Source organism: Solanum tuberosum, unplaced genomic scaffold, assembly GCF_000226075.1.
Source record: "Solanum tuberosum cultivar DM 1-3 516 R44 unplaced genomic scaffold, SolTub_3.0 scf00432, whole genome shotgun sequence".
In the NCBI taxonomy this organism is placed as follows: domain Eukaryota; kingdom Viridiplantae; phylum Streptophyta; class Magnoliopsida; order Solanales; family Solanaceae; genus Solanum; species Solanum tuberosum.
Window position 1 is genome coordinate 204358 of NW_006239355.1, and position 71330 is coordinate 275687.

Sequence of the window (71330 nt, forward strand, 5' to 3'; positions counted from 1 at the left end):
AAACTCATCTTTACTTCTTCAAAACTCTGTTTAAACACAAATACTGACTTTAAAAGATTCTCAAAAGTCATAACTCAAATAGGGTTCAAGCTAAAATATAGACATAAATGAATCAACTCAAGGATATCAATAACAGTATAGAAAACTCAATACTCAGAACTCAAGAACTCATAACTCAACGATACTACTCATCTCAAGAATACTCGATTCATAGTATTCATGCTGAAATATAGACAAGAACGAACCAACTCAAGGATCTTAATGCATAACACATAACACTTCAATCATTAGGAATAGAATTTAAAAAAGAATCAGGAACTCAAGGACTCAAAATCACCTTAATAAAATCTTTTGAACTTTTCTCTTAAACTCACTTTAGTTTTGAATGTGCATAAGACATGTGATTAGAACATGCAGGAATTCTCAAAGGTATATGGAGCGTACATGAGCTAATACGGAGAAGGAAAATGTAGCCACAACTCAAAGGAACACATCCGGATGAAACACGGAAGGGATAAGCTAGGCGACCCCTAGCGCACTGCTGGCGCGGGGCGCCAGGCACAAAAATTCAGCCCCAGGTTTGGGGTGCACTGCTGCTGTAGAGCGCCATGCCCCAAACTTCTAGGAGCCAGCTCTGCGCCTTCATGGCGCGCCTCCCCACACCCCTGTCCAGCAACCGGATGAATTTTCAAGCTAAAATTAGGACACCCCCAATTAGTTTAGAATTGGGAAAATTTCTCCTAAACTCTTTCCGATTATCAAACCCAACACAAATACATGAGAACTTTAATACAATTTCTTTGGGAACATAATTCTACCAAAGATTCACAAAACAAAAGAATCAAAACCTCCATTCTTAAAAAATTGTACTCAATATCAATAACTACGAATGGATCTTTTAGATATAACGATTTCTTGACTAAATTGAGATGTAGGGCATGAGGAAGAACAAATTCATCACTGTGAGAATCCCTACATACCTGGAAAGAATAAATTTTCTTAGCGAAATCGATGGAAACTTGAAGAACGCTTGAACCCTAGTTTTTTCTCCTCTTAGAACTTTGCTCTAATTCTTGTAAGTGTTAAAGAACTTGAAAAATAGTTCAAACCATGATCAAACCTTAATTGGGTGATAAAACAAACGTGGCTTAGTCTTAGAAGGGATGCGAAAAGAGAAAACTACCCCTCTAGAAACGATTTAGGAGCCTTAAAAAGAAGGCTTCACTAAAACAAACATATATTTTTAGTCCGATCTCGAAATGAAGTAAACTTGGCGGCATTGGAAAGAGGACTCAAAGACCTTTAATTTGATAGGTCATGGGCCACCTAATTACTTATGTGCTAAGAGTTATGATCATTTGAAGTTGACCCAAGTAAAATCTCATATTGAAACTCAATCGGTAAGAAAGCTTTCAACTCAACTTTATGCCAGGGAATTCTAATGACTTTAATTTGTATCCAGAATCATTCTCACACTCAAGAATTGACCTTAACACCTAAGAAATTTTAAAATCACTCAGTACAATCTTATTCACAAATGAAGAATGGTTCGAGTCTTAACTTAGAAATTTTTGGGGTGTTACATCTGCATTGTTCATGGAGGCTAATGCTTCAGTTCTATCTAATTATTGCTTATGAATTCTTTTCATAGGGTTTTCATGCCCGATAGTTGAACTCATGTAACTCTAATAGATGTTTCATGGTCTTATTGTGGGATTTGGGCTAGAAATATATTCTTTAAGTAATATTTTTCTTTCATAAATCGATATATAATTTTATTTGGATCATTATTTTGTTTTAATGAGTATTGATGAGTTTTGGAGTTGCACATATTTTATCTTTGTTCTTAAATGATTTGGTAAGTGTATGGATTTTTTGTACTCCCGACAGGTGGTGTTAACGGGTGTCAGTCACGTCTAAGGGGTAGTTTGGGATGTGACAATAATCACCTAACATCTCCTCGACTGTTACACAAAATATGATAACTTCACTCATCAATCGTATACTCATTTTTTAAAACGCATAACAAAATAACGGCGTGTTATAATTTAATATATAATATTATTAATTTATATTTGAAAAAGGAGTAATATCCCATTTTCAAAATCCACATAGATTATTTGATCTTAGTTTGTTGATTTGATTATTACTTTACCATTTCTATCAATATAGTGGACTCTTTCAAGAATAAAATAAAATTGTGGAGCTAAAAACTCCATTTTATTCGTATCTCAAAGTATAACTTACATAAATCTCATACATATGGGGTTAATTACATTTTATTCTGAAAGTTTCCCCAATAATAAAAATCCTAGATATTTCATTGTTCTCGGATACATTTATTGGTTGTCTGATATATTGCAAAAGGTATATTACTTAATAAGAGGGATGCATCTGAGAGGGGATAGAGATGTATTTGAGGGGGATAGGGATATAACCGAGGGGAGATTTTTGTAATTTTATAAATGGTAAGAAATTTTAGAGATTATGATATCTTAAGTTGTGTATTTATGTAATTTTTCATATCTTAAATCTATACAGAATGGGCCAAGTGAACCCAAAAAGAAATATAACAAAAAGAAAAGCAACAAACAGGCCCAGTCCAAAAGAGTCACCTTCTTTTATATATCATCCCTAAGAAGTAGGGTTTTCCATTTTGAACTCCCACCCATCTCCCTCTATGCCGTCACTTGGAGCTAGTTGACACTCACTACCATATGGTAATATTAAATTTATTATTACTGATTTTATATGTTTATCAAATTGAAACCAGTTTTTGAAACTATTTCACAATCAACAAGAACGTTCATATTTAACATTTTTTAAATAGAGAAATATAATGTACTTCGCATCCAAAAATACATTGTATCATACTTGATGTTTAGAATGATTTTGCTTTTATGTTTTCAATTTTTTTGACTAATCATAAAAACCATTTGAAATTAATAGAAATTTTTAAGTGGAAACATGCTAAAGGTATAAAACTATATTGAAATAAAAGTATCTTAATTATCATGTAGATACTAGATGCTAGATTCTACATCTTCGTCAAAATTATTGAGTTTTGTGTCAAAATTATCATGCGACATTTTAACACAATTTTAGAACTGCATCAAAATTATTGAGTTCTGTTGAACCCGTCTAAGATGCTAGATCTTCATCCTAATGTTTTTAATACAAATAGAAAATCTATTTATCTTTATCATGATTTTCTAATACAAATATAAAATATAAATAATAATTACTTGATAATTTGACTTTAAAGTGGGCCAATTTTTTTTTATCTATCAAAAATTAAGTTGTACTATATATAACTATTACTAATATATTTTTATTACCATACTAAGTTACTTTAGTGAGTTAATTTTAACCCTTATTTTCTAATACATATATAGAATTTAAATAAAAGTTACTGATAGTTGGACTTTTAAAATCAAATGAATCCTAGATAAGAATCTTGGTCATTCTCTTTTTTTCTAATTGAGTAGGAAACAACTCAAAGTGGGCCCAATTTTTCTAGTCTATCCAATATAAAGTTGTAGTATAAATAGCTATTACTAATACATTTTTTATTACCATTCTAAAGTTACTTCTTAATCTAAATAAAAAATTACTGATTGTTTCTTGAGATTGCCCTTAAATTTCTCCAAACACAACCAAAGAAGGATCCATTTGGATCAGGAAATTTGTAAGTAAGTTATCGATCAAGTAAATTTTCTATTTCTTTTCTTTTTTTACTTCCTATTATAGCATTTGAAATTTATCAAATTAAAAAGGTGATGTCTTATTCAATTGTACATAATTTTTTTGATTGGAATTTAGCAGTATGAAAAAGTAGAAAATAATTAATTTTGTGAAAATCAACATGGTTGTTTTCTCTAAAAAAAATAATTTATGACTTTCTGCTATAATTACAGACCCTGCAAAGCTATCGATGTAGCTTTTGTGAGATCATAGAATTTTATAAATAAATTAATTAATTAGAAATATATGAGGTATTTTGAGAAAACATTTGATAAAATGATAAAAGTGTAACATGAATTTAAGACTCAAGAGTAAAGAATCTTTCGATTTAATAACGTTTTATCATTTTATAAGCTTATACAATGTGAATCTAATTAATTATATAAGTCAATGAGTTGGAATTCTATGTGTTCAATTCTTTCTGAAATTAGTTCTTTATTAGTTTGTGACTCTGTGCTATCTAATATATTCTACAAAATTTAGGTATGTAGGTTTAATAAGATCAGTGAATTATTTTATTTTATTTTACCTTAATAAGAGATATTGGGGGTCTCTTTGGATAACTCAAAAATCATTTAATTTTGATTTTCATAAATTTTATCAATCTAAAAAGTGTATAAATATTGGTGTTTCTATTGCCACATGTGATATTCGATTGAATTGATACATCATAAATTAGTGCAGAAGTCAGCAATGGAAGATCATAGTGATACGAATGAGAGAAGAGAAAGTTTGGTTAATGTTAGGATAGGAGGACCTAGAGAGGATGAAAATGAGGACAACTTTGTTACTAACAATATAGATGGTGGTGCATCTGAGGATGAATTGGGGATGAATTGAATTTGTCACTTGGTACATCATTAAAGAGGAAGAAATACAGTGCCAATCAAATTCGAGAACATGAAGAGTACGTGTATCATTCCAAATTGTATTACATTTATCAATATGTTTATGCTAATTAATTTTTTTTTTTTTGAATTTATTGCCCTGCTGGTATCAGTGTATTCAAAGAAAATTCACATCCTGACGAAAAAACAAGACTAGAACTAGCAACAAATTTGTCTGTGGGCAAAAAACAAGTGCAATTTTGGTTCCAAAATAAAAGATCCATATTCAAGGTGATGGTCTTATGTCGTCTTTTTCTTCATTCATGTTAACCTTGTGTAATTTTTTGTGTAATAATGAAAGTGAATTATGTTGTTTATTCAGACACAATTGGAACGACATGATAAGTGAGTGTTGCAACAAGAAAATGACAAACTTTGTATAGAGTATGCCGCAATGAAGGAAGTCATGAAAAATTCAATTTGTGATCCGTGTCATAATAAAGATACTATAAGGAACAAAAATATTAATGATAAGGAAATATTGAATGAGCATTCCCGCCTGAAAAATGAACTTACGAGGATTGCTATCCATGCGGATAAATTTTTGGGGCCTTCTACATTCTTAGAAGGATCATTAACTTCCATGATGAAAAATTTTGGGTTAGAATTACTTACGGAAAGAGATGAAACTAGTGATATAAATGTTGTGGATGATTTATCATTTAACGGGGTTGATTTTGAAAAATATTTATCAAGTCCTCTACCCACAAACTAAGTTAACAAATATTTAACACTTGATAAATCAGTGTTACTAAATCTCACTTTGAATGGCTTGAATGAGTTGCTTAAGTTGGCAATGAGTGATGAACCTTTCTGGGTTAGCAGCTTAGATGGAGGTGGGGAAATATTAAATATGGAAGAACATGCTAGATCATTGATTCCAATTATTGGCATAAAACCTAGCCATTTCACAACATAAGCCACAAGGTCATTTGGTACAGTGGCTGGAAATAGTCTGACATTGGTAGAGATGTTGATGAATGAGGTACTTTGGTTTTTCATCCCAATTTCCTTCTCACGTAAATTCATTAAGAACATTCAGTTGTTAACCACTTATACCCCCTATTTGGTGTGAAAAATTATTGCTTCATGTTTTTCTTTTATGTTTAGTATTATTCTTACTTTTATTATATTTAACATATTTGTTTAATTAATGGTTCTTCAACTAATTATTACATTTTTTTTTCAATTAAGTCTAACTTTGAAGTCATAAACATAAGAATATGTTTACCTGTTATATTCTTTTTTATTTAATTATTGTCTTTTATATTTTCAGAGTCAATGGGTAGACATGTTTCCATGCATTATTGGTAAAGTCAATACTTTTGATGTTATCTCTACTGGCATAGGTGAAAGCAAGAGTACATGTGGTTCATGTCCGCAAAATACAATTCTACGTTTTTGTCAAAAACATGTTGAAGGTACTTGGATTATTGTGGATGTGTCTGTCCACACAATCAAAGAAGGCTTACAACAATATATAATTGAAAAATGTTGAAGGCTCCCTTCTGGTTGCATTATTCAAGATATGTCTAATGGTTACTCTAAGGTAACTCAACTTAAATTATTTTTTGCATTTGCGTCCCATGCAGGTCTTCATAATTTTAAATTTTTTTACTGATTGCGTTGCTTGTTCATTCTATATTGAGCATTTTCTAAAAATTATTCTCTTGACATTTGTTTCTAGCTTTTATTTTTGTTAACAGTTTCTTATATAGAATCAGATGAGTCCGCTGAAAGTTGTATCTTAGTTTTGAACCTTATGTTTGTATTTTATGTTTTAAGATGCTTTTGTAATTCATGAACACTATCATCGAATTCATAACTATATATTTTGTGTTTTCATATTTAGTAAACTTTTAATTAGAAATGAGATCATTGAGAATATTCTATATCTTTTAATTATAAATTTATAATCTATGAATGAAGGTAGAACTTCTATATTATCATCATTAATATATAAGCGATATATTCGTGAAATTATATTATTATCTAATTTTATAGCTATATATTTTGTGTTTTCATAATTAGTCTACTTTTAATTAGAAATGATATTATTGAGCATATTTTATATCTTTTAATCATAAATTTATGATCTATAAATGAAGGTAAAACTTCTATATTTTTCATGTTTGATATATGAGCTACATACTGAAGTATCTTTCTCCCACCTCAATAGCAGATGATTGTAATCCCAAACATTATTAATAGGGTTATATTTTCTATGCATTATTTTTCATGATCAACATATAGTTATTCTATTTTTTATTACCTTATCTTCCTTATACTTTATTTTATTCAAAAGGAAAAAGGTTGGTTTTCTTCTAGCATTGATAACTCCAAACATTTTGAAATTGTATGGAGTATATTCTATCCTCTTTAAAAAGAATTGTTTTAATGCTTGACCTTCTAACCTTATAATGCAGCTCTCATTGTTCAATTTTGCTATGTTTGCTTTCAGGTTTGTTTGAATTAATATATTTATATACACAAATATGTTACTTTCTTTTGCAAAAAATTGCCTACAATCTTCCTCTACACTTTAGATCTTGTGTCAGGCCAAGGCCAACATGTAAGACAAAAAAATTGTAAACGCCCCCTTCTATAATATTTATTTGTAACACCATCATGAATCTTTTTTAGGATACAATCCTTGTGATTGAGTCCATGATTTGGTTGTTGAGTTTTCTAAGTTGTCCCAAACAATAATTATTTTACTTTAATTGGTAATTGGGTTAATATTTCATACAAGTTCATATTTTTTTATTTAGTGGCTTAATATTAATATAATATTTTCAGATTATTTGGATCGAGCATGTGGAATATGATGAAATTTTTGTTCATCATTTGTATTGCCCTTTGATCAGAACTGGTTTAGGATTTGGCGCACAAAGGTGGATATCCTTTTTGCAAAAGCATTTTGAGTTCTTGAGAGTGATGACGTCATTTGTTGATTCCACAGGTAATCAAGAATATTTTATTATTTCGCCAAGTCCATACACATTTGAATACCAATTAAAAAATTGAATTTTGATAAATTTTTATTTTGGGCAGTTGATTCAAAGGGTGAGATAGGTATGGGAATATTGGCTCAACGCATGATACGCAATTTTTGTGCGGGAATTTGTGCAACCTCTAACAAGTGGAAAACAATTCAAATAGAAAAGGGACAAGATGAAAATTTGATGATGAGGAAGAATATTAGTGACCCTGGTGAACCTATCGGTGTGATTTTAAGTGCCACAAAGACAATTCAATTACCGATAAAACCACAATATTTATTTGAATTCTTCACTAATAAAAATATAAGAAGCCAATGGGATATATTATCCTATAGTGGTCCCATGAAAAATATTATCCATATTATTAAGGGTCAAAATCTTGAGAGTAGCGTCTCTCTGTTATTTGCTAATGTGAGTAATCAATTATTACTTATTTTAGAAACATGACAGAGTTTGTTCTTATATCTTATTGTTGATTTATTAATAATATTTTCTTTTAATTTGAAAATGTAGGGGGATGACATCATTGCTAATCAAAGTAACATGTTGATCTCTCAAGACACTTGCACGGATGCAACAGGTTCTCTTTTAGTCTATGCAATAGTTGATTCTTCAAAATGAACACGATGATGAAAGAGGGAGACTCTTCTTGTGTGGAACTCTTGCCCAATGGAATTTCGATAGTTCCTGATTTATCTCAAGATTATTCTGCTAATAATAACAACAGTGGAAATAATAATGAATTTTGTAGTGGATCACTGGTGACTATCAGGTTTCAAATGTTGGTGGACAATCTTTCCACAGTAGATCTTCCAGAGAAGTCAATCATAGACACAAATGACATCATCTCTCATACAATTCATAAGATCAAAACTGCTCTCAAATGCAAGTGATTCTTCGAGATGAATTGTTATCCATTTATCAGCCATTAATTCTTTTTGTCTCTTTTTATTTTTTTCGTATTTTGATTCATAGAAGAGGGATATTAAGTATCAAACTTGTGTGTGAAACTACATAACAAATAAATAAGTAATAGTTTAGTTTCAACTCTATTTTCTTGAAGATTAAGAGCTAGCTCTTGATTCCTATTTATTATGTTTTTTTTCGAATAATGAGATATTATTGAATCATTCTTCTTTTTTTGTCTAGAGTCTTGAATAACATGACAATGTTTTTAATGTCAATAATAGTATATATGACACTATTGTATTATGCTATTTTGAGTTTATGTAGGAAGTATATTTTTGATGATTTATTGCTTGTTTGATTATTATTTTTCTGACTATGAATAGTCTTAATTTCAAGCTTACTTGATAATAAAATGAGTGAAATCAACAATGGTATGAATCCCACATTAAATGGTAAGTACTAACATTTGCAAGAGATGTCTTCAGAATTATAATAGTTTTTAAGTTTGACATTTTGAATAGTAAAACAATTGAAATGAATTGAAATGAATTGAAATTATTGTAAACTAAAACTACTTATGCTCACCAAAAAAAAGTAAATTAAGTAGCTTTTGGTGTAAAAATACTCTTGTAATATAAAATGATTAAAACTGATGAATTTTAAGATGAAAAAAGATACTGTTGTAACATCCCGCCTTAGAAAGAGCTAAATTTAGAAAGCGCTAAATTGGAAATAGCTAATTTGAGAATTTTGCAAGTTATGCTTAAGTTGTGGATTTTGGGTCAACTTCAAATGACCATAAGTTTTAGTACATGTGAGTTAAGTGCCCCATAAGATATCGAATTAAATATCTTGGAATCCTCTTTCCAACGCCACCAAGTTTGCTAAATTTCGAGTTCAAATGAGGGATATATTCCTGTTTGAAGTTAGTCTATCCAGTTAAGGAAAGTTACCTGAATTAATGAAGGGTATTTTGTTTTTTCCTTACCCCATCAACTTAAAATGATTTTAATAATATTTTAGGGGTCAAAACTGATTTTGTTCAGTTTAACAATTCTAATTTACGCTTAGGGTTTTAGAAGAGAGTTCAAGAAGAGAAAAGAGGAGAAAAGAACGATCGAGGTTTCTGCGAATCGAGGATTTGTTTCGCCAAATCGAGGCTGGTAAGTTTTCATAGTGTTGGGTTCGTTCACTCACACGTCAATCATGATTTACATATTCGAATTCATCCATAAAGGTTGAAAGATTTAAGTTCTTGATGAGTGTTCTTGAAGTGTTGTTTTCTTTCTTGAACTAGGATGGGTTTGATGAGTTCTTGAGATAAATGTTATGAGTTTGAGGGTTAATTTTGAGTAGATTCTTGTGTACTTGTATTGGGTCATTAAATCTAAGGAAAATTTGAGGAAAACAATTGATTCTAGACGAATTAGAGTCAAAAAATGAGAAGAAAAAATCATCGCAATGTTCTAGGGTAGGGCAGGAGCAGTGCGCCCCAGATGCGCTAGGGGGTCTGAGGCGGCGCCCAAGCAGTGCACCACAAACGATTCTCTGAAGTTCAGGGGCTGGTGCCAACAGTGCGCCAGGATCGCGTGCTCCCCACCCTTTTTCCACTGTTTGTTTCGTCTAAGTCCTTTTAAAGTGTACCTTTACTCCCAATTGGTTCTAACTAATCTAAACTACATCTAAACATCGAGAGATCATTCATAACATGACTCATAACCCTTGAATTCATAATTCAAATTCAAGGTAGAGTTAAGAGCTAAGTCTTGAGAGTTCTTTCGAGTCTTTTCGAGAAGTCGTTTACAATCTTTTAAAACTTGTTTTAAGACTTGAGTACTTGAGTTTGAGGATGAGGAGAGTTGAGTTCATTTTTTTCAAAATGATATACGGGAACTAAGTATTCCCAAAAGTAAATGTTCTTATATTTAAAATGAGGGGAAACACCGATTTCCAAAGGAGTTCATGAGGAGTTTTGAGTACTATCTCTTTTAAGAGAAATCTTTTGAGTAATAATCACAAAGTTGAGGACGAGGAAAGTTTTTTAAATATATGAGCTAAGTTATATTTTGGGAGTACAATTGAGCACCGATATGGGGACGAGTTCAAATAACTCAAAGTCCTCATAAACCATGTAGCCACCGTGGGTAGAAAGGGTCATACTTTTTAGATGAATCCTTATTATTTTTTAAGCATATCTTAGTGGATCCACATAGTTGAGGAGTTCTATACCCCGAAAAGGTATAGGACAGTTCTGGCAGCGTGGGCGAGACGCTCTATCATCACATAGCTCATAGTGATGGTTGTCGGTTTACAGAATCTCCCAAATAGAGTTATTTTGTATTTTTACATACAAACTGAGTTATTATTGTATTTTTGAATACATTGAGTTGTTATCTAGTGTTTTAAATGCTTTATATAAACTGCATCTTTATTGTTGTTTTTATACTAGTTTGAGTTGAGTATCCATAAGTTGAGGTTAAGTTGAGTAGAGTCAATGTGAGTATATTTCCTTCTTTTCAAGTTCAAGTTTTTATGTTATGTTCAGTATTCCTCTTACATGCTGGTACATTCAATGTATTGATGTCATTTGGCATGCATCATTTTATGATGCAGATACAGGTAATCAGGATCATCAATCGGCACTCCGTTGATCCATTCGAGTTCCAACTAGATTTGGTGAGCCTCTTTGCTTTCCAGAGGGTTTTACATTGAGTTTACATTTCAGTTTTTGCTTATTAGGATGTCGTGGGTCTTGTACCGACATCCATCTCAGTTAGTAGAGGCTTCATAGATAGTAGAGTTTTCAGAAGTCTATTTATTTTCATTTGTTAATGTTCTAGACTTGAGTTGTTTCTTTTGGCCAGTGAATGTTTCTTAGAGCTTTGAGATCAAGGTATGTAGGGAGTTCATCAATGGGTTTCATTAACCCATTAAGTCTCAAGGTTTTCTCTATTTCTCCAATTCAATTTCAATCAAACTGATTAGGTTTTCATTAAATCCCTCACGGGTTCTATTTGTCTGAATTTAAATTGTTTGACTTTGATTATATTATGATTATCTAGACTTAATTACATGTTTTCCAATCAATTCCAGATGAACTCATGAATTGATCATAATTTTGACTATAAACCCTAATTTGCATCAATTGGAAGAAAAAATATAAATCTATGAATGATGTTTCCATGAACTTATGCATGATTTATGAAAAGAAAGGTTTTATGATCTAGGTAGCTTTAAGAAGAGCATAAATGAAATTGTGAAAGGATTTTCTCACATATTAAGGGATCATGGCTTTGTGAAAGGTTTTCTCACTTATGCTTGATTCAAGATTTAATGAGCTACTCTATAATATTTTTGACTGGGATTAGTAAATTAGTTGTGCTTTTCCATGGATGATATGTATATATATATATGACTATTTCGTTGGGATTTAACTTACCACCGAGAGAATTTTGAGGTGGAGGCTCAAATAGGGTAGTCTCTAGTAGCAACCTCTAGTTCCAAACTACATGCCCCCGTAGGTTTCCTTAATATCCAAGCTAGTGGATCCACATATAGCACATGACATGATACAGAGTTTTACATTGACAAGTAGACTATTTCTTCTCGATGTGGGAGTTACATCGATTTCAATGTATAGCTCGCATGGTCTATTGTCGGTTAAAGTTAATATCCCACAAAATAAATTAAGTTGTCTGTAAAGATTTTATGAAGATTTACTCATAATTTTAATATGCATTGACCATGTCATGATATATATGTTATTCTTTAAAGGTTTTAATGTGCTTAGTTTGATCATGCATAACATGTTTTCAATTATATCATTTTATGATCACGCTTCATGTTTTATTGCATTTCCCTCATACTTAGTATATTCCATGTAATAATGCATACTTGTACCTACATTATTTCACTAATGTAGCGCTTGACAATTTCTTTCTCTCCATTTGTGGCTAGTTGATCACTTAGAGATTTGAAGACTTAGTGAGCCCTCATACTTCGAGGATGATGTCGCGCGCCTTTATTGCTTTCTCATGTATTTATGTTTCAGATGTTGTATGTAGTGTACGGGTCACATTCTAACCACTTCATTTGATGTACTAGATGGCTTGTCAAGGCTATGTTAGATTTCTGCATAAATGTCAAACTCTTTTATTCATATAAGATTTCTTGCTTTTCTCTATTATGTTGTGTATATGCATGTCAAGTGTCTTGTGTAAGGCCTCTCGGGGTCTTATACGCAATGTCACACCTAGGGTGTACTTTGGGTTGTGACATCTATGATATTTCGAGTGTTGGTCTAGGTGGTGTATTGATGCAAAAGGGAAGAGTCATAGCCTATGTTTTTGATAGCTAAAGGTACATGAAGAGAAATATGTTTCTCATGATTTGGAGTTAGCGGTTGTGGTCTTTGTCTTGAAACTATGGAGGCATTATCTTTGTGGTGTGCATTGTGAAGTCTACTAATCATCGTAGCCTTAAGTATCTCTTTTCTCAGCCGAATCTGAACATAAATCAGCATAGATAGTTGGAATTGTTGAAGGAATATGACATCACCATTCTTTATCATTCAGGCAAGGTAAACATGGTAGCAGATGCTTTGAGTCGGAAGGCACCTAGTATGGGTAGCCTAGACTTTCTTCAGGCAGAGGAGTGACCTTTGGCTGTAGAAGTTCAATCATTATTTAGATAGTTGGTTCGACTCGATATTTTTGCACCTCACTGTGCTTAGCCTTCGTTGAGGCGAGGTCTATATTGATGGATCAGATTTGTGCCCACTAGTTTGAGGATGACAAGTTGAGAATGATTCAGAACAAAGTGTGAAAGGTGAATCTAAGTCGGTGTCTCTTGATCCAAAGGGGGTTTTGAGAATTTGTGGCCACATTTGTGTTCCTAAACTAGTGGATGGTTTGGTGTGTATGATATTGGAGGAGGCTCATTATTCTAAATACGTTATTCACCCAGGGGTAGCTAAAATGTACCATGATTTGAAGCAACACTATTAGTGGTGTGGTATGAAGAGATATATTGTGTACTTTGTGGCCAAGTGTTTGAATTGTCATCAAGTGAAGTAAGAGCATCAAAGACTGGATGGTATGATGCAAAGGATATCCATCCCTGGGTGAAAGTGGGAGCACATTTCTATGGACTTTGTGACTGAATTACCCTCGACTTTGGGTAAGTTTGATTCTGTTTGGGTTATTGTGGATAGGTTGACCAAGTCGGTTCATTTTATCCCAGTGAAGACTAACTATAATGTGGTGCATTTGGTTAGGATCTACATTCATGAGATTGCTCGGTTGCATGTAGTTCCCATTTCTATCATGTCTGATAGAAGTCACCAATTCACCTCTCATTTATGGAGTTTTATGCAGGAGCGGATAGGACTTCCTACGGTCCGTAGATAGGACTAGATCACATCATCAATAAAATTTTTGTACCTTTTCCTTTCAACTCGACTTTACCAAATTTTGAGGTGTTACAAATGCATTCATCCTCATTCAGCATATCATTGATCATGGAAATATGAGAAAGAAGAGAAATATTGTTTTTTAGAAAGAAAATGAGGTTCCTTACTTATATACTTGACCATGAGCTAGGTGGCAAGTTGATGAGATATTGAGATCATGAGATTGTTATATAGACTGCAAGTCCCTCATGGGTCCTTGTCTGGAAGCTAAAGCTCGGCAAGGTGAATGCGATAGGTTATGCAATGACCTTGGGTCCACCACATCATCTCATTGCATCTCATTGGCCAGCTCATTGTGTTGTGTAACTTTCTTAAATGTTTATTTGAGTATTATATGTATCATTTTATGTTTACTTTATTCGCACTGTCATTATATATATATATATATATATATATATATATATATTTGGCGGCAGTACCTGTGCTAGAATGGGACTTCTTTGTGTGGAAGTGTTTCATAGTTTATTTCTTAAGTCTAATTAGTTGCTTATACGCAGTCGGTCTAACCTACTGCGTACATGTGGATTTTACTCACCCATACTTCTATTATTATTTTGATGCAGATTCTAGTCAGGGCGATCTTCATAGCGGCTGATCTACGATTTATTTTTCCAGAGCATAGATACATATACATTAGCATAATAACAATAAGTTGTTAGCTCTTAGCTAATTTTTGAATTGCTAAAAATAAAGAACCAAATTGAGATGGGAAAATATTTCATGTTTTAGTGGAGAATAAAATAAAGAACCAAACAGAATGTGAAAATATTTCATGCTAAAAATAAAGAACCAAACAGAATGTGAAGTATTCAAATCTGAGGAGTTTTAAGTGAATTTCACCCACTCCATTAGATTTTTAACGGTCTTTACCTAATGGATGGAATTTGTTAATGTTTAGATATTTGAAGGATGTTTTTTTGTTAACTATTGATATCAAAAAAATGTGCTTTAAGTTTAGAGTATAGTTTAAGGATGTTTTTAGTCAAAAACTCTCCACGTTAGCATATCAAGAAAAAGACAATAAATTTTTCCTATTTTGCTTTTTGCATTAATTACTCCTTCCAAATAGTATTTCGTCAAATTTTGACTTGACACACCTATTAATAAAAGGAAAAATTCTTTTGGCCAGAATGGTAATAACATATTTCGCACTATGTTATTTTACCTTTTTGAACATTTTTACCCTTTTAACTTTAATACCTTTTAATAAAAAAATGGAAAAAAATCAGTTTATTTTAAAATAAAATAAAATATTATAGACTTTTTAAATTTCTGGCCAAATTTTCTGTCCATTTAGCATTATCCTTAATAAAATAATAATTGATATAGTAAGTTTCTCATTTTAACCTTATTAATTGATAGGATCTCAAATAGATTTATCACTACATCTTCAAAGACGTTAAGTCACTCTTAATAAATTTAGGGTATAATAAGAAACAAATAATTGTCCTTTCTTGATTTGTCAAAAATGACAATTAAAAGTGAAAATCAAATTAGTAAACATTTAACAAGTAAATATGGACGGAGGGAGTATCTCTAAAAAATTTATTAAAGAGTATATGTCAATTAATATAGATATCATGATAAAAGATGAACTTTATTTACTATTTTTTGAGAGTATGTAATAAAAAGGATCATATTTAAACTTGTACTCTCACAAATAAGTTATATTTGTCACTCATTATACTTTTTCAACAATATTTGTCTTTTTCATCTAACTTTAGGATATTTTTATCTCATTCTTCTCAAAAAAAGTCATATTTACACTTAGTTCGTTAAATCTCCATGCTTCGCCTTTATTTTTCTATGTGGAGCCCACATGTCACATTTTTTCAATTAAATCGATTAATTCATTTAAACTCTTTTAATCTATCTATCCGATCAATAAAAATTAAAATCCAAAAGCTTCATTATTCATGGTGGATATAATTTGACCACTCAAATCTCATTCAAATTAAAATTCAACTTCTATTGTTGCGATAGAATGAAAGAGTTTAAATGAATTACTCTCACCCTAATTATTTGTTCAATTTTTCTTTTTTACCTATCTATTTTGACAAATTAAGAAAGGATAAAAAAAAATTACGCATTATACTCTCAATTAATTAATTTTGAAAAAGGCTGAACTTCTTGAAAATCATAAATTTTTAATTCATTCACTTCATAATTAATAGGGGTAAAATGATTAATTTACTATGTTAATAATTATTTTTTTAATAAGTATGTCAATTTGAAAGTGAACAAGTAATTAGAGACAGAAATTAATAAACTTAATTAAATTTTTTTAAAATGTGATATCTTGAGCTCCAGATGGAAAAATAAAGTTGGGATAGTTCCGTGGTGCGAGGCTGTTTGGTGGAATCCTCGTCCTTTCTCTTACTCTAAGACAAAGACAAAACAAGTTTCAACTTGCAACACTAATGAAGCCAATTCAAAGTTGGTCTTTTCAAGGAGCCTTTTGACGGATCAAACTTTTCTAAGTCCCTTTCCCTTTCATATTCACCCAATCACTTAGGCCCAATTTTCTTGGCACAACTTATTTTATGATGGCGGAATTAGAATTTGAATTTTGTGTTATTTTAAAATGTTTGGAAGATATTTTATTTAATGTGAAAAGTAATGAAACATGGTTAAATTAGACGTGAATTATTACTTTCATCCTTAAATTATTGATAACCTTAAAAATATTCATTTAATTGACTAACTGAATTTAAATACAATCCTAATTTTACAATATAAGTGAAATACACCCTAAATTTTCATCAAATTTAGGGGTGATTCTAATACTTCTCTCGAATTTTGATTAAAAGCCCCATATTCATACAAGAGTTTGAGACAACTTGCTAGATTATGTGACACATCAAAAGTGATCATGGGTGTATCTAAGTTTAGTTAATCAAATAAAGAGTGTTTTTAAGGTTATCAATAGTTTGGGGACGAAACTAATAATTTGCATCAAGTTCATGAGTGTTTTGAATACTTCTTTCTTACTCCCTCTATCCCTAGTTACTTGTCCAAATTTACCTATTTTATTTGTCCCTTTTTACTTGTCCATTTTGACAAATCAAGAAAAGACAATTTTTTTAACCTATACCTTCAATTAATTACTTCTTGAAAATCTTAAAATTTTAATTTATCCACTTCATAATTAATATGGATAAAATGGTCAATTCACTATGTTAATCATTGTTTTCTTAATAGGTGTGTCAATTCAAAAGAGAACAAATAATTAGGAACATGAGGAATATTTATTATTAAGAGTTGAATTCTGATTTTAATTTTTATACATATTTAATATATTGTTTAATAAAAATATAAATATTTAAATTAAAGTTATTAAATTCAGCCTAACTCGTAATATCTCCCAGACTCCTTCTCACAATCTTTCTTCTAGTATTATGGATTGAGCGTCTAACGGACGCGAGCGAATTGAGGAAATATGCACTCTCCAAGAATTTGCCACTTGTAATTTGCCATACCTACCTTTCCTCGTCTTTACTTGAAATTAGATCCTCCCTTCCTTCCTACTTCTTTGCATTTATATTGGCCGCCACTTTTTACTCTATACTCTTTATATATGCCTTGCCAATCACAACTCTATTTTCATCTCAATTTTTTGTGTTACAACTAATTAATCTTCTTCTATTGTTTTATTTGTTGGAAAAAATGGCAACTAATTTGACGCTTACAAGGTTATTGAAACTTGTTGCTGAAAAATTCCCTACCCGCAACGCAATATCTGTTTCGGGAAAATTCATTGTCACGCATGAAAGGCTACAACAACTTATTGAACAAGCCGCGTCTCAACTCGTTGCTGCTGGTATTCAGCCCGGTGATGTGGTCGCTCTCACATTTCCCAATACTATCGAGGTATATTTGCACTCTCAGTATATACAAATTAAATGATGCGCTCTTGTATGCCTAATTGTATTACATGTAACAAATGTGTTTTTTTTCAGTTTGTGATTATGTTTTTAGCTGTGATTCGAGTTCGAGCCACAGCAGCGCCACTGAATTCAGCGTATATGCCCGAAGAGTTCGAGTTTTATTTATCAGATTCCGAGTCTAAACTGTTGCTAATTGCAAAAGAAGGAAATGAGGCAGCTGAAGCAGCGGCTGCAAAGCTCAATATTCCTCGGATTAAGGTGACTCTGCCCAATTCCGATTCCGATGTGTCTCTCAGCCCGAGTAGTCCGCTATCAGATTGTGATTTGGTTTCAGAAATTGTGAATGATCCATCCGATGTTGCACTTTTTCTACATACATCAGGCACCACCAGCAGACCAAAAGGCGTTCCCCTAACACAGCACAATTTAGTATCATCAGTGAACAATATTAAATCGGTTTACAAACTCACTGAATCGGACTCTACAGTGATCGTGTTGCCACTCTTTCATGTTCATGGATTGATTGCAGGTAAATATGACCAAATCGATCAATTAGTACTCGTAATTCATCCAATTCATTTTGACCTTAGCAAATTTTTGAACATTTTATTAATTTGACCGTCTAATTGCAGGATTACTAAGCTCGCTTGGTGCTGGAGGATCCGTAACGCTCCCTGCTTCCGGTAGATTCTCTGCTTCATCTTTCTGGTCTGACATGATCAAGTCCAACGCCACATGGTACACCGCGGTGCCTACCATTCACCAGATCCTATTGGACCGTCATTTCAGCAACCCAGAGTCTTCTTACCCGAGACTCCGGTTCATTAGGAGTTGCAGTGCTGCTCTTGCACCATCCGTATTGGCACGGTTAGAGGAAGCATTTGGTGCGTCTGTTTTAGAGGCATATGCAATGACAGAAGCAACACATTTGATGTGTTCAAATCCATTACCAGAAAATGGTCCACATTTGCCAGGGTCAGTAGGGAAGCCAGTGGGACAAGAATTGGGGATATTGAATGAGAATGGTGTGGTACAAGGGGCTGATGAAAAGGGAGAAATTTGCATTAGGGGTCCAAATGTTACAAAAGGGTATAAGAATAATCCTGAGGCTAATAAATCTGCTTTTCAATTTGGTTGGTTTCATACTGGAGATGTGGGATATTTGGACTCTGATGGATATTTGCATTTGGTTGGAAGGATCAAGGAGTTGATCAACCGTGGAGGTATGTCGATTTCAACTTTATAAAGTTCTTGTTAATATTCAATGTGATTTTGATTGTCTATCAAAGTGCTTCTTTTGAATGCATGATGTTAGTATTGATGTGAAGTATGAACATGCTTTCCTAGAAACATAAGCCACAAAAGTGTCATGTAACTTAATTTTAGCTGATATCTATACCCTTCAACTTTGAGTATATGCTTAAACTTGTATAAAGTTGAACAAACAGACATACATGCCGAATGTTGCATCCAATGTGGCAATTCGCATCCTATGTAGCGTCACGCCGTCCTACCCTAAGTTGCTTGGACTCGGGTGGCGATGTCCGATATGGGTGTGGATCTAGAGGTCGGATCCTCTATGACCTAAATTTTCAGACTTGGGCATACGGGTGCTAGGATTTGGCTAAAAATAGAGTTATAAAACATAAATCATGAGATATTATGTAGAGAACTCGAGGAGAATCTTGGAAGGAGATAAAAGGAAAGGTAGTGGCAATAGAAATTTATATATACAAGGTTTTTCGTTTTCATCAATTTCAATTTATATATAAAAGGAAAGTTTTGATTACAGAAATCATTAAATCTATCCAAAAAAATTCCCTTGAAATTGGTCAAAGTATCCAAAACTGGTTGACCAAATCAGGTACGGATCCCACACCGACACCCACGTCTTGTCAACACGGGTGCGGCATCAAAAGTGAAGAGTCTGAGCAACTTAGGTCCTACATGTATTATGTCACATAAAACATGCGTGTCTACTTGTTCAACTTTGTATAAAGGCAAGTTATATGGTAAGTGTCTAAGGCCAACTTTGAGCATCCTATATGCATACTCAAGTTAGATGACACGTTTTTGTATTACTCCTTTGGATATTAAGTTCAAACTCTTTGTACTTTAAGAAAAACTAGTTTCTCCATTTTAATTTGTTTCCTAGTTTTTTTTAATCCATTTAAAAAAGAACGTCTCTTTCTTCTTTTAGCAACTCTTTAGTTCTAATTTTTTACATGATATGTTTAAGACCACTAAATTAAATGGTATTTTGATACATTTGATGGAGTATCTTTAATTTAGGATCACAAGATTAAAAATAATTATTTTCTTAAACTTCATGTCAAGTCAAAACAAAATCAAAAAATTAAAACAAAGGGAGCTAAATAGTGGTTTTACGGCTAAGGCTTTCCAAATATATTTTAAAAGTTTTATTCATAAAGATGTATTGGAATGAAATAAACTCAAATAGAAAGGAATAAATACCAAAGATTCATAGATGTAAGGTGGACAAATATAGGCATTAAGACATAGTTAATTGATTGATCTATTTGATAGAAAAAGTTTTGTTTCCATAGTAAATTTTATTTGAAAATATTTAAAGGTCAATGTCCCAATTGTACATAAGAAATGAAATGCATTATTGACTTCTCTTTTTAAACTTTTTTTAAAATTCTGGAGAATATTTTAGTAGGACATTAGAATGGACCGTCTATCTATTAGTAGTATTTTTTTTTGTATCGACTGTTTTTAGGCAAATGTGTGGTTGCCATCAAACTTGGCTTGCAACGCCCTTTTATTATTAGGTAGGATGTAACAGCTTACTTAGAGCCTTTCTCCATCGTAATTTTCATTATTTGCCCAATTTTTGGTTTGTGATATTGACATCTCCTCTTTCAACTATTCCATAATGTCTTTTTCCAAAATCTAAACATAGCTTCCGCCAGCCTGCCTTGAAAATTAAGTAGACCCTAAGGTGTCAGCAGAATAATACAAAAATGAAATTAGGAAAATGTTGAAAAGTATAAACTATATTATCATAATTAACTGCGATATTACATGTCTAAACGCTTACTTAAACCCTTTCGACCACCTCATGAACAGTTTCTGATATGCAATTTTCCATCTTACAATTTTCAGGGGAAAAGATATCTCCAATTGAAGTGGATGCAGTCCTTGTTTCTCATCCGGAGATTGCTCAGGGTGTTGCTTTCGGAGTTCCTGATGACAAGTATGGTGAAGAGGTAACAAAATGACCTCAATTTCTGGGGGAAACATATCACCTATTGAAGAAAACTTCATTTTCTGCCATGTATAATATAGTCTAATTCAGATACCCTTCATGTTTCACAGATAAACTGTGCTGTCATTCCACGCGAAGGGTCAAAGATAGACGAAGGAGATGTGTTGGGATTTTGCAAGAAAAATCTAGCAGCCTTTAAGGTCCCCAAAAAGGTGTTCATGACTGATTCTCTTCCAAAAACTGCAACTGGAAAAATTCAACGACGACTTGTTGCAGAGCACTTCCTTGCACAGATCTCAACTGCTAAAGTGCCTAAGTTCGGAGCTTGAAAATAATACTATCATCTCTCAAATAATTATTATTATTAACATATTATTTTTGCTGGCAATATTATTTTTTGTAGGCACATTAAAAGTTGTTAAACACTGTTATTTTTACAATGAATTTTTGTTAAGACTTGTACAATTTAAAGTGTAAGAAAGCTGTCTATAGCAGACAGTAGTAATAAACTTTACAACATATCCTGAAACTTGAACTGCTCTCTATAGCTTTTAGCTGAGCTTGTTGCAATTTCCAATATGACCACAAAGATGATAAACACTAGACAGTTATAATCAAAGTAAAAATGGTATGTTGCTCAAGAAATAAAATCATTTACCCATTCTGATGAATTTCATCTAGAACTAGATTCAATATTGCAGGCATATGAAGCATTACCAACTAAAATGCAAAGGAATCAATAATTGTGCCACCAAGGTAGCCAAACAGCACAAAGTTCCAAACCACAAAACAAAAATAGAAAGCTTAACATCACTACTATATAACTGCACTCAAAATTCTCCACAGCCTGAACTCATTAAGATTCTAGTGGTTCATCCTCCTCATCTTCATAGTCATAACCTTCCTCTTCAGCTGTTGCATCTTGATATTGCTGGTACTCAGAAACTAAATCGTTCATGTTGCTTTCAGCCTCAGTAAACTCCATCTCATCCATACCTTCTCCAGTGTACCAATGCAAGAAAGCCTTTCTTCGGAACATAGCTGTAAACTGCTCACTGACCCTACGGAACATCTCCTGAATAGAGGTGGAGTTACCAATGAAAGTTGAGGCCATCTTCAGACCAGTAGGAGGGATGTCACAGACTGTTGACTTTACATTGTTAGGGATCCACTCAACAAAATAGGAAGAGTTCTTGTTCTGCACATTAATCATTTGTTCATCGACTTCCTTGGTGCTCATCTTTCCACGGAACATAGCTGAAGCAGTCAAATATCGACCATGACGAGGATCAGCAGCACACATCATATTCTTTGCATCCCACATCTGCTGTGTTAGCTCAGGAACAGTCAATGCTCGATATTGCTGCGACCCACGAGAAGTGAGCGGAGCAAATCCAACCATGAAGAAATGCAACCGAGGGAATGGGATGAGGTTAACAGCAAGCTTGCGGAGATCAGAGTTGAGTTGACCAGGGAAACGGAGACAGCAAGTTACACCACTCATGGTGGCAGAAATCAAATGGTTTAGGTCCCCAACTGAGGCAAACATCATCCATCAGTAAATAAATCAACAAAATCCATATTAATGATAATGATTCATGTAATAGAACTCATTTTCATGCCCCAATTTAGGACTGAGTGTGATTTCCAAACCAACTAAAGGGCAAAAAAGGACAAGCACTAATACGTAGTGATAATAAAACAGAATCATACACAATCAAAAAGTTTTTGGACATAATGTTGACTGTAAAGAAATGCAAATATTCTAAAATAAGTAGTTGAATCAACTGAACAGTAATACATATAAAAATTCCAACACATAAATAAAAGAATGTCACCTCATCCTCCCTCAGCTTATTGCAATTTAATTATTTTAAGTCAAGAATAGATGATAAAACTAACACAACATGAAAATTTAACACACAACTATCAGGATGCATTTAGTAAGAAAAAAACAGCTAACTGAGAAGAGGTGCAACTTACAGCTCGGAGTAGTAAGTTTGAGAGTTCGGAAGCAAATGTCATAAAGAGCTTCATTATCCAACACCATACACTCATCTGCATTCTCAACAAGCTGGTGAACAGAAAGAGTAGCATTATAGGGCTCAACAACTGTGTCTGAAACTTTGGGGGAAGGGAACACAGAGAAAGTAAGCATCATTCTATCTGGGTACTCCTCCCTGATCTTAGATATAAGGAGTGTTCCCATTCCTGATCCAGTTCCACCTCCTAAAGAGTGAGCAACCTGGAAACCTGAAACCAAAACAAAATCCATATTCATTTGCTTAACATATCAGATTACTAACAAGTTGAAAAGGTATTTTACATTGAGCTCAAAATGCTTTCACAAGATGTAAGAAAAAGGTAGCCAGCCCAATCTTTTACTCATTTAGAGGGTAACAGAACAAATCAAATTTAGATCATGGACTCTCATTCAAGCAGGGTCTAAGTTGCTAAACTTCAAATTGCATTCATGTACTTTGTTATGGACCAAAAATAAGAGATAAACCAAGCAAAGAGGTTTCAAGCAATTGCAGCAACCATGATCATATAGCCATTAGGAGAAACAATAATCAACCTGAATACATTGTTAAGTACCTTATAACTCAATTATTTTCAATAAACTAGCATATTTGCCAAATAGACACAAATTTTCTTTGCTGAATGAAAGTTGTTCTAGTAAAAAATTGAACTAAAACACATTGTCCTTCATACGCGCAAACAAAGAAACCTAAGTTCACATCAAAGCGCTCATTCAAAGAGATACTGTATCTCTAAACTCCAAGAAAATGCACTCCTGAAGCACAATAAACAATCTATTTCAAATTACTAGAGATAAATATACATAATAACAAAACACCACCAGAATGAAAGTGTTCTGTGACATTTCACTCAATTGTTTACTATAAGCAGCGCATTGATTTAGTAAAATCGAATTCAAACGCGATGACTTTAATAAACACTAATCCTACCAGAAATTCAAGAAATCAAAGAGGACACATAAAACATAACGACTGAAACATGTATAAAAAAAACTAAACAGTGAAATTGTTAGATCAAGGGAATTGACTCTACTAGACTTGTCAAGTACCTTGTAAACAGTCACAATTCTCAGCCTCCTTCCTCACAACATCAAGCACCGAGTCGATAAGCTCCGCTCCCTCAGTATAATGTCCCTTCGCCCAGTTGTTACCAGCACCTGACTGGCCAAAAACGAAGTTATCAGGCCTGAAAATCTGACCAAAAGGTCCAGATCTGACACTATCCATAGTTCCCGGCTCCAAATCCATGAGGACGGCGCGTGGAACAAACCTTCCACAGCTTGCTTCATTGTAGTACACGTTCAGTCGCTCCAATTGAAGATCACTGTCTCCTTGATACCTTCCGCTGGAATCAATGCCGTGCTCGGCACAGATAACTTCCCAGAACTTAGCTCCGATTTGGTTTCCACATTGACCTCCTTGAATGTGCAAAATCTCACGCATTCTTGCTGATGAACTTTGGAGTGACTTTTTGTAGGAGAGAGGGTATAGGGTTTAACTGGTGAAGAGAGAATTTGATTTTTGGAGAAATGCCACACAGAAGAGGGAGAGTATATATATTGGAGAGTCGCGAGTAAACGGAGCTTCTTCGCCGTTAACTGTAACCATGTCAGAATTTTTTTGTTTTAGGGGATATTATATCATATTTTATTTTAGTCTATTTAAAATTTTTGCAGTATTTCAATTTCATCTTTTTATCGTGATATTTTTAACACCACAAAATTAAAGTATATTTTGATATATTTAATATAATTTTAATTTAAAACCTTGAATATTTTTTTTACTTAATTTCGTGTCTAAGAGTATTTGTTTAAAAATAAAGAAGCTGGGATATCAGAATCATGGCGCTTGTATAGGTGTTGTATGTACGCAGTAATTTATAACGTGAAAGATGGCACGTGATTAGGAAACACGTCATATACTTTTAAATAAAAATCTATTTTTCCATAGTACGCAGATATTTAGGGATCGAAACAAATACTACTACTTGTAGAGTTGTATCCTAGATAGATAAAAATAATAATCTCCTATTTTATATTTGGTTTAAGGGTTGTTTTTTCATATCATAATAGTTGTAGTAACTTTAGTTTGCGTTGTTATGCTTTCAATAATTTTGTCTTTCATTTTTTACTCTCGTTATTTTCTTCTTCAAGTTATATTATATTATTTTAATTGAATCGAAGATCTATCGAAATCACTTTTCAATAGAAAATAAGATTTGGGTACACATGACATTATTCTTATGCTTTGAGAATTGTCATTTTATATTAGGGGAATTGTGAGTGACGGCGTTTGACGTAACCATGTGGACTGTGGAGAGGGTGGCCTACATATATAGATCCCAAACTTGGTTTTCACTCTTAACAACTGGAAAATGAAAAGGACTTTTGTCAGAACAATCCCCATGTTGCTTGTTGCAATGCCAACTCTCATAGAGAGATGACAAGGAGTAATCAACTATGGCCCATTCATCACCAACATGGGTTGTGATATACTGGTGGGAGTGATTCACCTTTAATCAAAGATCTCGGGTTCAAGCCTTGGGTATGGAGAAAATTTTGTTGGGAGCTCCACCCCCAAATGGGCCCTACAGAGCGCGATTCGGATTTAGTCGAAGCTCCAATGTGGACTCCAAACACCGGGTGAAAAACAAAAAAAAAAGGCTCATCCATCATTAAACATTTGTCATGAAGCAAACAATTCTCTCTCTCCCTAATTTGGTAACCCCTTATTTAAGCAATAAATTAAATTACTTTCTCTCATTTGCATAAAAAATTTTCATACCCGATTAAATTTAGATTTGTGTGAGAAGTCTTGTATGAAAAGATAAAGCATTTTTTAATAAAAAAACGATAATGTATTCAGCAGATTTGAACTCCAAACTTCTGGCTAAAAAAAATTCTTATGCATATTATATACACAACAAAACCACTCCACGCTTCTTTTTTATTACACACCTTATCCTCCAAATATGAGTGCGTAAAATATCAGGGCAGACTCTATGGTAGGTCAGTATGTCTCCCAAAATTTATCAAGAATAAATTAAGTGTTATAAACAGTATGACATTTTGTTATATGTTCTCTTTGTGTAAAAAAAAAATCTAGTTTGATTTAGCAGGGAGTTTAAAAAAAAATTGTGGTCCTAAATTAAAATTATGTCACGTGAATAACTGAATTTTTTTTTTGTAAACAGGCTTAAAAGAAAAATAAATCATTCTTTTTTAATCGGAGGGGGAGGAGTATTGATTTATTCTCTTTTAATCTTTTTCAGAAATCAAAAAACATTATTTTGTACTCTCTTTCTTCAAAAAAAATCCTTTTTTGTATATATGTAATAATTTTTTATATTGTTACAACTGTTTACTTGGTTGGTTTTATGATTAGTTAGTTGTTAGTTACTTTCCAAAAAGTCATGTGTTTCAAAAAATTAACTCATTATCAATTTATCTTTATAGTTGATTGGTTACCAAACAAACTATTAGTTTATCGCTTATCCAATATTTTTCAATAGATAATTAGAAAATAGTTTATGAGACAACTTTAATTTCTACATAACTTCTTGGAGGAAGAATTCATGTACTACTTAAAGAAACATTTCCTCAATAAAATGTTATGTAGAGGTGGTTAATGGTTATATTATTTTAAACTTTTGGATAATGATGATTTGCATAATTACTTAATATAGTATTAAAGCTAGCTTGTCGAGTTCACTAGTTAGAGTCCCACCATCACCTATCAATAAAACGTCTCCATGTTCTTAATCAATGAAGATTGAAGGCATATATAAATTAGAAACCTAATAAATTTTCCACTTTTTAATAGTTTATTAAGAATCGCTTGGTCGGAGGTATTAGAAAATAATCATATACATAATTCGATAGTTTTTATCCTTCGTTTGGTTTGCATTTTCGTTTTCAATATAACTTGTCATGTTTATAATGGAAATTATATAATGACGAGATTATTTAGTAAATATAATTTTATTTTTCATAAATGTTTGGTTCAGTGGATTTACATAGGATATAGGATGGTATAATATAAAATATATGTCTGATTTTATACACGAAATAAGGTGAGATATAAAAAATTATTTTCAATTTCAACCTTGATTTTTTCCTTTAAGATTTTGGCAGAAAGAATTGGAGAGAGTCGTATTTATCATTTTGATGTTTTATCCCAAGTTTATTATATAACATTGATTCTTGTATAAACATAATAATACCACAATTGTGGTCTAACAATCCCGAGATTGCTACTTTAGAAACCAAAAGCTTAACCAAATATGAAATAAAATAATCTTAAATTTTATTTCTAAATTTTTATTATTTGTTTATCTCACAAACCAAATAATCTTTTATTTTTTAGTAACTTATACATTAATCTACATATTATTTTATGTAATAATGGATAAAGTATGGATGAATTAATCTTTATAGAAGAATTCATATATAATTGTATATTACTTCTCTTTTGTTCCAATTTACGTGTCACCGTTAAAATTTTGAGAGTCAATTCAAATTTTTTTTACCGGAATTTCATTATATTCCTTTTAAATATTTTTAAATTGTTAATTATTGTGATTTATAATATTTTTTTACATAGTTTTTTATAAAAAAATTATTTCAAAAAAACTTAAAATTTATATGTTTGAATTTCAATTGTGTCACATAAATTAGGAGTGAAGATTATTTTTTCATTAATGATCCACGAATTAAACGACCCTTGAGCTCATAAAGGGACATTTCATATACATCATCTTAATTATTTTCTTGTAGTATCTGCCTCCTTTTATATATACTTGATGACTACCTACAATTGTCTTCCTATTTTATTTTATTTGCTCCTATTTCATTGTCCTATCAATAATGCTTAGATGTTGACATCTTATCTCCACAAAATTGATTAAATCACGAACCGTGTGTTTTTCCCATATGTGGTGAGAATATGGATTGCCCATATTTAGTCTGCTCTAAAAGAGGTTGAAATTGTCTACTAGTGTTTTTAGGTTGGAATTTGGTGATTTGTAAAGTTGATATTAACTTTTTTTCCTCGTATATTGTTTTTAGTTAAGGCCATCAAGTTTTGCACTACAAATTGCAATGCGTCCAAAACGTCATGTTTGAACAAATTGAATATATATATATGTCAAGATAGTTTTATAATTAAAATTTCATGGCAATGTTATATAATTCGCTGTGTAAGTGAAACTTGGGATAGTATTGTAAAATTCTATAATTGAGCTTAGCAATCGGGGATGTATTGTAAAATCAAAATGTATAGGTTTGTTATTGTGTTCATGATTACAATTTTGAATTACCTAAGTGGATCACACTTTGATTTTTGCTCGTCCTCAAGAAAATATAAAACTTATCTCAATAAGTCAAGCCTAGGGAGCGACACCACTTTGATTGATACTAACAATTAGGTCTTTTAGCAACATACAACATCAAATATATAGTATACTTCATGATCATCATGCATGATATACAAATTAACCCAATCAAATGAAAAAATTCTAACCTTTTAGCCTCATAGACAAACTCCAACTCATCAAATTTCGTTCACCTAGTTTAATGTTGGTTAGGAGACGAGTAGGTTAAATGTAATGACCCTCAAGGTGGTTTCGTATTTTTTACTTATTTTTTCTAGTGCGACCCTCTCCATAGCTTTGAATTGGTATTTATTACTTGTGGAAATGCGTGGTTTGATTTCTGAGGTGATTGAATGAGTTTTTTTTGGAGTTTTTGAGATTTGGAAGTTTAGAACTTAAAAAGTTTGACCAAAGTCAATATTTGATATTGGTGAGGTTGGATCCGAGTTTTGATTGTTCCACTAGGTACACCTGGTGATTTTTGGCCTAAGTGGAAGTTTGGCTCAATTTTCGAGGCTTTCAGGGGTGTTTTGGTTATGTGGTTGGATTTTAAATTTTTCTGAACTCTTGAGTTGACTTCGGTCAACTTTTGATTTGAACAATCTTGGAATGTATTTTGACAATTCCAACATGTCCAAAATGTGTGTTTACGATTGATTTGCACAATTGATTTATATTAGGGGGTTCCAAATGAGTTTCGGGGTCCGTTTTGGGTTTTTGGTTGAGTTTGAAATTGTTGATATTGTGCCAAACACCCTTCTACGTCATCGCAAGACACCCTTCACGTTTGCAATGAAATTTGGGAGTTCTAAAGCTTAGATTTATGGGATATACAAAGATTCTTTGTAGGGGTAAGTGTCTAACCCTTCTTTTGGTAATTGCCCAATGATTCTTCGTTAATTTCATCAAATTATCGCGAGTAAAAAATGAATCTTTTTGGAACTTTCCCCCAAAGTTTTAAGAAAGTGTAAATTGATGATTTGAGATCAAATTTGAATTCCGTTTATGAAGAAATTTTATATGTGAGTTCCTTATCTAACGGGTAAAATGATTTCGAAAGAATTTTTTATTTCGTCACCCGATTCTTACGATTGACTTTTTGACCCAAACTTCTATACTAAGATATGAGTATTAATGGACTTGTATTCATGTGTAGAGTATGATTTTGATAGATTGGAAGTGTTCTGAGACTAATTATATTTCAACTAATTTAAAATATATATTGATTTGAAATTGGTTTATTAATTGTTTCAAGTGAAATGTTTTTTTTTTGCCTGAAATTAATGCCTAATTATAATTTTGACTTTCAATACTTTTTCTCAACTTCAACTTTAATTATATATTTTTTTCCAATTTCAATCAAATAACAAAGGTGTCCTTAAAATGAAACCAAAGAAACCCTTTAAAATTTTATACAAGAAAAAGAAAAGTCGTAGTAATATAGAAGTCAATATGAAAAGGCGAAGAGGAGAAGCTATAGTACTAGGAATGAGTTTGAATCAATTTAGTAGCTTTTGCTTAAATTTTGTATTTATATTAGAAAATTTGTTATAACTTAGTAACTAAAATGAGCTATAATTTGATTACAAATTAATTTTAAACTTAAAAACTTGGGAAAAGGGTCTGAAAAATACTTCAACTTTGGCTGAAATTGTTGTTACGACACCAAACTTTATGGAGGACATTTTACGCCCTGCACTATTTAATAGTGTATTTTAAAGGTATATATATACCCATGTGGACACGTTACTATTTACAATGATGCAGTATTTATGATGTCCACGTGAACACATATATACTTTTAAAATACACTATTAAATAGTGCAGGGATAAAAGGTCCTCCATAAAGTTTGATATCGTAACAACAATTTCAGTCAAAATTGGAAAAAAATTCAGACCTTTTACCCTAAAAACTTCAAATTTTGTCTTTAGTTATAGCTTAGAGTATGTTACTTTCGATAAATGACTTGGTGGAATCAGGAATGGAGTGACTGATCACATAAAAGGAATGTTCACTCCCTAATCATCAAGAGGCTACTTGCGACAATAGCATTAGGTCCTAGAATGAAAATCATTGGATGGAAAAATGAGTGATTGGATGTGAGAGTGGGTGGGGGGAGTCCGTGGCACGATCGTTTGGAAGTGTGATGGCATGACATGAGGGAAGGAAGAAACAGAGTTAAGACGTGGTGGACATGACATGCCAAAATTGTCAACCCTTTATTCAATATTCTCTTCCTTTTTATATACATTGAAAAAACATGCATATGCAAATCAGTCTCCTCTATCTCTCTTACAGATTCAAGGATCTCTCCTGCAACACCACATCATGGTATATATCTTTCACTCAATCTCACTACTTAGCTTAATTAATTAATTTCGATTTCATATTATATCATACATTTTTGGTGCTTGCTCTTGGGAATCCTTCATGTAAATTAAGAGAATACTAGTACTACTTATAAACAGGGGAAAAGCCATATACGAAATGAAACAAATTCGTTTATCATGTATAAATAGTGTAATTTTTCGCGGGAGGGGACTAATGTGGTGGTGACTCTGTTTTGACATATTAATGAATGCAGGCGAATGCTGCATCTGGAATGGCTGTGCATGACGAATGTAAGCTGAAATTTTTGGAACTAAAAGCAAAGAGAATCTACAGGTTCATCATTTTCAAAATTGACGCCCAACAAGTGGTTGTGGAGAAGCTTGGAAACCCCGAAGAAACCTACGAAGATTTCACTAACGCTCTGCCTGCAGATGAATGCCGATATGCTGTCTTTGATTTCGACTTCGTTACTAATGAAAATTGCCAGAAAAGCAAGATTTTCTTCATTGCCTGGTACACTACACTATTTATGAATTTAAGTTACATCAATTGATTACCAATGTTATGTTGTATATTCGGATAAACTGACATGGATTAATTTTAGGTCTCCCGACACATCAAAGGTTAGGATGAAGATGGTGTACGCGAGTTCAAAGGACAGATTCAAGAGAGAAATAGATGGAATTCAAGTTGAATTGCAAGCAACAGATCCTAGTGAAATGAGCCTTGACATTATAAAAGCGCGAGCACTTTGAATCTCATCATATCCGTCTCCAAGCCGATGCGCTATGCTGTTGTATTTTAGTGTTTTCCCTATTTGATTATGTTCCTAGTCATAAGCTTATCTCTGTGTTACTTCCATTTTCATCAGCCTGATCATTTCTGGATATTCTTTTGTTTTTCCCCCCTAAATGAAACATCAGATTGTGATCTCATTCATTTCAATTTCTATTGTATAACTTGCGCGTAAGAGACGCATAGAGAATTTTTCTTCATTTCACAATTCAAACTGTCCTGTTCTATATTACATTGACGCGGTGTACCAACAGCATTTGCCAGCAAGTCTGAAGACAAGCTTTCCAATTTTCATTACAAATTATAATTAGTGAATAGATGCAATGAAAGAATAACTGAGAATGTGAAAATGAATACTTCATTTCGCTTGCATTGTTATTGAGTTAATATCTCAAATGGTCACTCAATTTATACTTCTTTTCACAGAAAGTCACTCAACTTTCATTTATAAGCTCAAAGTCACTCAACTATGAATTTTTCTCACAGAAAGTCACTCAACTAATAGTTCTTTTCCTAGAAAGTCATTCAACTTTCTTTTATAACTTCAAAGTCACTCAACTATGAATATTTAACCTACAAAGTCACTTTATGTGAAAAGAAGCATTAGTTGAGTGACCATATGAGATATTAACTCCATTGTTCTTCTTTCCCTTTAAATGAGTTGTGTAAGAAATGTGATCACAATCATAGAAAGTAATATATAGCTCTTGGTACCAACCATATTCTAGCAACAAACTGAAGCTGCAAGATAAATGATTCCACCCATGGAAGAGAGTAAGGTTCAAACACCATTAGATTCAGTTGCGGAATCAGGATTTTCACATTCCTAATAATGAAACCTGGGATGTTGAGGTGCATTTTGAATGCCCTGGACCACTGAGCTAACCTTTTACATGTTGTTCAAGAGATTCAAAATTTGTATACGTACATAAGCACATAAAATCTACCTTATATATATAGTGTGTATTTTTTTTTTTGCTGAGATGGTTCGGGTGAACAACCCTCCTATCCCGCTAGATTAACCTCTGATAAGATCTCCTTAACTAGTTTGTACAACCAGCAGGGTCATGCAGCTACCAACGTTTAGCAGGTATACTTCCAAGTTCTTTGAAGAAAAAGTACAAAAAAAACTCCCAAATGAAATACACAAATTAAGACCCCTTTTTTAGCTTTCAAATTAATATGTTTGAAATTGTTGGTGATTTGAGCATTTTAATATTATTTATTTATTTTTGTTATTTTATTTTTAACCGCAATTTATTATATTTATGTATATTACACCAACGGAAAGTTTTGTAAATATACAACAATTACGAAATATTTACCCATGACTAGCCTTTAATCATATTTAGAAGTTGGTTTTTGAGTGGGCGTGGTTGAAATTCGTCGGAAACACTTGGACAAAGCTATATACAAAATTAAATGAAGATTGGAGGTGCTTTGGACTGGTTTGGAATCAAAATTCAAACTTAAGATCGACCTCTAAAACATAGCTACGACAATGTATATGGTCTATATTATTCAATATCATATATATTTATGGATATAACGTGCATATATATATATATATATATATATATATATGACTCTAATCATGATTGAAATTATGATTTGGTATTCCAAATCATGTTTTTTTTAGAATTTGAAATTTGAAATTATGATCCCAAATTACATGTGCCCAACGTTGATTGTGAATCATGACTTCATATGGCATGTCCAAACACGAATTTAATGTGCAAACTAGAAAAAGAGAAAGCGAACATTAAAAAGAGCCCAACCAAGATCAAATCGATGACCTCTTGATTTGCAATCAAATGTTTTACCACTAGGGTAAGAACCCTTAATGTTACAAGAGCATTATACTTTCAATGCTGATCAGAACCATGATTTCATAAGGCATTCCAAACACAAGCTTAATATGCAAAATAGAAAACGAAAAAACAAACATTAAAAAGGGCCAATCAAGTTTGAACCGGTGACCTCCTGATTTGCGGTCAAATGCTCCATCACTGAGCTATGAACCCTTGATGTTATCAAAACTAGGTTATCATATTTCGTTCGGAAGGTTATCTATTTGACCGACATGTTATCGGTTTGAAGATTGCTATATCGTTAAAGAATCGTTAAAATATTGGTCAATTGACTACTAGTTAATTAGTTATTTCATTGATTCGATTATCGGGTTACCTATTAAGATTACACATGAAATGTTTTCTCTATTGAAAATCACTTACAGACAATGTCATAAACAATCTAATAGGATATTCCAAAATTATTAAGTAATTTTAGCCTAAAAATCAAATCCATCCAATCAAACACGATCTACTAGCTTAGTACAAGTATTAACAACACAATGCGCACGATATTAAAAAAATGTAAAACATAATGAACTTATAAGATTTATCCTTAATTATTATCAGATTATTAGTTAATCCGTCAAAAAAATAAAATTTAAATTGATATGAAATTGATTACAAGATGAAAAATAAAATCAAAACCACTATCAAACTGTTAAACCAACAATTTATTATTAATTAACCTATTAAATATTTTTCGACGCAAATTTAGAGTCTGTTTGACATTGCTTGTTGGGAGGCAGAAACACTTATTTTGAGAAAAACACACTTTTGTTGAAAAATAAGTCGTTTGACAAATCAGTAAAAGTGTTTTTAAATGAAAACAAAAGCAGCTTTTCTGCTATTGGGAATAAGTTAAAAAAATTTGCTTCTTACAAAAAGCAGAAGCAGAAGTAAGAAATTATTTTACCAATATATCTCTTATTAATTAATTAGCATATTTCATAAATTTTGTTAAATTTCATTAAGAATTTTTTTATTTTTATATGATAAATTTTATAATTTATTTTACGTTTATATATTATTATTTTATATATTACATATTATTTTGCAAAATTAAAACAAAAGTAACAACAATATTTTTGCAAGACTTAAAAAAAAGAAAAATAATAATAATTAAATTTTTTAGCCTCCCAAAAAAGGTATATAATATTGATTGAAAATTTAAATGTGTTCATTTTAATTTAATAAAAATAAAAATTTAGTTAATATTTTAATAATAGATATTATAAATAATTTCTCTCTATAAAATAATTTTAATATTAAAAGTACATTAATAAAGATTAGCAAACGCAATTTGTTTATGAAAAATACTTCTCAAACGAATTAGCAAACACAATTTATTTTTTTTCAAAAACACTTTTCTGAAAAGTCATTTTAAAAAAATACTTCTAAAAATAAGTTATTTTTAGTAATAATATCAAAAAAAAAAGAGCAAAAACTATAAAGGGCCCAACCGGGTTCGAACCGGTGACCTCTTGATCTGCAGTCAAATGCTCTACCACTGAGCTATGGACCCTTGATGCTACCAAAGCCCTATATTTTCATCTAACTTCTTCCTTGCCTTCAACCCTGACTTGTTCCCGCCTCCGTTTCTTCTGTCACTCTCCCTCTCCTTCTCCCTCAGTACTGTGAAAGAGAGAAAGCAGAGTATCGCCATGGTTTCGCCGCACGGCATCAAGCTCGCTGTTTATCTCATCTCTTCTTACTTCGGCGATCTTAATGCAGTAATTCTCTCCGCCTTTTCTCCCTATAACCCAAATTCATACGTAACAATTCTTGCACAGACAATTATAGACTAGAAACGCAAACCTATGCCTAAAGATTTCAAAGTTTTAATTTTTCTTCTTCTTGGGAGTGAGAAGATTGTATATAGCATGGGATTGAGGAGAAGCAGTTGTTGTTTTTTCCTTTTTTTCTTTTGGGGTTTTATAAAACATAGCGAATTATTGGTATTGGAATGAAACGGACCCAAGTAGAATGAAATAGATATAGATGATTTGTATAGCCAGCCCAACTAGTTTGATTGAATTCGAGGGTACTGGTAGTTGTTCTTTTTTGGGGTTTTTTCTATCTTTTATGCAGAAACCAAATAGATGTACTTTAATTTCGTTAAAATAATTTGTTGATGATCCCCTTTTTCCTAATTCATCTTCTGATAATTTTTGCAGAAGGTTTGCGACTGTCTGTTGCGAAGAGGAACGCAAACTTTGTATCAGGTAGTAAGTTCCACAGAGCTTACGAGAACAAATGTTAAGAACTGTTTGCTTGTGCTTATTCATCATAATTGTGTTCAAGCCTTTGCACTGCAACAACCAGGTACTAACACTAGTGCTACAAGAACTTTTTTCTCATATTGCAATTAGCTATTCAATTTGAGGATATATAGTGAGAAGTTCCTTGATGTCTGATATATTGCCATTTAGGTGGATTTGGGGAGGAACCAAAAGTTATTACACAATACATGGCACTATTTGACAACATTATACATAAATTGAGGTTCCCTAAGTTTATAGAGATTGTGTCTGAGGAGATGGGGAAAGAGGTCAGTTTTATTGGTTTTGCTTGTTATAATATTTGTCGCCCTATCTTGAGCTGATTATATTTTATATTAATGGTAGTGATTGTGTTTGTGTTTCTAGTGTGAAGAGATTTTTGAAGGGTTGCTTCAGCATGGTAGGCTTACACTCACTGAAATTATAGAAAGATACAAGGAGGCATCGAAACAAGGTGAAACAATATCCTTTCTGTAGTTCTTTGTGAATTATCTTGTAAACTATGATTATGGTTTACTATGATCATAGCTAATCAGTTTAATATGCGAATTTGAGTTCTATTTTGGCTTTTCATTTGTGTTTGCTTCTGTTTTTTCTAAATAAGAAACAACGAGAAGAAGGTTTTTACTAATTTTAAAAGGTAAAAAATCACTTCATTGGAAAATGGTTTTAATTGAAGATGATGGGCAGTATATGAACATACTTCTTGTTTCTAATATTTTATCAAGCAGAAAGAGACATTGACAAAGAACACGTGAGATACACAACATCACCCAAGGGTGTGGCCTAGTGGTCAATGAAGTGGGTTGAGAACCATGAGATCTCAGTTTCAAATCCCAGAAAAGACATAAACACTAGGTGATTTCTTCTCATTTATCCTAGCCTTGGTGGACAAAATTATGTGGTACCTGCTGCCAGTGGGAGGTGGCAGGTATCCGTGAAATTAGTTGAGGTGCACGAAAACTGGCCCAAACACCACGGTTATCAAAAAAATAGTACTCCCTCCGTTTCACAAAGAATGACCTACTTAGACTTGGCACGGAGTTTAAGAAAATAAAGAAGACTTTTGAATCTTGTGGTCTTAAATTAAAGTTGTGTCAAATGTACAAAATTGCCTTTTAATCTTGTGGCCTTAAACATGCCACGTGGAAAGCTGAAATTAAAATGTTTCCAAAAAGGGAAAGAGGTCATTCTTTTTTAAACAAACTAAAAAGGAAAGGAGGTCATTCTTTTTGAAACAGAGGAGTAATAAATTTAATACGATTTTTCACCAAACATTTCATATGTATAAGATTCATATATAAGATTTTTCCTCATTGGCCATATTTTTTAGACATTCGATCGTTGGAAAGAAGCAAATATTACATCTCATTTACTCCTTGGAAGTTGGAAAGCCCTAGGAAGATAATTTTTTTCAAATCTTTGACTGACTTGGAAATTGGAATTAATAATTGTCGTTTAATATGTGGAAGACGAACATGCTAGAATTACTAAGACAATTACTCCTTAAGACTTGGTAACTGAAGATAAAGGTGTGTTTGGTACGAAGGAAGAAATATTTTTAAAAATATTTTTTAATTTTTTCACTTTTGGTTGGTTTAAATGTTCTGAAAAATGTTCAATCTTATGGATCTTACATAAATCACCTTTTCTTCATGCATAAAGACGGAACTACACTAAATCATTACTCAACTAATCAATGAAAGGAGCTGTGAGTGTACAAAATTATTGGCAATTCTTAGTTACATGCCATTTTTTTATGTTCCTGTCTTTAGTTTTGAAGTAAAACACAAGTATTACTTAGTCCAGCAATATGATGCTTTACAAGTGTATAAAATAAATTGCACTTATTACTACAATTGTACTGGAGTTTCTCTTTTCCTTTCTTTTTTCCAGTTTTTGGGGTAAAAGGATCCTTGCTTGGACAGCCCCTGCAACCTTCTCACGCATAACTGAAAATCGAAATAAAGCAAGCCACAAGAAAATGAGGAAGGATGAAAGAAAGGCCTCAAAATTTTCTACAGAGTCAGATACATCTAGTGTCTAGCATCAAGAGAGCATCTATGTTCTTCACATGTACAGCAATTTTTGTCCATCATGGTGTCTAGGCTAGCTTGCATGCACCTTGACTAATTTCACGTAGTACCTGCTATTTCCACTAGCTCAAAGTATTTAGGTAACTCTATCCACCAAGGTTTGGACAGATGGGAAGAAATCACCTAATGTTTTTGCCTCTGCTGGTATTTATCCAGGATCTCATGGTGCTGGACCCACTACATTGATCACTAGACTATATCCTTGGGTGAATACCTAAAGCAATTCTTGAGCTTTATCATCACCCGAAGTTGATTGTGAAATTCAAAGAGCAAGCTTTCCCAATCTATTTCATAACTTCAACTTGCATCTTTATTTGTTTCTTGATTAAAGCTACTTGAACCTGAAGCAACAAACCTTGGGTTGTCAATCTTCGAAAAGGCTAGGCTGCACCTCCTAAACATCTTTCTTGCTTTAAGAATGCCTTGTCATTGCCCAGGAGATTCTAGCGCTGATGCTGCACGGGATAGCTTCAACAGCCTTGTTAACGCTAGATTTGTGGAACGCTGTCCTGCCCCTGATCCACTTCTTGAACCACCTGCTGCAGAAGAAACTGCTGCAAAGAAACGAGGTGCTAAATCTGCCAAGGTACTCTGATGTCAAGTTTATAATATGATGACAACTTCTGTTCAATTTTCTTTCCCATCAAAAGGTTTTTCTTTAGAGTATACCAGTGACCTTGATGACTCCATGTGATGTTTGTTTGCTGCTGCATTCTTGATTTTACTCTAGAAATCTGTGTGATCTTGGCAAACCTTCTTTAGCTGAAGTACTATTTAATTTAGCATGTGCTTTAGTACTGTTAATCATAAACAACAAGTAAATGTGATGGAGATTTTCTATTAGCAACAGAATACTTCTCCATTCTTCTATTAACCAGTAACAGCATACTTCCATTTGTCGTTTGAAGACAGGATTACATGCATTTTTTTGCTGATTGAAATCATAGAAATGACAGTAACCAAGAAAATAGGATAGGAGACAGAATTGACAATGTAAAACGAATACTCCATCTGTTTTAACTTTTAATTATATGTCACTCTTTGTCTCTTTCCATTTCTGGTCATTCCATAATGTTTTGACTCAATTCCATTTCTATCCAACTTTTTCAACTTCCAAGTATTCAATCCATTAACTTCAGTTCTGAACTTTGATGTGATAGTTCCTCTGTCAAACTAATTTTCAACTACTTTTTTTTGGGTCAGAACTACTTTAATATTTCTTACATTGCCACTAATATTATAATACATAAATAAAAAAATGAATATCTTAAACTCCATGCTCAGTCAAATATTGTCATAGAAATGGATGGAGTTGTAGCATAGGAATTAAAGGAATGTAGGTGATGTTCTTCAAATGAACCTGCTTCATTTGCTAACAAGAAGAATAGTGCTTCCTATAGGTTATTTGGGCTGAGGAAGGTGGATGAGAGCATAAGCATCCATGTTCTATAAAATATTCCTGATAGTAAATATAGTGCAGAAAAGGCTGCAGTTTTTAAGTTGATATTTCACTGTTCATGTTCTTGAGTTTATCATTTACCGATGAAAACAGATTCAAGCACAAACCATGGAACAACAAGCCTTAGCAGCAGCAGCTCCAATGGAATCCATGAGATTCTTAGTTGAAGACATCTGGAATGATTCTGTGGAAAGAGCTGACAAAAGGACTACTGATGTGAAATGTGGCATGAAGGTTGGTATGACCTTTTCATTGAAGATAACAATTTTGAAAGTCGGCTGATCTATTATGTTCTGATTTTAGCGGAAGCAAGGTGATTTGGAGTCAAACACAAAAGATTCGGCTACAGGCAAAAAGGAAGTACTTTGGCGTGCCAATTTTGAAGAATTCATTCGCCGCTTGAGACACAAGGTTGGTCTCTCAACTTTTTTATTTGATGAAGTAAGTGGTATTAATAAAGGCATCAAGAAGATGCAAAAATTACAAGATATGGCATTTTAGCTTACAAAAATGACTGGCTCGCTGTACAAAAGGAAACTAAGTCAGGACTAATAAGCTTAATAAAATCCGAAAGATTTGCTGCATTAACAACAGGAACCAAATTGGACCAGCTAAACAAATTGGCAATATACCTGGCCTTCAAAAGACCTGAAGGAGTTAAGACTCCCCATCAAAACATTTCCTGTTCCTTTCTAACCAGAGACACCAAAATATACAAGTGGGTACCATGTTTCAGATCTTCTTGATGGCTTTGTCAACTCTCCATAGGCTCCAACTCTCATAAGCCTCCTTAACTGAGAGGGGTGGGGTTCATTTGAGACCAAAATCGCCAAAAGAAACATGTACAGATATCTGAGGCTACCTTACAGTTAAGGAATAGGTGCCTGTTGGTTTCAGGATCCATTTTGCACATATAGCATCTGCTTGGGAGCTGAAGACAGGCCTCATATAAAGTTGTCCAAGTGAATCGTATAACCTTAGGAGGCAGTTTGGACCTCCAGATGAGCTTCTAGGGTCAATTGTCTATCAAGGGGTTGCTAGAGTACAGCTGATGGTAACCTTCCTTTACTGTGTAGATTCCCCCACTTGAGCTTGTCAACTGCCTGGTGATTGATGTGACACTGCTGAGGTCTTGCAAAAAGGTCTAACAACTCATTCACTTCCCAATCATACATGTTTCTTCTGAATGTCAGATCCCAGTTGTTCCCTTCTCTGTTAGCAGCAATTACAGAGTCGGGATCTTGAGATATGTGCACAAGTTTGGGAAGTCATACTGAGGAGTGGTACTTCCAAGCCATTTGTCCTTACAGAATCTTAAGAGTGAGCCATTGCCTACCTCAAAATGAGTCTGTTGAACAAAGGTGTCCACACTTTTGTAATACCCTTTCAGAGACCCTACTCCATGAGGGAGACTAGAGCCTTCGTGCACCATTGATTCAACCCTCCATGTTTTGCTATGACGACATCTTTCTAGAACCATGCATCCTCCAAGTTGAATTTCCAAAGTCACTTCATCATCATGTCTTTGTTATGAGCTGCAAGATCCTTGATTCCAAGACCTCCTTGATATTTGGTTGAGTCACCTTCTCCCACTTGATGAGGTGTGATTTGTGGCCCTGATTGTTGCCTCCACTGAGGAAGTCTCTCCTTAACTTGCTAAATTATTTAGCAAAAATCAGAAACCTTTACCATTACAGTAGAAATGGTTTAGATAACTTTGTCTCGTCTGACTTTTTATTAGAATTTAAAATCTCCTGTGAATCTCAAGCACTGGTTGGCTATGGAATCACAGCTACATAAAATTGTATGCATTGTAGGCTTGTGTTGCAAATGTGAAAGTACGTGTCAACAATGATGCTGCCGTTGTTCTTGCTGCGACCCTGGAGTTGAGTAGACATTCTGAAACTAAATTGAGAATTGATAACTCAGGTCAGTGAGGATTTCATTTAATGGTCAATAAAGTTTAAACATGATTGTGACCTCTTCCTGGTACTGTTAATGGATAAATAGAAACTAAAATTTGCATTTGTAAAAAAAAAGTGGATAATAATGCTCATGTCTCGACTAGGGGCAGGTTCATGATAACATATGAATCATATGCATATGTTTGAGATGAGGTATAGCCAGCTTCATGACATAAATAGACTTGATATTTTCACATTTACAAAGTCCACTCATTTTTCTTCATAATAAATGGCCCACCAACTTTAATCTCCAGCCTTGCTTTTGAGGCTTTTAGCACCTTGAGTCTTTTGTGAAGGTACATTCATCTTGAATCATGTACAGTTGTATATGGATAAATTTCTAGAGTGAAGCCTGGGCCTTATAGGCCTTTCTAGAGACATGCATAACAGTGGCATGCTTACTTCTTTACTTTTCAGTAGTTGAGTTTTTTTCAAGATAAGATCTCTGGTTGAGTAATTAACAAGTCATTGCCTGCAGTAGAATTGTTTTTTTACATTTTTGTACTTTCTTTGGATATTGTGCCAAAAATTTCCATGTGTTTGTTTCTGGGGAAATGGAGCGATTTGTGTTTATGAATGTCAGATTCATGTTAAGTTGTTTCATTGTAGTGTTAGCATTGTTTTTGAATATCTAGTCTCTTTTCTCCCTTTTTCTTAATGCGTTTGTTATTATATTCTTTATTTGCAGTTCCTCAGTCCATAAATGCTATTTATGATGAGGTGATAAAGAGGGAAGGTGGTCTTGGTATGGACCTGGAGCGTATCAGAGCTTCCCTTGATGATTTAGGATGTGAAGCTCCATTGATGGAAATAGATGAAACTTATAGTGTAGGTATGCATATCTATCAACACATGATTTTTCATTGTAATATAATCTTAAGAAAAAGTTCAAATCCTTGTGGATCCAAGTTTTTGATTTCCCGCTATGACTTAACTGACAGTTATATGTGCACAGATTTGAAGAACATTATTGAACAGGCTCGCATTGAAGAGGTTGGTTACAAAATTATAGACAAGCGATGACCTTCTCAATGTTCTAGAATTGAATTACTTCATCTCTACATGCTATAACTTGCAGGTGGAATCCATTGTATTAAAAAGATATGGGAGGGAGGCCTACAGGATGTTCAGATTACTGTCGAAAGCTGATCGTCTTGTTGAAACGGATAAGGTATCATAGCTTTGTTGAATTATATGTTAATTTAAAGACTACTTAATTTGAAGGCATACTAGATTTCTACAAATTATTGCCTGCATAATTGGCAATGGCGGCACCCAAGGGTGTAGTATATCAATCAATAAAGTGAGTCCAAGGTTTAAACCCCAGTAGAGACAAAAAAATGTGCAAGGTGATTTTTTTCTCGTCTACCTAAGCCTTGGTGGACAAAATTACCCGGTACCTTTACTGGCGGGCAATAGCATGTAATGAAATAGTCGAGTTGCCCACAAACTGGCTCAACCACCTCCACTATGAGAGAATTAAATAAATAGATGACTATGAGACTGCTCTGTACGTGACAGATTTTGTTTATCATGGGCTGTCTTCCCTCTTTCTTTTTAGCCCATAAGAAATCTATTATCAAGTCCAGCTAATGTTGTGAGGGACGAAAAGTGTTTTGATGTAATCATTAAAGCATAGATAGCTCTGTTTTTTCTCTGAAACTGGTTTATATATTTGATGTCAACTTTAATTGATGACCATCATTTCAGATATTCTCCTATTTTTTATTCAATATCTTCATGTATTATCAAAATACCACGCTCGCTTCACCAAGCAATATGCATTGCTCGGTGAAGGGACGAGTGTATATCTCCTTGGTTCTCTAAATTGTAATTTACTCTAGCAAATGTAAATCTTAAAGTAGGCCTTCAAAACATGTAGTCCCCAAATGTTGAGAAAGTGTTTCACAAAACTGAAGTTAAGAACAAAATAATATGATAGATAAAACATTAAGAAAATAGGTAAAAAAATACAACATATTAGAGGATATATCACTTGTTCCATACTTCCATTGATATTCTTTTCACATTGTAGAGGCTCCTGAGAAAGTACGCGTACATGAGAATAGTGTTGAAGTGCACTAGTGACTAGTGTGTGAGAGGGTTTTGTTTATTGGGTGCCACAATTTGTTGATAAATGAGATGATAGCAGTCTTACTATGCTGTAATTATTCAGATTTCAGATACCACATTTGTTGAAAAGAAAGACGCAGTCAAGATTCTATTTAAGCTGTGGAAAGATGACTACTTAGAGATGAAGGTAATATGCTTCCAGTCTTCTGTTGTAGTAATAGAATAATATGTCTTGATTCGATTGCATCCTTAAAATTGAAGACCTTGAGTAGAACAAAACATAACTCAAAACTATTCTGTGGATTTTCTTGCTCTTTTATGCCAATGTTATGGAAGCAGCAAAAATACACTTGGCTTTGCTTCTGTATCTGATAGCTAAAGCTAATGAAGGGAGGGTAAGTTTGTTCGGATACATGCTATAAACTATATTTTATCTCTTCCTAAATAGTAACATGACCACCTCTGGTCTATTCCATGGGGAATTACTGGACACTTGGGGCATACCCTGAAATTCATAGAATAATCTGAAACAAATATATCTTTACGTTTAACAGAAATATCCTTTGGGAAGTTCCATATGCTGTGCACAACTTCGTTACAATTATCTTCTGCTTCGTAGTAGAGATGACGAGATCCATACTAGAAATTAGGGGACTCAAATTTTAGCTGAAGACTGGATGAGGACTTGGGACACCATGAACTCTCTAACCCAACACAATTACCCGAGTACGCAAAGTGGGTGAATCGCTAAGCTCCTCAATAGGAAAATTTACCACTGATTTTGAACACATGATTCTGTTCAAAGGTAAAATCTCAAGAATCAAGTGTGAGGATCATTCTGATTCATCAGAAGTACAGAAGGAGAATGCATGTTTCCTTTTATTATCAGGTAAAGTAACTTTTTTTTTTTTGAGAAAGTTAACTGGTATTATAAACATAGAAGTACACCAATAGTGAACTCCTGTAGTAATTACATCAAAAGTATAGAGGGTTTACCAAAAAGAAACTAAACACCTATCTCCCTCATAAACTATCTAAGAATAGGGTGATGTCCCCCGGATCCTTGGGAATAGAATGGATACACCAAAAGTAAAAGGTCACTAAACAATTCATTTTAATGCTTTGGAAAGGGATGCTCTTGTTCTCAAAACATCTCTGATTTCTCTCACTCCATATTGTCCACCAGATGCAGGCAGGGACAATCTTCCATCTCTCCTTGTGTCCTGACTGATTTCCATCTCTATTCCAACATGCTAGGACTTCTGCAGTATTTCTAGGCATGGTCCATGTGATACCTCTTCGTTTAATGAAATACTTCCATAGCTTCTCAGTCACTTTACAATGCAAAAAAAGATGGTTTATTGTCTCTGTCTCAGATTCACAAAAAAAACATCTGGAGCATAAGTCCTTTCCTCTTTTCATTAAGTTATCCTGTGTAGTAATTACATCAAAAGTATAGAGGGTTTACCAAAAAGAAACTAAACACCTATCTCCCTCATAAACTATCTAAGAATAGGGTGATGTCCCCCGGATCCTTGGGAATAGAATGGATACACCAAAAGTAAAAGGTCACTAAACAATTCATTTTAATGCTTTGGAAAGGGATGCTCTTGTTCTCAAAACATCTCTGATTTCTCTCACTCCATATTGTCCACCAGATGCAGGCAGGGACAATCTTCCATCTCTCCTTGTGTCCTGACTGATTTCCATCTCTATTCCAACATGCTAGGACTTCTGCAGTATTTCTAGGCATGGTCCATGTGATACCTCTTCGGTTAATGAAATTCACTTTACAATGAAGTTTCTTAATAAAGTAACTTTTATTAACAAACTTCAGAAAAGTACCAATACATAGGATAGCAGTTACATATTGAACTCCTGCATAGCCATGACATCTAAAAACTGAACCAGGTCGTCTACTACACTTCCCTTCCACTGAAATTACAAATTTTGCTAGCATCTATTTTTAACATTGGAATGTGGAGCCTATGATCTTCAAAACATCTTTTGCTTATTTCATAGAGGACTGGTCGTCCATATCTTCTTTGTCCCTTCGCTTACCTGTTGACTCTGCCACTTTCCCACAGACTTCTAATACTATCAGGCATTACCCATTTAACACCATAGATATTTAGGAAGAGATTCCATATCTGTCCAGTTTGTGGAGGAATAAACGGTGTACAGATTCCTGAATTTCTTACAGTAAAAAACCCTGCTGTGTAAGGCATATCCTCTTCTCTTTAGCATATTCTGAGTAAGACATCTGTTCAGGGCCGCAATCCACCCAAAACCAGCAGCTTTTGTATGTGTTTTGATCTTCCAAAGCACCTTCCAAGGTCATGATACCTCCCACCAACCAGTTTGTTGTCAAAGAAGTTCGTAGCAGCTTTTAACAGAATATCTCTCATATTTACTGGCCCTCCATATCTGAATCCACTTTGTTTTCATCCAAGGTTGTAGGTTCTAGAAGATTGAGTAGTTGACAGGCATCTTGCATTTCCCAAACATTGAAGTTTCTTCTGAAGTTTGGTTGCTAGGCTGCTTCTGAATTACAATCTGCAATAGTACAGAGTTTTTTTTTTTTTTGTAGAAATACTATATAAATGGGGAGCATTTTCCATCAGTTTCTCTTCTCCAGCCTGATACATCTGTAGGAATCTAGTTTTGCTCCCGTATCCAATCTCCACCTTATGTTTTGTTGTAAGATAGGCCATAAACTACTTATATATTTCCACAAACTAGCACCTGCATAGGCAACCATTAGACTAGGAGAATGCTTGTTTCCTCCTGCTGGGTTTCTTTCTATGAGCAGATTCCTACTCTATTCAAAATAAAAAATGAAATGGAATTCAAATTGGCCGACAAAAAGAAACTGCAGAAAGCTACTAACTAGTCAAATCCCTTTTTCAGCAGCAATTCTCTCACCATCTTTTGAAGGCTCTATCCACAGTGAAGCAGAAAAGTAATGCGGACAATAATGAAGCTTCAGAGTGCAGATAAATATCACAATAACTGTCACTATAGGATTCAATTAAGTAGGTATGTTAGGTAGCATAAATGCCTACTTATGCAACTATGAATTTCTACTTGTTGTCCTTTTCAACGGAGTGCTACATTATATAATTTGTTAATCTATGAAGTTCTATGATCTAAACAGATGGCCATGCTTTTCCATCTAGATATAGAAGGTTGATGGCATTTGAAACGCCCTGATAGGCTTGCGGGACAAAATAAAAAGTAAAATGATAAGCTCCGAATTGTGTTATTTTCCAACTGTGGCTTGCATTGAAGAAAGCTTTCTTCTTCTTATCTCTGTACATATGTACGCATACATGCATGTACGAGCACATGCATACACACACATATTATATATAAAGATTGCATTGAACAAAGTTTGTAGTACATACTAATGATGTTCCCATTCTCTGCAGAAAGTTATTGCACGTGCAGCAAAGCAATCAGAATTCATTCTGTGGAAAATTAATAAGCAGTCTCTTTGGGAACATATTCTAGATGAAATGTACCATGCTGCCCTTAATTTGAGATTGAGAATAACACATGAGAAAGAACAGGAAAAAGAGGTTTGTTTACAGATCTATCTTATCAAGTTTTTACTTTGTATCTATTGCTTGCTTATTTTTGTGTTGCATTCATCTTGTATCATCATTAACTTTGCAAGTATGGGTGAGTAGATGTCTGTTAATGAACCAAATAATTAGTTATCTTTTGATTGCGGCAACCGTATGTATTTGCATTCATCTTCATTTTAGGTCCGGCATCTTCTGACGAAAGATGATTGAGTGAGATCAAAGTTCTCCCTTTGTTCATCTAAGACAGACATATCAATTTGCTATGAATTGGTCAGCCTACAGAGTGGCACGAACCATAAAGGAGTTCAAAGGGAACAAAATAGTCTTTCTAGTTCTACTTTGAGACATGAACCACTTATGTCAAGTGGCACTTGAGTGTGAATTAGTTATCTACTCTGTTATTAAACATAGTAGTTCTTTCACTTTTTCCTGTTGCTGGCAGATTAAGGTTCTCAAACACTAAAGAAAACCATGAATGTGCATACATCAAGAATGATATTCTGGAAAAGAACTTGTTATTGCTTGTTTCCCTTCAATCAGGATGGAACATTAACCAAGAAAGGGAATATGAAGCTATCTGTTTGATTTATGTTTGAGATCTGGTAGATGGGGCATATTATTCCAGACGGGGGAAATCATTAATCATCTATTCTGTCATGTAAACATGCATGTCGAGATAGAGTAAAAGTATCTAGAGAAATCTTAATTAAAATTTACAACCAAATACACTTTGACTGTTGGTTTTTTTCAAGGATGGTGGAACAAAAAGGTTAATAGTATTGATTGAAAATGTCTCTCAATAGTTTTATTAAGCATAGGAGAGTTTTATGTAGTCAACTTCAAAACATAATTTGCAGAAAATCTACATAATGAAAATTCAAAAAGCTGAAATTCAACAAACTAATACAACCTAATAGAAATTTTTAGATAACTAAGCAATTTATTATGCAAAAAAAATTACTGCAGTAACTGAAAGCAAATTTCAACACTTCTCCCCTGCTTCAGTTGCTACAATCTAAAAAAACTGCTCCTCAATTTTTGCCTTTGCGGTTGGTGCTAAATTCTTTTAAGTGCTTTTGAACTTGCACACTTCTGTAACATGACTTTTTCATCTTCTTCTTGAACTCAATATCCATGCCTTTTTTATCACATGCTACAAGTATTTTTCAGTAACAATTTCGTTGTTTTGTGATTGGAAGTAATTGTATAACTTTTCTTGTCAAATGGAAGAGAATTAAGCATGCATTTTGTTAAGTTGCTTTTTGACTTCATCTTCACTTACCAACTACAATGATTTTCATCTATGAAGATTTGTGGGTCTTTCAAAGAGATATGTATGCTTGTCATGATTAAAAATAAATATGGATAAAATATTGTATTAGGTTAAAATAGGTATTGGTTGAAAGTAGTTGTGCGTTAAAAGAAATATAGTTAAAATTTTGAAAATTGGTATTAGAGCCCAAGCGTTAAAAATAGGCAAGAGTTAACACAATGCTCATGCGTTTAAAAAATCATTAGTTGCTAATCGGTTGAAATTAGATTTGGGTTAAAAACGGTGAAAAATCATTTTTCTTTGATGAACTCACTGATCCATTAAGATCAATGGTCTTTGGATACCACTGTCAGTTCTTTTAAGAAGATTGAAAATACCTCTCAAATTTTTTATCAAACATGGGCTTTAAATAGTCAACTTGGAAACATAATCTCCATAAAATTTAAATTCATCCCAAAAATAAGCAACTTATTGTGCTAAAAAATTATGCAGCAACTAAAAGCAAATTTCGGCAGATAGGTTGTAGAAAGTTGAGGTAATGCCTTAACAGGGAGAGATCAGGTCATTAGTAGAGGTAACACCTTTGTGCATGTGCAGTTACTGTTTTCCCTCAAGTGGAAGGAATGATCTCTTGGGCTGTATAACTGTTCAAGATATAACTTTTTCTAGACCATAAATCCAAAATATATGTTGGTTTTGCTTAACAGAATGTTGTCTGGATTCAATTTTTCAGATGTAATAGAGTGTTCTAACCCTGAGGGGGAGAAGAGGGCTTCACATTGGCTTGGTTACTTGTTCAAGTCAAGTTGCATAACATTTTTCTTTCATTTGTTTGTTACTATATCTTGCCATTAACTTCATTGTCATGCCCACCACTTTGCTTGCTACACACCTATTGCAAGGTTTTCTCCCCTTCATTCTTTCTCTTGTCGGAAGCAGATACTCGCAAAAAAAAAATATTCTCAAAGGAATGACAGCTAAAATCAGCCTTGTTGCATGATCTGGCAATCTATTATATTTATGTTGTGCATTTACCTTCCCTTTGGTTGTATGATGAGATTGAACTTAAAAGGAGAAGTTAGGATTCAATTGTTGTTATTTACCTTTCCTCTTCAGTGAGTATTAGTGGATTCATCACATGTACTAATGTGTTGAGTTTTGGTTGTTACTTTTGCCAGATTCTTCAGATGCCCAAAGATAAGCTGGTAGGAGAATTGGGCAACAAATACATGCGCCTAAGAAAAGTTTGCATTGTTCTGGAATCTTCCCTAATGAATCTTGATGATTCTCTCATGCTCTTCCATGACTTCTAAAATGATAAATTTACATTCCCACCTTGCTTCCCTGACCGTACTTACCCCTTTTTATTATTAGAATTTAGGATCTTGCATTCAACATCTCATCAACAAGTATTTTAATGTGTGCACTCTATTTTATTTCTTGAATTATGAGGAGACTTATTAACAAGTCTTTGTACTGTCTAGTTTGTTGAGTTCCCGCCTATTTTTCGGTTATGGCAGTTAGCATATACATGGCCAATCCTTATGATTTGACATAAATCTTATTAAACAATGACTGACCTTTTTACCAACACAAATATGAGCCACTCTAAAATAATATATAAATGTTATAAGGATTACCATATTTAGGCTCATTTGTTTGCACTACTACTTAATAGAGGGTTGAATTTGAATGGTTTAGACATCAAATTATTAAGTGTATTTGTTTTCATTAAGATTTAAGCACTTAATAGGTCTTAATCATTAAGACCTAGACAAGAGCATTAATATTATTAAGAGGTATTCTTGTATGGATAATATTCACCATCACTTTATGCACAATCAACGGCCACCACCACTGACTACCTCCACCATTGTCAATCATCATCGCCGTCTCTGTCATCACGACTATTACGGTTGCTAACTATTACTGGCAGTTGCTATTGCACTTATACTTATCTTCTCCATTGTTATGATTATATCTACTGTCACCATCGATACCATCTCTGTAGCCTCTGCCGCTGCCACCGTCTTTATAACTGCCGCCACCTCCACCACTATTAACACTATAGTCAATTCCTACTACCAACATACTTCGTTATCATAACTAACACTTCACTAACTACCACCATATATTCTTCGATCATCACCACCACCATTACTATTGGTCACTATCATAATTGTGGTCAATCTCTACTACCAACTATCTCTGTCATCATAAGTAGCATTGTCGTCAACTATCACAAACACATCACCAACTATCATACTTTCTTGAGCCACAACCATCAACACCGTCAACTACTAATATCAATTAACTTCATCATTACTATTACTAACACCACCATCAATCACCATCATAATGACAGTCACCACAACACCAACCACCTCCATCGTCACAACTATCACTACCATTATTGCTGGCCACTAACAATTACTATTATCGTCACCACCATCACTACAAACTATCTCCACCGTCACTAACTTGATAAGCGCTTTATCTTTTTAATTGAAAAATGAATTTATTTTATTAATTTTATTTAAATATTTAATTAATTTTTATTTGAATTGTATAGTTATTATGTATGTATAAAGAAATTATGTACATTCAGGTATTGAAAAATAAATAGTTTTAATCATTTAGTGTTCAGATCTAGAGACAACATCTTAATCACTCATATGTGCATTCACATTCAGACATTTAAATTTTAATGAAATGAGGCTTTAAATATGAGCAACTTAAAAAAATGACTGTAATTTGGACATAATTAGAAATTTATAGCTATAGTTTTGGATATTTATAATTCATAGCCACAAATTTATTGAGGAAATTGATGAGCAAGATTGGGGAGATGGAGGAGAGAGGCAACTAAGATTTGGGAACAAATATAGGCTATATCCTTGTATTTATTCACTTTTGTATTCATTCGCGATACATAATACAAAAATAAGATTGATACGAGTTATATTACTAGCATGCACATTTATATCACTTGTATTCATTCGTAATACAAAAATACAAGGTGATATTGCTTGTATCACTTGTATTAATAGTGATACAATTGATGAAATTGATCCATGTATCTTTCATCCTCTTTTTTTCTATGTATTTTATTTCATGTATTTGATAGATTATAATTGATATAGACACACAAATTAAAATATATCCAACACCGGAAGATAACAGCGTATAAGAATTTTAGATGATTTTTTTAAAAAAAAATTAAATTTCATCAAACACAAAAATTTGTACCCAAAAAAAAGAAGAGAAAAAGATGACTAAATAAAATGAGTAAATATATAATTGATACAAACACATAAAAAATATCAAAAAAAAAGAAGAAGCTAAAGGAAGAACAAATAAAACTGGAAATTGAGAAAAGAGGCAGTGAGAGAGGCAGGGGGGTGGGTGTTGGGAGGGAGAAAACAATTTATTTTTTTATAACTAACAGATTTCATTGATTACCAAGTGACTTAGTTACAATTTCAGCACCACTATAACATAGTCTGTAGTGGCGGAGTTAGAATTTTTAATAAAGAGTTTAAAATTTGAAGATTGAGAAAGAAGAAAGATGCTAGAAAAAGTGAAGTATAATTATAAAATAATTTTTTTAATGTATAGTTATGTATCGTAAATAAATAACATATATTTTCTAAATCATGTAGTTATTTCTTTAAATATATATAATATTATTTATCAATTTATTATTAACATTACTATTCTTTATATTTATAACTTCTCGCTTAATAAATAAATTAGATAAATATTACATTTAATATCATTAATCCTAAGTTGCATTATTATCGAGACAACTGAATGACTTAACAATTTTCTTTTTTTAGTTTCATGTTAATTTAACAAATAATTTAAGTAATTTTTTCTCCTTGATAAAAGTAAACAATATATAAGTTACTATAATTTTGTATATTCTATAGAATTATTGTTCATGTTTCGCACTAGAATCAGTAATTTCCTTTCCTACTTCTTTATTTTGTTTCATTTTACATTGTTTGTTATATTTTTTTTAAAGTTTCATTTCATTTTTTTTAAATATTATTTATTTTATGTGAATATACTTAACAAGATACAAAATTTAATAACAACAAAATGAAAGTTAAATTTTAAATCTTGAATGTCATTGTATTAATTTATGATTATAAAATCATGTCGTCGAGAATAATGTATGAAATTTGAAATTATAGAAAATGACATTATTTTGAAAAGATCACAAAAAAATTGTGATATAGTATTTTATTTTTTTTGGTTTTCCACCCGGTTTTAAATTTGGATTTGCGTCAAAAAGTCTCATATTGAGGATAAAGCGAAGGAGTACTTATCACTCAATCACAATCTTTTTGATTGTGATGAAATAGTTGCACTAGTGATAAGCAAAAATAGATAGTATACTTAATTAGTTAGAAATTATATATTTTAGATGTGTGATTGTATAGATAGATAAATTTATATTAAAAAAATAGCATATAATAAGTATCAAAACTTCTTGATGATGACATTTACTGGCAATTGATAAATGTCGCATATTTCGAAATAAGATGCACTAATTAATGCATGGATGCAATAATTAATGTATTGATGCATATTTAGATACTTTCGTTTCTAATTACTTGTTCACATTTGAATTGACACACCTATTAAAAAAAATTATTGACATAATGAGTTTACCATTTTACCCCTATTAATTATGAGGTGGATGAATTAAAAACTTAAGGTTTTCAAAAAGTTATACATTTTTCAAAGTAATTAATTGAGAGTATAATAGGTAAAAAATAATTGTCCTTTCTTGATTTGTCAAAATGGACAAGTAATTAGGGACAACTAAAAAGGAAAAAGTGGACAAGTAATTAAGGACAGAGGGAGTATCAATTACATTATATATATATACTAGATATTTGATATTGAATACACTGATGAAATTGATATCAAGTATACAAGACGAAATTAATACCGAATACAATGAAATGCAATTAATTTTGAATACACAAATACATAAAATCGATAATGAATACACAGATATATGAAATTATAAAAATTGGATACATTGTGAAATACATATATAAAGAAGGAGAGGACCGAGTGACGGAGAAAGGCAACATATCTCAAATATATGCAAATCACGCTCGAATATAATGTACTCCCTTCGTCCCTTTTTATATGTCATCCCTTTCTATAAATAGTTGATCCATAATATTTGTCATTTCATAAATCAATGTATAAATTACCATATTGTTCTTTTTTATCCTTGTGAGTTATTAGCCTTGAAAATATATATATTTGACCAACTTAGAAAAACTAAGTAAATGATTCATGTTCAATGGTTAAATTAATTAATCAAAATAAATTAATTCATATTCATTGATTGAAAACTTAAGTTCCAAAAAAATTAAATAAGGGTAGAAGAGTAAAATTACATCATTTTTAATGTAAGTGCAAAGTAAAAAGGTGACATATAAAAAGGAACGGATGAAGTATTTGACACTTAATTTAACTCACATGTATTTGAGATTATATTCAAAATAATATTGGAAAACTGTTATTTCAGCATATAATTACCATCAATAATGGAGTAGTATATATTGATTGTGTTTACTGTCTGTTAATTCAAGGGAAATGTGTATCCATTATTAAGTGCTTCATAACGAAAAGGCAAATGTGTATCCAGTAACAGGTAGTAATTCTGTTGGTGTGATCAAAAGATTATATAACAGTGTCACTGCAAAGTTGGAATGAAAAAGAAGTGAAGATAGAAAAATACATGCGTAGAACCAGAAAATTATCTTCAAGTATCTCAGCTACTTCTTCAATTGACGATAAATTCAAACCCTAAATTACCAGTTCTCGTATGTGAAGAAGACTCCAAAATGACTTCTCTGACAATGGCATGCTGCCCCAATTCTTTTCAGCTTCGATTAGCATTCAGCTGCAGAAAACCTCCGGATGTGTTCTCCGGTATGCGTGTTAGAAACCTGGAGCGTCGTCGGATTCATTTGTTTCTGTTTGCTGGGAATAACAGGACAAATGATAGTAATTGTGTTGGAACGAGAAATACGTGGCTGAATTCTACGTCCTCAGATGATGGTTTGGGTGGATGGTCTGAAACTGATGATGTTGCTGAAAAATCCGTTGATTCCAAGGGGGAGAAGCAGTCGTTTGCAGGTGAGTGAGTGCTTTATGCTGAATGAAGTGGAATTGATAGAGAGGATCCTATTGCAGACTTCATCTGGTTTGGGGATTTTTGATTTAATAAATGTCTTGATTGAGCTTGTGGTGAAGTACCTTTACTTTTGACTCTGAGAATTATATTGCCGTCTTATGCATTCTGTGTTCAACTGTAGAATGCATCAACAACATACACACTATAATTCCACAAAGTGGAGTCTCGGGAGGTCGGAAAAAGAATCAATGACAGTGAAGGAGCCATGGAAAAATACTATAAGCATTCTGGACAGTAACTATACAAATTAATATGATATTCAAAGTATAAGAAACAACAAAGTGTAACATAAATCCAAGTGCAAGAAACTGCAGACTGCATCCATCAATCAATTGACTATTTCTCAATATCTAATTAGTTGGAGTCAGTTATATCAATCGTGTATCCTTTAGAGGATTATTTATTATGGTTAAGACTATTTTATAGCCATCAACCTACCACAATCTCTTCCTTTATCTGGGCTGTGGACATTTATGCTTTATGAAGCTCACATAGACGACCGATTTAACTGCATAATGCATATTAATCTTTGGAGTGATTAAATAAAAAATAAAAAAAATCTTTGGAGTGATAGATTCTTCTTTGTTCTCTTATGGACAAATAACACTTTCAGCACATCTTTTTTCTAGGTATTGTGGTAGCAGGAGCAGCTGGTGTTATCCTTGTGACTGCGCTTACTTTTGCTGCCTTGTGTATTGGCAAGCGGAACTCAACAAGTGAGTTTATCTGTCACCTTCTCTGGGGACCGAGAGCCACTCATTTCAAGGGGAGCACATTTATTGGAACAATGATGAGATAAAGAATCTAGCAAACACATTTCATTAGTATGTGGTTAAGAATTACTCCTTTCGTATCAACAAATGGTCTTTGAAAGAGCCTCTGTAAGACATGTCTAACAGGTTTTCCTAATAGTTGGATCCATTAGAGATGAAACTGAGTCAACATCTGCTTTCATTTTGGGAAGTTTTATTTTGCAATAATCATCACATATGAGGAGGGTTTAAGTAGTCATAAAAAGGCTACTAACCATTGCAGTTGAGCAACTTCAGTTCAGATATCTGTGGTTCCTTGTTATAGCAGTTTGGTTGTGTAACTATGCCACCTTTGTTTGTTAATTTGAACAGCAGACAATAACAATGCATGTCCTTAGTACTTTTTCTTGAAAGCTGCTAGCTAGTTTGATTCATGACTTTCAAGTGCATGTACACAGGAGTGAAACATCAGAGGGAACCTTTAACAGCGCTACAAGAAATGCCAATGGCTTCTGATAATCACGACGACACAGTTGAAGATGGGAAATTTTTAGAGAACAGTCGAATGGAAAAAGGTATAAATAATGATCTTTCTTTATATGCAGAAAATGATGGAACTATTGAAAAAGTAGAATTAGTGAATTAGTGAAGATATGATCTTTCTGGCAAGTTGCTTGCTGCCTCAAGCTTTGAAAACAAGGAAGATAGTCTTGTTGCTGGAAAAATAGAACCAACAAATGAACCAGGGGAGAAGGAGTTCAGTGATGCCAAATTAGATGTAGCATCAGTCCTAAATCCCAATGGAACAGATTAAATTGATAACCAAGAGGAAGTATCTAGTTTAGAAGGACTAGGAGATTCCAACACTTCATCAGACAAACCTCCTATTGAGCCTTTGATCATCAATATCTCATTAAATCCACAGTCAGAAACACTTTTAGAACCCAAGATTATGCATCAAGAGTGTTTGGAGATTACAAGCTCAATTTCAGTCAAGAATGTCGACCACGGCGATATATCAGAGGTCTCAAAACCAAAGAAGATAAGTCATCTTTATAAGTGCATAATTTTTAAAAGGAGACAAATGGTCTAGAACAATGTCAGCGTCAGTAATAACTTGTGACCAACTTGAAAAACAATTTTAAGGATATCAATGGAAGAGGATCTTCTGTTAACTCAATAGATTCTGGTGATGTATTTACCTTTGTTGGTATACCTGCTCCATCTACTACCTCTGCAGTTCTGCAGGCACTTCCTAGGAAGGTTCTGGTACCTGCCGCTGTTGATCAAGTCCAAGGTCAGGCACTAGCAGCATTACAAGTTTTAAAGGTACTTAAAGATTACTTTTCCTTCATTGGAAGAATTCTCTGTTTCAAGTTCTCTGATTTACATTTTCCTTAAAACAAAATCTTGAGGTAAACCATGCACCTCAGAAATCTGGAGCCAAACAATGGCCTTTCCCACTTTGCTCTCTTGATGACTCTCAACACCAACATCATGAATTTACTTCGAAGGATATTTTTTCCATGTAACTGCAAGTTTGGTTCAACAAAATTTCGTTAGTATGGAGTAAGATCTTACCTTTCCACATGTGAAGTGTTCCTCTCTGAAAATAGTATAGAAGCATTGCCCTGTTTTAATTGACAAGAAAGATATGGGTAGATAAGTGTTGGTAAAAACAAAAAGTTTGATGGGCAATATCCTTCTGAAAATTTCCTTATGGAAAACGTGTATCTTCCATAATCTCTCTTACCTACGAAAAATGATGGGTTTTGATGACTTTTATTTACCATACTTACAACCAATCAATATCTATATTAACGGCCCTTATTTTATTGTTTGGATGAAGATACTAGTAGAGTTTGTCTATTTTGGCTGAAGTAAATAAAGGAATGTGCTTAAAAAATTTACTGCCTGAAACTCTTGAAGGCATTTGGCCATGAATTTTTTTTATTTTTTTCCGGTAAATAAGATAGCAGAATCTTATACTTATGTTCTTTCAGGGATCAGATAACAGAGTGTCTATGCAAAGTAGAACAAGGTCACTTGGTGCAAGTGCAACCATCTTGTACTGAGATATTATGGGTCAAAACCATAATAGGATTCGATATGTTTGATGTATAGCTTTAGATATGAAGGATAGATTTCTCTTTGCTACTGTAAGTAAACCTGTTGGCCAGTTGGATTACTTCATCACTATAACTGTTTAGAAGCACTCCTCCTGCTGCCCTAGGTTGAGTCACCAGGAAGGTGGAATGCCTTAGTGCTTTGCACCTTGTTGGACAAAGGGCATGCCTAGAATAAGATTGTCATAATATGCCACAGAATGAAAAGAAAACTGAAGGCAGACTTTTCTGAGTTCTACTTCTGTCCCTCTACCACCTCCTACCACCCAATACAATTAACCCTACACTCTCATGAATAGTCTCACAATGTATTTAGAATGAAAATTCAAACATGTGTTGATATGATCGTATTCAATTCATGTTTCATTCTTGAGAGACTTAAATATGTTGCATAACATTAATGGGAAAAACTCTTTAATCCCATGTTGTTTTTGCAGTTGTGCACATAAAGAGTTCTGCTACTGGTTTTGAATATTTAAATTCTAGGTTATTGAGGCTGATGTCCAACCTGGAGACCTTTGTACTCGACGTGAATATGCTCGCTGGTTGGTGAGTGCTAGTAGCGTTCTATCAAGGTTTACCTGTCTAATCTTCATAAACTTCTACATGGTTGATCTTGTCGTGCTTTTTACCACTTGAAAATAAAGTGATTACCTATGAGGAATAGCGGGTGCTTTTGAATTATTTTACAGAACCAATGCCTCAAAGGTTTACCCTGCAATGTACATTGAGAATGTTACTGAACTTGCCTTCGATGATATTACGCTTGATGATCCAGACTTCCCTTCCATACAAGGTAGAGCTTCAGAATCATCGATTTTCTTCTCAGAATTCTGCTTTTACTTCTGTTAAATACTTTGAAGTTGCTGTCTGTGAATGCCAATTATTTCCAGGCTTGGCTGAAGCAGGTCTAATTTCGAGCAAGCTCTCAAGACATGACAAGAAGTCATCTTCATATCCTGACCAAAGTCCCTTCTTCTTCACTCCCGAAAGGTATAATACTGCTCAAAATAACTTCTCTTTGTTCTACCCTCTCTTCATCAATAGCACCTTACATTTGATGTCATATGAGTATTGCTACTTTTCTTATTCTTAGATCTCTATATCATTTTATTTGCTGATAAATATTGACCCTGGTATTCTTACAGGCTAACTTCATGTCAGTGCTAATATAGTTTTGAGGCCAAATAGTATTCCCCAAAATCCGGTTCCACTTATAACATTAAAGTTTTTTATTGCAGTCCTTTATCACGTCAGGATCTTGTCAGTTGGAAGATGGCCCTAGAGAAAAGACAGCTTCCAGTAGTTGACCAGAAGGTTGCATACAAATCGATAAAAATGTTGGTTTTACCTTGTTTATGACACATAACAGTGACTAATCAGTAGGTGCAACAATCTCTTATTTATGGGCAGTCCCTGCAGAAGGTCTCTGGATGGATAGATACTGACAAGATTCATCCAGATGCATGGCCAGCACTGGTAGCTGACTTGTCATCAGGTGAAAGGGGAATAATAGCCCTTGCATTTGGTAAGTTCTGTTCACTGCAATCATTTCTGACATGAATCATCTTATTCATGAGAAATGAAAAGTATTATTATTTGCCAACCTATCAATACAGGATATACAAGACTCTTCCAGCCATATAAACCTGTGACAAAAGGTCAAGCCGTTATTGCCCTAGCAACTGGTGAAGCTTCTGACACCATTGTTGAGGTACTTTCGCGCATTGAGGCTGAGTCAATTGCTGAAAAAGCTGTTGCATCATATAATTCTCTGGCAGCTCAAGTTGAGAAAGATGTGAATGCAAGTTTTGAGAAGGAATTCATATTGGAAAAGAAAAGGGTTGATACAATAAAGAAGTTGGCTGAGGAAGCAAGGCAAGAGTTGGAAAGCTTGAGAGCTGAGCGGAAAGCAGAGCATCTTGTAGTTATGAAGGAACGAGCTGCTGTTGATTCGGAACTGGAAGTTCTTTCCAGGTTCAGACATGAGGTAGAGGAACAATTGCAGAGCCTTAAGAGTGACAAAATAGATATCTCATATGAAAAGGAAAGGCTTGGCAAGTTACATAGAGATGCAGAAATTGAAAACCAAGAGATTGCACGGTTACAATATGAGCTTGAGGTTGAAAGGAAAGCATTATCCATAGCTAGGTAAGAAACATATTGTTAAAATTCATGGCTTGAGTTCTCTTCTCTAATCAGATATCAATCTGCATAATTGATTCACTGTACCTGGATGGCTCATGGCTCTGGTAAGGTGAGTAAATTACCTGGCTAGTTAATCAATCACACTGTATGTTTGACATTTAGATTTCTGGGAAGTTGCAACAACATGATGTATCATGAGAGTCAGTTCTGCTTGAATACAGTCTTTCCTGATGTTGCCACCACCATCTCCTCTGGTCTTTTATTCTAAACCTTATTAACTTGAATTTTGTTTTGTCAAAAGTATAAGTTGGTCGCATTTGTTAAAGCATAGCTGACAATGGGGCAAAGTGGCCCTGGCTATATCAAAGCCGCTGATATTCTGCACTTGCATGTTTCATGTTGAAACATTTCAGTCATCTTTTATTTGGTTCAACAATTTAATACTAATGCTAAAAAATATTCCACACTTTTCAGTTGCATTTCACCTTTAGCTCATCATGTTTTAATCTTGCACCCAGAGCTTGGGCTGAAGGTGAGGCTAAAAGAGCTAGAGAGCGAGCAAAAACACTGGAGGCGGCTAAAAACCGTTGGGAGAGACAAGGCATCAACAAAGTGATAGTTGACAATGACATACAAGAAGATTTGAATATTGATGTTACATGGCTCAGTGCAGGAAATCAGTCAGTTGAAGAGAGTCTGAATAGAACTGAAAGTTTGATGGACAAGCTCAAGGAAATGGCTGATACTGTAAGAGCGAAGTCAAAAGAGACAATTCATAAAATAATGGAAAAGATACTCTTTGTGATATCTGTGTTGAAGGAATGGGCACAGAAAAGCAGACACACAAATGGCAGAGCTAAAGGATAACGTCCTCGAAGATGGGTGGCTCCGTCAACAAGCAATGCAACATAGAGCAGTTGATATTGGCTCAGGTTTCACGGATGGAAAGAAACAATTTTGCTGGAGATTGCAAGAAAGGAGTATCACATATATTCAAGACGTGACTGAACTCAATATTGCATATTCTTGTATCAGTCTTGTACTAACCAAAATAATCATATCCATATACTAGGGAAATTTACCCTCTATAAACTGAAGTGATGTTATGTGCTTCACTCGTTGTTCTCTGGAGACAACCATATTTGGAACACAATGGTGCTTTAGTTTCCTGAAACTTACAGATGAAATAATTCATCTTTCAGCCAAAGTTTACAGCAGTGGCTTGTTTTCCCTATTGTGTTGCGCAATTTTGTTGTCCACTGGAGCAAAGTTAATCTCTTAGGGGTCGTTTGGTAGAATGTATAAGAATAATGCAAAATAGGGTGTATTAGTAATGCTTGCATTAGTAGTGTTTGCATTAGTAATGCCTGCATTAGTTATGCAAGTATTATTTCTTATACATTGTTTGGTTTGATGTATTAAAAATAACAAATCTTGCATAATTTCTATTAAAAAAATATATGTTTACAAAAATACCCTTCACACTTTATTTATTTGTACACTTCCTTTGCAACAAAGTTATTTGCTAAACATCAAAAAAAAATACTTTGTCTAAAACATCATTAACTCTTCATTCTTCTTTTTCTTTTTTCTAAAAATAATATTAAATAGTTACACTATTGAGTCAAAATATTTTTGTAAAAAATTGGCAAAGAATTTTTTTTCGTCTATATTAAAAACAAAGCACTTAGGTTGTCATCAAATACTAATAAAACTATATATATATATATAATGAGAAAATGTCCAAAACAATCTCTTATGTAGGCAGGAATGATTTTTCAATACGTGACTATTTTGGCGGGGCAATGACCAGGTTGCGTGTGATATTGTTGCATGTAACTAGAGGATTTGCAGCCATGGCGTGTCTGGACTTTCTTTGTCAGCATAAATACAGAGCTGAGCCTCAATTGTCCCTAATATTTTCTTTTGGGTGTATTGATATGGAGGAAACTATTTCAGTGAATAGATGAAGCAGCAAGGTAAAAGGAATACTAATAAAATACATAAAAGTAATGCAATCAACTCAAGAAAAAGATAGTAATTACTTGTTCACATCTAATTATTACTAAATCAACTAAGTTCAGATTCTTTTACAACAAAAAAATTCTTCCTTCAATTTTTTATCATATTTTAAGGATGAATTTATGTACTACTAATTAAGAAAAGCATGACGGATGTGAAAAAAGAATAATTTTTTTTTTTTGAGTTAATAAGTTGGGGTGAGGCAGTGGGCTGCTTAAAATTTATCGTCACAATAGTAAAATTTTTGATTAAATTATATTTAAATTAGATTTTTTAAAAATATATTTAAGAGGCCATAAAGCCTATTAAGACATCAATTAATTAAAAGACACTAAAAAACAAATCAACATAAAAATAAAAACTTATGACAACAAAGAAAATGAAAAGACTTTGAGGGTAGTTTTGTAATTATTTAATCTAATGCATGTGTTAAAATGCTACTCCCTCCGTCCCTTTAGAGTTGTCCACTTTAGAAATGGCACACAGATTAAGGCAACAATGATTAGCACAGTGAAGTTACAATTTTACCCTTATGACAACTTTTCACTTCAAAATTACAACCACTTATTTGAATTCAAGTGAAATAAATTGGAGGGAAACAACATACACTTTTACAATTTTCAAGAAGTGTAAATAAGGGTATAATAGGAAAAAATTTGTTGTCCTTTCTTGATTTGTCAAAATGGACAACTAAATAGGGACAACCAAAAAAGGAAATATGGACAAGTAAATAGGGACGGAGGGAGTAATAAATAAGTAAAAATGAATATTCTACCAACAAGTTCATAATAAAAAATACTCCCTCCCTTTCAAAAAGAGTGACCTGATTTGATTTGGCACGGAGTTTAAGAAATTAAAGAAGACTTTTGAAAGTGTACCAAACAAAGTATTGCTAATACACACATCTAATGCATGCATTATATTCCTAATACACTCTACCAAACGACCCCTTATTGTATATGATTATCAAGTTACCTTCTTTGTACACTAAAAAAAAGATCCAAAGGAGGGAGGAAATACACCTATGGTGTAAAATATTTCTCCAAACAAACGCAAAGATGTCCAATCGACTTTTTTATATCCCAAAAAAGATGTACATGTTAAGCACATATATTTCAACAGCATTGAACTGTCACAAGTTTGTCCCTGGTATTTCACGTAGAGTCAACATGGACAAATTTCTTGGTCCAAATCATTTCAAAGATCAAGCAGATAGTCAACACAAGTACTACCAGAAAAGCACGCAATTTGCAAAAATGTCTAAAATCTCACTAATTCCAAAATCTTCATGAAACATAAACAGGGAACTTTTGATCACAAGTCTTTCTTGAAAACAAAAATACATTGCAAATGTAAAAGCTGGTGAATTAACTAACTGGGTCCTTCAAACATCAATAGTGGTGGATACAGGCCTCACTTCTTCTTTTCACCACCTCCAGTAGCCCTGTACAAATCAAAACAATAAAAAGAATAAAACATGAGATACTTCGCAAGGACTTGTAACATTCTTCAGCAAGAAAATAATAGTAACGACCATCTTCCTTGATATACTGAATCATTAAAACCAATAATAAAGTCATTACCTCATCTTGCGGAGAACACTAGACATCTCTTCTCTCTTCCTCTTCGCCCTCTTGTGAGTACCCAACTTCCTCTTGGCTACCTTCAAGGCACGCTTGTCCTTTCCAACTTTAAGAAGCTCAGTGATCCTCTTCTCGTATGGAGCAAATCCAGCAACTTCTCTGATAAGACTCCTCACAAAGTGGATTCTTTTGCTTGTTTTCTAATAACAAATAAAATGGAAAGAACATATTATGATGTGTTAAGAAGATGCAAGTAAAACATATCCAATTGGCAAGCAAAAGCATGGTACACATAGATCCAAATCAGAAGTAGGAAACCTCATGCAGGAAACCAGCTAAAATTATTTAACCCTCCTTCCCACGATAATAACACTGTGATAAAACATACTTCGTAAGATTACAAGCACCGTGCTGAAAAGCATTTTTTTGTAAGAGACGGTACATGAAGGGCATCCCTAAACAACACGGCCTACCATCTATGGAATATATGATGCTCTTCACCTCTTTACTCTCAAAGGGATAAATCTTTGTCCTGACACTCGATCAACCCATTCTAGTACAAGAAGTACACACATCTGTTATAATGTCAGAGGTGTACTCTTCCTAAAACTTCAAAATTTCCACTCCCAAATCAAATAAATTGTATTGGTACCCAAAACCCCAAATTACATCATTCTCTTCTAACAACTACAAGAACAGCATAGCCAGGTGGTGTTCTCTTCTAAGACAACAAAAATCATGTGCATCTGACTTTTCCAAAGTCACAAAAATAAACAGGTAAAGGTAATAGAGAACCTTATGCTATAAAGCCAAGAGTTGTGTTCAATGTGATGCAAAAAGAAATGGTGATGCAGACACCTAAAAAAGACATTTGGGTGACTATTTCAGAAAACCCAATTTCCTGAAAATGTGCCCATAGATTCAAATCCAAACAAGACAAGCCCAAGTTATCAAACAGATATCACTAGCAATCAACAAAGACAGGCAAAATAAAGAACATCACTCACCCCTTTTCTGTCAGAAGGGCGTGGAGCTAATTCCTTCTTGGTCACAACATGGCCTTTGTTTAGGCCAACAGATAGCCCTGTATTCGGCTGTTTTGGAGCCATCGCCTATTTAAAACCACATTCAACATACAACCACAAATCACAAAATTGCATTGCCACAGTAGGACAATGAAAGCAACTGAGAATCACAATTTTCTACAGCTTAGAAAAAAAATATATAATTGAAATACAAATTTTCATGATAAAAATTATCTAAGAAATGGAAAGTGCAAATTTTTCTCCCTTTACTGGTTTGTATAAGCATAAAATAACCGAGGATTTACGTAACTTCAAAACCAAAAAAGAAGGGTATGTACGGAAGCGCTACGCAAATATGAGGTGAAACGGAAAAAGGAAGAGAGGTCGGCGAGTGACACTTACCTCTTCAATCTGTTGGATCTGCTCCGACGTAGTAGGGTTGTGAAAAGAGGAATTAGGGTTTTGGGAGAGTGATGCGTTTTATATACACAAAGTTTTGGGCTCGCACTAAGAAAGAAGCCCAATGAGGGTTCGTTTAATTTTTTATATTTGGCTCGAATTATTAATTTGAGTTTTGACTTGCCAAGTTTTTAAACATGCATTCAATTTATTCAAAACAAGTATTTTAAGCCCTTCTGTACATGTGTCGCTCACTTGTTTTGATATGGATGACCCCTCATATTTATGTCACAAAAATTAATTGACACATCATTAGCCACAATATTTTTATATTCATTTATTAAAAACCTTTCCATTCTTTATTTCTTTTTTACAAAAAGTTAAGTTTAATATGAACAAATTGGAAGTGGCTAGAAATTATATGACATAATACATAACATATAACATGATTCTTAACTTAGAAACAAGCGGATAGTTATACCCTTCAACTTTGATTGTACATAAGTAGACACTTAAACTTGTATAAAATTAAACAAGTAGACACATGTATCCTACATGGAATAATACACGTAGGACGCCACGTAGGACATAGAATTGTCATGTAAGGTGTCATGTATGATGAATGTGTCTATTTATTCAATTTTGTACCAGTTTAAGTGCTTCTTGTGCACACCCAAAGTCAAAGGTCATCGTTGTCAGCTAACGTCAAGTTAAGAGTCATGTTTATGTATTATGTCAAACTATATTTTGTGTTGTAAAACTAAAACAATAAGATAAGACTAATAGATATAAAGAGACAAAAGAGGAGAATTTTCTTATTCTTTCAATAAGTATCATCAAGCGTATAAACTCTTATGACTCTTTTTATAGTGTTACATAGAGACATGCAAAATGTTAGTCATAAACATAACATTAATCATAGAGAAAATGCATAAATCGACGAACCATCAGCCACCAAACAACCACTCAAAATCCAAATCAATCACCAACAAACACCAAATCAGACCCCCTTACCTTATCCCTTTGCGATTTTATTCTTTTGATTTGTTTTACAGGTGTGTCGGCAAGCTCAAAGCTTCAGCCATGGCTCCCATGAAGTTCCAAAGAGCTCCACACTTTCAGATCTGAATAACCAACAAATAATCTGAACAACCAACATATAATCACAACCAACAACACCACTACTACACTCACGTCATTGTGAATCTTTGAGGTTGTGATGAAAAATAAAAAGTTGTGATGAAAATTAAAGAATGAAGAAGAAGAGGGTAATGGGTGGGGATGAAAGATTTTTATTTTTTAATTCTTTTTCTAAAGGGTAATGGGAGGGGAAGGAAGATTTTGATTTTTTTAATTCTTTTTTTAACTTTAATTTTTTATGACGCACCAGTTTTTTATTTATTATTTATTTTTTTGCCACGTCAGTTTTAGGGAGTAATAAATTCAGTTTTAAGTAGTAAAGGTATGTAATAGGTCGTCGGGATAGTTTAAGAGTGTAACTGACTTTTTGGGACAAGTTCAAGGGGAAATCTATGCCTTTTCCCTTAATCATAAAAATAATGGAGGAGGTTATGGAGGTGTGAGGTCATAAAAGTAAAGGTTATCTTCATAGTGGAGGTTCTCCACACTCTAATATTTTATAACACTCCCATTGGATGTTCATAGATAATATGTCTTATTAAAATTTTATCACGAAAAAACTTGTGTGAAAAAATGCTAGTGAAGAAAAAATAGACGACATATCTGTTAATACGCATTATTTGTTGCATCATTAAAAATCTTGTCAAGAAAATTTTGTGGAACAAAACATCGATCAAGGGAAAATCACTCTATTCATGACCTCATTGTTGCATGTAAATTGTCAGATTGACTTGTTCATAGTGACAATCATGTTGTGGATACTTTCATTTACAATTTGATTGTCTTGTAAAATAATTTGATATAACTTTAACGCGATATATACGACTTTATGTAGATCAAATAATCATCCTGCATTTTGCATAACCAAATATTTCTTTTGACAATATTGGTTAGAGACAATAAGTCTATAACAATATTTGATTTCACTTAAATATTTCCACATAAAAGTGAAATTATATCTTCCTGCACATTAAAAATAATAATTCATAAGACTAAATTTAATATTTCTTATGTGGAGATATTTCAGTTTATATCTTTCTTCTGATCATGTATATCAAAACTCATGATATTTTATCTTTTTTATCATGTATAGAAAGAGATTATATCTTGTTTGATATTTATGTTAGAATTTTTTGATGTAATGTTGCGAGAACACTTTCTGGGAGCATATATCTAAAAGTGACCATTATTTACAAAAATAAATTGAGTTGTGCATATTACTTTGATAAATAAAAATTGTTTACTTATAAAACAAATAGAGTAATATAATTATTTCAGTTTTCTTTTAGATAAAAACTAGCTCAAATTTGTATGGAGAAAATTCGAATTTAGTAAAAAGAATAAATCGAACCATGATACATGGTAAAATAAAAATACGAAGGAAGTTTTGTCACATTTTGAAAAGAATGAGAGACACTACTCTTGATATGTCATGAAAGGTCTCGATGACTGTCTGCATTAAACTGTCACACAATCGGGCATCTTGAAGAGACTTCACCCTAGATCGCCTTACAACTAGAACCATTCATAATGACCCTAGAAATTCAACAATTAAGCTCAAACCGCTCGTCTAATCTGTGATACGTCTAGTAATTTGTGACTGGTCTTTGAATCCTAAGTAGCAGCCCTTTCCTAGCTTGCCTCACTCTTAAGTTGGTCTTTTTATATGACTAAGGTGTATTCCACTTGTGCAGTATGGATTAGCCCATAATGTGGTCAGCTATGATATACTCAACTTACTCCAATCAACTTCAGGTGAGGCGTTAGAATATATGAATGTGATATGAAGTAACTTTTTAGTGCCACACAAGTCGTCGTTTCTCATTGACGTGACAATTAAGCTTTTGTGACTTATAAAAGGAAGCTCTGAAAAAAGTAAAGGACATCAGTGAAAATTCCAAGCAATATCATATTTGTCTTTTGTTCTTCTTTCCTTAAAATTCCTATAAAAAATGTTGAACTCTCCCCCTCACTTATATTCTTTTTTTACTCTAAGAAAATTATATTCTTGTATTGAATCATGACCTTAACATTTTAGCCAAAATAATGGTTTGATCAACCTTAACTCACTCAACTTTTTTCTATTAACCAAACAACAATTTTTCCTGTAAACAAAATCAAATCTCAAATACTCATATTTATTCATCAAACCCTTACTTTTTTTTATTTTATTTTAAAAACAAATAAACAAAGCTAGAGACAAAACCATAAATTATTAAAAATCAAGGTGCACATATAAATAATTACACTTTAAACTAAGTCTGGCAACAGAATCGGGAGGTGCCGGTTTCGGTTTCGATTTCGGTCCGTTACCGATTCCGTCTCGGTTTCGGCTTGTATCGGTTAGGTCCGTTTTTACGCGGGTCCGGGAGGGATAACGGGACGGAAAATGGGATTTACCGGTTAGTCCCGATCCCGGTCCGGTCCAATTCGTTTTTTTTTAAAATCTTAATTATGTAGCCGTTGAGAGCCATTGGGCAACGGGTTTTGGGCCCTACCAACGGCTCTTTCACCCCCATAACTCCCCTCTACACCTCCCTACCTCCTAAACTTTTTTTAATACCCCAACCTTCTAAAAACTACATTTTCATCCTTTTTTTTAAACTATAAATACCCCCAATCTTTCATTCTTTTCACTCACAAAAATATTATCTTCTACTCTCTCTAGTCTCTACTCTATAATCTCTTATTCTCGTTAAAATTACAAATTTGATCTTTGGAAATTGGAGCTTCAAAATTCAACTTTCAATTTTTGGCTTTCGGTCATACACGCCTACTTTTTTAAGTAGACGTTTGGTACATTCGTTCCAACTCACTTTTCATTTAGTTATTTATTTGTTTGCATTTAATTATTTATTTTTTGAGTAATTAGTATCTAGTCTCTACTTATTTAGTTATTTATTTGTTTAAAACTTTGCATTACATTTTCGTATTATATATAATTTACTCACTTTTTATATTTGAATATGAATTCTGGTAAAAACAATGTTGACAAGGGTAAAACAACCATAGTTGATTCGATCACTAATTTATGGAGCACAAAATCCAAGAAAAATAGAAAACCCGATAGTACTTCTAAATCTAAAACTAAAAAAACTTCTCAATTAAGAATAAATACGGATGATTATACGCATGTTGATGAAACTGTTTTTAATATTGATAGTAATAGTGGATTAGATCCTTATCATGAATATTTACAAAGAAGGTTTGGTAATTTTGATGAGGAATTACCTAAAGATGATGAACATGATGATGTTAATGATTATATTGATAGTTTTGCTAATAATGTTGATGAATATGATGATGATGAAACTCAGCCAGCTACGGCTACTCCCACTCCCAATCCCTCTTCCCCTCCCGCTCCCTTTCGTTGTCCTGCTCCCGTTCCCCCGTGCATCCTAGGACTAAGGTAGAACACACTAAACAATCAGTTGTGTGGCAATTTATGACTCAGAATGAAGATAAAACACAAGATATTTGTAATAAATGTAAACATAGAATGAATCATAAAATTATAGGAAAACAGGGTGGGACGGGACATTTGAGTAATCATTTAATGTCATGTTGTAAAAATGAATTTTTGCATGCTAAAGCTGTAGTCGAAGCTAAAAAGAATGGTACCACCCTTCCTGAAAATGTAGGAGTAGAGGGCTCTAATATGGTCCAAACAATTAAATTCTTCTAATGTTTCTGGCTCTAGTATACAACAGTCATATAGTAGAGAAAAAAATCTTGAAGAATTAGCTAAACTGATTGTTGTTATAGGTTTGCCATTTAGTTTTGCTGAAAATCCCGGTTTTATTCATTATATTCAAATTGTGTATAATCCACATTTTAAAAGTTTTACTAGAAATACAATTAAAAAGCTATATTTGATTATCAAGCTCAACATTTTCAATATCTTCGTTGTTTATTTTATTATAGTAATTGTAAAATAGCTATTACTTCAGATATGGGCCGTAGTATAAATGATAATGATTATTTCACAATTACTGCACATTGGATTGATAAAAATTGGACTTTGCAAAAAAGAATTTTAGGTTATAAATGTTGTGAAATGCATAAAATCGGTAGTTATATAGCTCAAACAATTATAGATGTTTTACAAAACTATGGAATTTGTGATAAAATAAGTAGTGTCACCTTAGATAATGTTTCTAATAATAGAACTGTTTTATTTAAAAAATATATAAAAGGAAAATGACTAAGTTTTCGAAAAATCGATTAAACTTATGATTCAAGAGAAATCGAATTTTCAAAAGATCAGAGTCGCCACTTAATTTTAGAAAAAATCAAGAAAACTATTATTTTCAAAAAGACTAAAACAGTAAATCTATTGAAAATTATTAAGGGGGTTCGAGGTCCCTATTAATATTCTAGGAAGGTTTTTAAAGCACCTAGAATATCCGCTAATGCGGTTATCCGACAATTAATTTATTTGGCTAAAATAATTTTGACTAATTTTGAGAAAATATTAACTAAGAAACTCATTTTTTATTTTTATTATTTTTTATTTGGAAATAAAATGAACTAAAAGGTTTTAAGAATATAACTCATATGACTTTCTTTGGGTAATTTAATTAAATAAAACCAATTCAATAAAAGGTTAGTCAAATACAAATAATCAAATAAATATTGCTATAGCCCATTTTAACTCGAGGTTCAAATGGTGTACAACATATTGGTGAATCTTAAAATTATTTTAAAGAGTCACCACCTAATTATGTTAAAGGTGAATTAGGACGCCTATTTTGCTAAAGTTATGCTAAATTAACTCTATATTAAAGTCTACTTAACCTTGTGAGATTCTAGGTAAGGGTTCTAATTTATATTAAAGGGAAGGGGTAAGGCAGCCTTTAAAATTTGTTAAAAACAGTTAACCGGCCAAACTTAATTAATTAATTAGGCTAAGTGTAAAAGAGTAAAATTTTTGTAATGATCAAGTATTGAAAAATCGTATTTGATAATTGAAAAGATATTTCTTAAGAAAATCTATATTGTTGGAAACGTTCAAAAAAAATAAAAAATATTATGTAAACATAAAACTTCTTTGAATACTTAAACTTATAATATTACTACGTTAATGATATCTTATAAAAACAAAGGTATAATCATTAGAAAAACTCAAGCATTTTATCTTAAAATACTTTTAACTGTTTGAAGACTAAATATACAAAAAATATATATAAAAAAAAGGAACTTCAGTTTTTAAAATATTATTACGACTCTTTCATTCTAAGAAATCTTGAACTCTAATCTACCCGATAAAATCAACTACTACTAGCATACTACATAATATGTCATACACAACAAGTAATGAAATGTAAATAACAAGCAGTAGTTAAGAGTAGATAAAAAAAAAACACAAAAGAGATGCACAAAATAAATTAGCGAAAATAGAGAAAAGGGAATATCCGCCACTTTCTCCTAGTCCCTCATTTGTTCCTGTTTGGATGAAGTTTCTAGGGAGCAAGAGCCACGAACAAAGATGTAGATGCACGAGGTCTCATGGTGACATCGAGTCTTAAAGTGAGACTCTTCGACTCCGATGTTCATGTAAAAAAAATAAAAAAAATAAACAAAGATAAAAGATTAGCTAAGCAGAAAAATAAACTTACGACTATTAATTCATACTAAAATAAAAAAAA

At 33.1% G+C, this 71330-nt stretch overlaps 6 protein-coding genes and 1 non-coding gene across 10 annotated transcripts; 4 read left to right on the forward strand and 3 right to left on the reverse strand.

Annotated features, from left to right (window-relative positions):
- Nucleotides 1-17382: 17382 nt before the first annotated feature.
- On the forward strand, nucleotides 17383-21666 carry LOC102596399 (oxalate--CoA ligase). Its single transcript, XM_006363254.2, has 5 exons — nucleotides 17383-17882; nucleotides 17972-18428; nucleotides 18532-19122; nucleotides 21029-21132; nucleotides 21242-21666. Exons 1-5 carry the CDS (start codon nucleotides 17679-17681, stop codon nucleotides 21458-21460), a joined length of 1575 nt encoding a protein of 524 aa, XP_006363316.1. The 5' UTR covers nucleotides 17383-17678; the 3' UTR covers nucleotides 21461-21666.
- Nucleotides 21667-21837: 171 nt separating this feature from the next.
- Nucleotides 21838-24689, reverse strand: LOC102577679 (uncharacterized). The gene is given in 3 exon segments (NM_001287882.1): nucleotides 21838-22667; nucleotides 23115-23384; nucleotides 24223-24689. Coding segments are annotated over 3 exon segments (1344 nt in total). The 5' UTR covers nucleotides 24617-24689; the 3' UTR covers nucleotides 21838-21987.
- Nucleotides 24690-30831: 6142 nt separating this feature from the next.
- LOC102597057 (actin-depolymerizing factor 7) lies at nucleotides 30832-31859 on the forward strand. Its single transcript, XM_006363256.2, has 3 exons — nucleotides 30832-30876; nucleotides 31130-31389; nucleotides 31481-31859. Exons 1-3 carry the CDS (start codon nucleotides 30874-30876, stop codon nucleotides 31629-31631), a joined length of 414 nt encoding a protein of 137 aa, XP_006363318.1. The 5' UTR covers nucleotides 30832-30873; the 3' UTR covers nucleotides 31632-31859.
- A 3115-nt stretch (nucleotides 31860-34974) lies between these two features.
- TRNAC-GCA (transfer RNA cysteine (anticodon GCA)) lies at nucleotides 34975-35046 on the reverse strand. Its single transcript has one exon. It is a non-coding gene; the product is annotated as a tRNA-Cys (tRNA).
- Nucleotides 35047-35070: 24 nt separating this feature from the next.
- On the forward strand, nucleotides 35071-49741 carry LOC102597386 (DNA-directed RNA polymerase III subunit RPC3). Its single transcript, XM_006363257.2, has 14 exons — nucleotides 35071-35254; nucleotides 35699-35846; nucleotides 35954-36072; nucleotides 36170-36257; nucleotides 38337-38485; nucleotides 39452-39592; nucleotides 39662-39769; nucleotides 41176-41287; nucleotides 42011-42154; nucleotides 42278-42315; nucleotides 42401-42493; nucleotides 43499-43582; nucleotides 46827-46976; nucleotides 49437-49741. Exons 1-14 carry the CDS (start codon nucleotides 35186-35188, stop codon nucleotides 49569-49571), a joined length of 1578 nt encoding a protein of 525 aa, XP_006363319.1. The 5' UTR covers nucleotides 35071-35185; the 3' UTR covers nucleotides 49572-49741.
- A 4142-nt stretch (nucleotides 49742-53883) lies between these two features.
- Nucleotides 53884-60725, forward strand: LOC102597707 (uncharacterized). Of its 4 annotated transcripts, none has more exons than XM_006363258.2 (11): nucleotides 53884-54429; nucleotides 55117-55203; nucleotides 55698-55814; nucleotides 56480-56568; nucleotides 57852-57940; nucleotides 58058-58161; nucleotides 58259-58358; nucleotides 58607-58682; nucleotides 58779-58893; nucleotides 58985-59516; nucleotides 60032-60725. In XM_006363258.2, the coding sequence occupies exons 1-11, from the start codon at nucleotides 54135-54137 to the stop codon at nucleotides 60378-60380; spliced, it is 1953 nt and encodes a 650-aa protein (XP_006363320.1). In that variant the 5' UTR covers nucleotides 53884-54134; the 3' UTR covers nucleotides 60381-60725. The 4 variants fall into 4 exon arrangements, with proteins under 4 accessions (XP_006363320.1, XP_015158876.1, XP_015158878.1 ...); XM_015303390.1 differs by having other exon boundaries at nucleotides 58274-58358; XM_015303392.1 differs by having other exon boundaries at nucleotides 54358-54429; nucleotides 54609-55311.
- A 2102-nt stretch (nucleotides 60726-62827) lies between these two features.
- Nucleotides 62828-64580, reverse strand: LOC102598025 (60S ribosomal protein L36-2-like). The gene is given in 4 exon segments (NM_001288230.1): nucleotides 62828-62979; nucleotides 63119-63318; nucleotides 64126-64230; nucleotides 64546-64580. Coding segments are annotated over 3 exon segments (333 nt in total). The 5' UTR covers nucleotides 64228-64230; nucleotides 64546-64580; the 3' UTR covers nucleotides 62828-62948.
- Between the last annotated feature and the right edge of the window lie 6750 nt (nucleotides 64581-71330).

What these genes read in the sequence shown, in the direction of transcription:
- LOC102596399 (XM_006363254.2), top strand. Translation starts at nt 17,679, where the DNA reads ATGGCAACTAATTTGACGCTTACAAGGTTATTGAAACTTGTTGCTGAA. An exon ending in TGTTCATGGATTGATTGCAG is followed by an intron (nt 18,429 to 18,531) that starts GTAAATATGACC and finishes GTCTAATTGCAG; the next exon opens with GATTACTAAGCTCGCTTGGT. An exon ending in ATGACAAGTATGGTGAAGAG is followed by an intron (nt 21,133 to 21,241) that starts GTAACAAAATGA and finishes CATGTTTCACAG; the next exon opens with ATAAACTGTGCTGTCATTCC.
- LOC102597057 (XM_006363256.2), top strand. An exon ending in AAGATTTTCTTCATTGCCTG is followed by an intron (nt 31,390 to 31,480) that starts GTACACTACACT and finishes GATTAATTTTAG; the next exon opens with GTCTCCCGACACATCAAAGG.
- LOC102597386 (XM_006363257.2), top strand. Translation starts at nt 35,186, where the DNA reads ATGGTTTCGCCGCACGGCATCAAGCTCGCTGTTTATCTCATCTCTTCT. An exon ending in ATGACTACTTAGAGATGAAG is followed by an intron (nt 43,583 to 46,826) that starts GTAATATGCTTC and finishes CATTCTCTGCAG; the next exon opens with AAAGTTATTGCACGTGCAGC. An exon ending in AGAAAGAACAGGAAAAAGAG is followed by an intron (nt 46,977 to 49,436) that starts GTTTGTTTACAG and finishes TACTTTTGCCAG; the next exon opens with ATTCTTCAGATGCCCAAAGA.
- LOC102597707 (XM_006363258.2), top strand. Translation starts at nt 54,135, where the DNA reads ATGACTTCTCTGACAATGGCATGCTGCCCCAATTCTTTTCAGCTTCGA. An exon ending in GAACAGTCGAATGGAAAAAG is followed by an intron (nt 55,815 to 56,479) that starts GTATAAATAATG and finishes CTACCTCTGCAG; the next exon opens with TTCTGCAGGCACTTCCTAGG. An exon ending in GCTAGTAGCGTTCTATCAAG is followed by an intron (nt 57,941 to 58,057) that starts GTTTACCTGTCT and finishes ATTATTTTACAG; the next exon opens with AACCAATGCCTCAAAGGTTT.